The sequence below is a fragment of the Micromys minutus genome (genome assembly GCF_963924665.1).
Source record: "Micromys minutus genome assembly, chromosome: 14".
Lineage (NCBI taxonomy): Eukaryota > Metazoa > Chordata > Mammalia > Rodentia > Muridae > Micromys > Micromys minutus.
In genome coordinates, this window is record NC_137983.1 from 34,352,617 (window position 1) to 34,424,705 (window position 72,089).

General features: G+C 42.1%; 1 protein-coding gene and 1 pseudogene across 2 annotated transcripts; both read left to right on the forward strand.

Moving 5' to 3' along the window:
- The first annotated feature begins 8,306 nt into the window (after nucleotides 1-8,306).
- LOC308429967 (large ribosomal subunit protein uL30-like) lies at nucleotides 8,307-9,166 on the forward strand (annotated as a pseudogene). The gene has a single exon. The product of its transcript is annotated as a large ribosomal subunit protein uL30-like (transcript).
- Nucleotides 9,167-17,789: 8,623 nt separating this feature from the next.
- Nucleotides 17,790-38,273, forward strand: ERI1 (exoribonuclease 1). Its single transcript, XM_080928328.1, has 7 exons — nucleotides 17,790-17,964; nucleotides 21,905-22,083; nucleotides 24,492-24,702; nucleotides 27,754-27,837; nucleotides 29,447-29,556; nucleotides 31,068-31,182; nucleotides 36,294-38,273. The coding sequence occupies exons 1-7, from the start codon at nucleotides 17,869-17,871 to the stop codon at nucleotides 36,534-36,536; spliced, it is 1,038 nt and encodes a 345-aa protein (XP_080784454.1). The 5' UTR covers nucleotides 17,790-17,868; the 3' UTR covers nucleotides 36,537-38,273.
- Nucleotides 38,274-72,089: the final 33,816 nt, after the last annotated feature.

The window sequence follows — 72,089 nt, forward strand, 5'->3', positions numbered from 1 at the left end:
CATGTAACATTTTGTTTTACATATACTTTATGATCTTTGTAAATAGTAAAAATTTAATGCATATTATCAAACCGTTAAAATACAAAGTACTGTGAAATATATTCATATATATTTACGATAAAATGCTTTTAATAATCTGTAAAATAAAAGAAGCTTAAAATATTCTTAATTCATCATAGAAACAAAATATGGATATCATCATAAATCAATTTCATCTTAATGTAAGAAATGTAAGAATTACATTGCTATTAGAGTATACTATTCATTTACACTGTGACAATAAATTTTAAAGTTTAATTCAGAACTTAATAATGTTAGATCTAAAATCACTACATAATCTGTCCTTGAATTAATTTGTTTCTAAATTATGCTTTTGCCACATAATTAATTTAAACCAATAAAGGTTATGATTAAATGAGAAAAATCTGAATGTCTAAACGTGTTAACTATTACTAAGAATTGTATAAAATATAATAAGTGTAACTTCACTTTATGTATAGAATGACTACTTCATTTTATGACCTATTAATAAAGTTCTTTAATTCCCTTGAAGCCTTTTGGATACTATTGTTTAGATTTTTTACTGTTTAGTTCTTAAACACTCCCCACATGCCTTTGTGTTGAGGGCTGGTCACCAGTTGGAGAAGGATGAGGTTTAGTGGAAGGGAGTGTGCCTACTGTATCAGGATGAGCTCTGCCAGACCATGTTGCTTTACGATTCACTCTCTGCATTAGAATTTAGAAGATGAGATTTAGTGGAGAGGAGTTAGGCTATTTAGTCCTCTCTTGAAGGGGACCTTGAAACCCAGCTCCTACTTCCCTCTCCTCTTATTTCCAAGAGGCCACAGGGTGGGTGCCGCCTCCCCATCATGTGTTCCTTACTATATGACATTGTGACCCAACACAGGGCAGAGAGCAAACGGAGCAGTTGGTCATAATATATACCTAAGTTCAAGAACAAAAAAAGTTTTCTTCTCCCCAGTGACTTCTTAGGTATTTTATCACAATGACAGCAAGCAAGCACCATAGGTATCCAGGCAATGGCTTTGAGGACCAAATAAGCAACTGGAGCAGCAATATCCTAAAAAGACTTGGTTTGAAGTAGAGTACTAATGTTCACTAAAGAACGACCTGGGCTATCCATCCAGAGACTGCCCCACCTGGGGATCCAGCTAATTTACAGACACCAAATCCAGACACTATTGCTGATGCCAAGAAGTGCATGCTGACAGGAGCCTGATATAGCCGTCTCCTGAGAGGCTCTGCCAAAGCCTGACAAATACAGAGGCAGATGTTCCCCGTCAACCATTGGACTGAGAATGGAGTTCCCAATGGAGGAGTTAGAGAAAGAACTGAAGGCACTGAAGGGGTTTTCAACTCCACAGGAAGAACAGCATTATCAACCAACTAGACCACCCCCCCCCAGAGCTCCCAGCGAATAAACCACCAACCAAAGAATACATATAAAGCAATCCATCGCTCCAGCCACATATATAGCAGAGGATGGCCTTGTCAGACATCAATGGGAGAAGAAGCCTTTGGTCCTGTGAAGGCTCAACGTCCCAGTGTAGGGGGATGCCAGGGCAGGGAGGTAGGAGGGAGTGGGTGGGTGGGTGTGGATGCACCCTCATAGGAGCAGGGGGAGGGGAAAGGGATAGGGGTTTTTGGAGGGGAAACTGAGAAAGGGGATAATATTTGAAATGTAAATAAAGAATATCCAATTAAAAAAAATGAACGACCTGGGCTTCGTCTTCTGCTCTTTGGCAGCATGTGTTGCCTAATATTCGTTTACTTGCTTACTACAGGGCTTTGGACCACAGCACACACAACCATCACTAACAATTCAGTGAAAGCACTGGATCATGAGTCATCAGATTAACCTCTACAGGGGCTGTGGCAGCTAAGGTAGACAACTCTATCTATGACACTGTGCTCCCTCACGGAGTCAGCAAGGCTTGGGTAAGCATTCCCAATTGGCAACACTTGACAATTGACAATCCCACCGATTGTCACATACTGCAGGAGGAATTGGTGCCATTTGTACCTCAGCTGGAAAGACCTTGCATTGGAAGTCTAGGGATTCCGTCTGTGTTCCTCTGTACTTTGTCTTTAATAAACCATAACTGCACATCTGCTTTGTGTTCTTGAGACCCTGTTAACTTGTAACTGATGTCAGAAGAGAAAGATGGTCTCAGGGACTGGTGAAGGTCATACCTGACTACCTGGAGAATCCTCTGACTCCAGGTAAGAAAAAAAGCAATGATTCTCCTCTCTCCTATCTGGTTTCCTTCATATCACCTGAAACATCCCTTGCTTTGGGAGAAGATGAGCAGATGGGAGAAGAAAAGGAGGCATGTTCCTTCCCACTCCATAGAATTAGAGAACCAGGAGGCCAAATCACTCAAGACTCTCGGAGTGTAGAGGTTTCAGACATTCGGTGACTCTAGTCCAGAGACCATAGCAGCTTTATCCTTTTCTCTCTTTGTTTGTCTTTCTATATTTTCCAACATCTCCAAGTTTTCTCCCTGCTTTCAGTTTTTATGAAACTACAGTGACTGATAAAGATTCTCTGGGAATAGTGGGAATAATAATTCTGCCCCCTTTTTTCATATGGAAGTATTGTGAGAATCCACTCCCTATCTAGTGGTTGCTGGGCTGTTCTATGGTTAATGAAGAATCATCTAATGTCACAGTATTATGATCCCACCAAGAAAAATATGATCTGTGAAATATAAGTAGAATTGTGAAGGTCTCTATTAAAGGGAACTATGGGAAGATATATTTTTAAAATGTGTTTACTGTATCAAGACAATTTTAAAAAACCAGGCTAGGTTGTTCAATTTTTATATTTACTTTGTAGTCACAAACCCATGTGGGACAGGCATCAAGACTATAAACTCTGCAATTAAATTTTATTTTTGCCATTGATTGGCAGCTTGCTTTCACTCTGTGGACTCATTTCCATTTGTGTAAAATGGGAATAAAAATAGGCCTATCTCAGGGGCTTGGGGGACAGTTCAGTCAGTAAGGTAACTACCACACAAACATAAGGAACGAAGTTTCATTCCTAGAACCCTCATAAAAGCTGGCATGGCGGCAGGAGAGATGGCTTGGTTGTTAAGAGCACTTTTTGCTCTGCTAGAGGACCTGAGTTTGGTTGCTGGAACCCAGGACAAGTGACTCACAATGGCCTGTGACTCCAGTTACGAAGTGATTGAGGGAGATAACCAATGCCAAACTCTGCCTCCACTCTTGTATGCTCACACACATGTACACAGACACACACACACACACACACACACACACACACATATGTGAACCTATGAGCACATGAACACACAACATACACATTTTTCTCTTCCTCTACCCCCTTCTCTCAAGCTCACTCAAAAGAGATTTATCTCATTTTGGTGAAGAGTAAATGCCTTACTAATCCACGTATCACCAGAATGTTTCACAAGCAAGATTGAGTGGAAAGAAAGCCTGTTTTCCTTCTTTAAAATGTATCCATGGGAAGAAAACCTATCTCTGTCCATAGATGAGAAAGTCAGGTGGTTCCCTAATGCGTCTTCTAAATAATAACAATTTCCGTCTAGAGCCAGATTAAATACCACAGGACTATGATATTAGGATGCTGTGGCTTCTACAACAATGAAAGCTTCCAGTTTCAGCCCGTTTCCCATTGCCAGGGTCCTCTGCTGAGAGGCTAGTGTGGGAAGACAAACCTTTCCCCATAACTTTATCTCCCCAACCCGTTCCCCCAGCCTGGTAATTAAAGTTTATTAGCTGAAGTGGGAGGAAAGGTAGGGATGGGGTGGGCAGAAAGGAAAGCTAAGTCAAATATCTACGGGCACCTTGATCTCGTGGTACCCTCCTTCTCATCTCCCACCATGAGGTTAATGAGCTTCACATATTGAAAGATAGGTCTTTTGTTTTTTTTTTGTTTTTTGTTTTTTTCTGGTTGCTGACTGGTTGTCAATCCACCAGCCACATGTCTGCCCACATCATACATTTGTACCTGTGTGTTCAGTTCCATTCCATGTGGCATCTACGACACATAGCAAGCCCCAAATCGACTTCCTACCTTCTGGTCCAACATGGACTCTTAGCCCTGATAGACTCTGGAAGGGAAAGATGATCTTACAACATCAACAACTGCATCTCTTGCTCTCTAGATTTCCCAGGGGCAAAATACAGCTCACTATGTCCTGACATGGTAGGGAACACAGACTAAGTGCTCCAAGATCCCAAGTGAAACTTTATTGGCTGGAGGTAAAGAAAGAAGCATTTCTAACATCCCACTGTAGCCAGTATAGAAAATGACCTGGAGTGCTTCTCTTTCCAAACATATTTTCTTCCAAAACAAAAATAGGTTTCTCTTCATTTCAGTGACTTCATAGGCATGCAGACTCTTCTGTCAAAAGTAGACAGGCCAGCATGGCAGGCTCTCATAATGGAGCTAAAAAGCAGTCACCTAGAGATGCATACTGCATGACCTGTGTATGTGTGTGGTGTAAACACACCCTGTACTACCACCAGTCACATAAAAGTATAGCACATATAATTAGGTACACCACATAACGCTTGATGGTGGTAATAAAGGACAGCTACTGGTTTATGTTTACTACACTTGGTTTCATAGCGTTACTGTAGAATGTACTCCTACTTATTACAACTTCTCATGCTTCACTGGGAATAGCTGCATGCACCTCATGTTTAACACATGTGGTCGGGATAACCAAGTAAGGGAGAGGGAGAGGGAGGAGGAGAGGGAGAGGGACAGGGAGTGGGAGGGGGATATTGGGAGAAGGATGGATGTTATCATTTCCTTCATCAAATCTGCCTAAGGACAGATATCCAAGAAAGCAGCCACATTGTTAAGCATGATTGCACTTGACTTTGGCTAGAGGAGTCAAAGGTTTTATAACTCATTTTGATATTTGTTGTCTGGTTCCTGGACAGCTCTCCGCCCATCCCTACCTGCCCTTGGAGGTTAGGGGGCAAGTTGGCACAGAGTCAACAACAGAGACTCCAGGAGCAGGTGAGAAATGCTGCAGCAAGCTCATCTGAGTACTGCTGCAAGTTCCTTTAATACCCTCCACTCATTCCTCCATTGGTCCCAAGAAGGCATCTCTTCTAAACAGCAGTTCCTGATTGCCTGGCATTATTTGCACCAGAAATCCTTGCTCTCTCAGGCAGTCCTCAGTTAGGTCCTCCTGCAAGAGATGCTTCTGCAGCTGCACGGACCCCAGCGTTTGCACAGAGGCAGCCCTGCCATTCTTGCCACAGATATCATTCCTCTTTCAGGCTGACAGAGATAATCATGTAGTTAAGGATGACTTTGCCTTTAAAAAAAAAAAAAAAAAAAAAAAAAAAAAAACAGGATCTTACTGTAAATCTCTAGCTATCCTGGAACTCACTATGTAGACCAAGATAGCCTCAATTTGCCTGACCCTCTCTCTGCCTCCCAAGTGCTGGAATTAAAGACATGTGCCACCATGCCTGGCTGAGGTGACTTTGAATAGATCCTCCTATCTCCACAGTAATAGAATTAGAGGCATGTACCGCCAAGTTAAAGAGGTGGAGGAGATCAAACTTAGAACTTCATGCATGCTAGACAAGCTTTCTACCAACCTAGCAACCTTCCTAGCCCATCAACCAAATCTCACTTTCCTTCTATCAACTAATAGTACAGAACAAAAATTAACCCAGTGTCTACAATAATGGGATCATAATTTATTTAGAAATTGAAATAGACATATCTAGGAGCTTGACCTTGACTATATTTTAACAGTTGAGTACCTGATGGTTTATCACGAGGAGCAACAAATGACAAAGTTTTCATCAGTTTGATCTCTAGTAAGAATAGAAATGGAGTCCAGCATATTAGAGTAAGCAGACAGACAATTACACTGATAATAATGAAAGCTGGGGTTTTACATTTTTGTTTAATTTTTCTCCACTGTGAGAGATTACAAATTGGAATCAGCGATGCTGGATTGTAAATGATGATATAGGCATGAGCATACAGGTTATCGATAACGGAAGAGTTATCAGTGCAGAGTGTATGTAAGAACAGTGCCTTTGGCTTATGACTGAGCTCAGAGGCAACAGCTCTACCACACCCTGCTAAAAGTGCACTGGCTAAGTCAAGAAGACATATTCTGAGCTTGAAACAGTTTCTGCATATTGCACAACAAAGTAGGGAAATGATGGAGGGAAAAACAAAAACAAATATAAACATGTAGAGTAGACTCAAGAACCAGCCTAAAGGGAATCCATTTAGGTCAGTCTAAGAAAAGAGGTGGGGGAGGGTTAGTAGTAAGTCACACCTTCCTACTGACATAATGAATGAGGTAGGGAGGCTCATCTTTGCAGCTGGATTGTTAACTATGGAAGGAATGATGCCACAAGAAGAGAGATGTATTGACAAGCTATTGTAATGACAGCCTACAGGGACAGGAATTGTTAATTGATGCCAAAGCTTGTGGAATGAAGTACTGAGGTAGTTTCCATTCACTTAAATATTTATCAATTTCAAATGGCATGATTCTGATATCACAGTACAAAAATTTGACAATCAACAGCTTGGCCAGGCAATATGGGTTGTTTATTGTGACATAAACTCTAAAACTCATCTGTTAAAAGTACTAACTGCTCAACACTTCTGAATTTAACTATTTTAAAGACAGAATCATAGCTGGGAATAGAACTTAAGGCTTTGTATGTGCTAGGCAAATGTTCTACCACTGAATTACATCTCAGCCCAGAGTTGAAGTTAAAATTGGGTAATTAAGGTGACCCATGTATGAGTACTATTCTTACTAGAAAAATAATCTGGATACAGGCATACTGCCTTAGTTACCCTTCTACTGAACAAGACAACTTATGTTTTTAAAAACAGAATTTATTGAGGCTTACAGTATAGAGGCTGAGTCCATAACCATCATGGTGGGGTGTGTGGCAAACAGGTAATCAGGAATGGCACTGAAGCAGCAGCCGAGACTTTGTATCTCATTGACAAGCAAAGCAGAGGGAGCTAACTGGAAATGGCATGACCTTTTAAAACCTCAAAGCCCTTTCCCAGTGACACACCTCCTCCAATAAGGTTCCACCTCCTAATCCTTCCCAAACAGTTCTACCAAATATTTAAATACATTAGCCTATGGAGGGTTATTCTCACCTAATAAGCCCCGACACATATACAGAGAAAATTGAGACCAGGTGGTCATTTACACACCAAAGAGGCTTGGAAGAAACCAATCTATTTGTACTTTAATTAGAGTCGAAGTGCCCAGAATTGTGAAAACCTAGATTTATTTATTTAAGCCATTCAGGTCATAAAACTTGGTTCTGGCAGCCCCACTTGTTATCCCTTGAGGTGGTGACCAAATGCTGTCCCTGAAATGATATGTCAAGAAAAACACTGAGGGAGTATTCTCCTTTCGCCGGAAATGGCTGCTGTGAGTTTGAGGAACTGACAGGGCAGACAGAGAAGCTGAACACAAGGGAAGTTATGCAGGTGTTAACACCGTCAGGATAATGAAAGGCCAGGAAAGGTCTGGAGTTTCCCATCTATATTTCCTATTTAAAAACCCCTTATTTCCTTCACTCCTCAATTACAGAAAACAAATATTCAGGTAATTTCTCTTCCTTTACCTAATACATTGTTTTCTTTTTCTTCTGTTTTTTGACACAGAGGTTCATACTGCTTGGGTTGGCCTCAAACTTACTGTATGGATCAAGGATGACTTTGAACTTCTGATCCTCTTGCTTCTACCTCCAGAGTGTTGGGATTACAGGCACGCACCACTATGTGTAGTGTTTGGGATCAAACTCAGGACTTTGTGTGCTAGAAAAACACCATACCAACTGAGCTACAAACCACACCTCATATCAGTTCTTTTGTAACTGTGAAAACTAAGTTAATTGTTATATTATTTACACTATAATATATGATTCACCTTCATATCCAGTCTGAAATCCTGAAATATGAGATAAAAATTAAAAATTTTTTTTTTGCCTTTAGTAATTTAACCACTGATGACCCCAGTTCAATGATCGTTCCAATCAACAGCTGAACGGATGGTCCTGGTTAAACCAAATGAGTCACAGAACAAAACCAAAAGTCATGAATCTGGGCAAAGGACCAGTAGGAGTGAGGCAGAGGTGGGCAGGGATGGGAGAGAGAAATGAAAGGATGGAGACAACCATCAAAGTAAATCATACATGTGCATGAAATTGCCAAATAACAAAATCAATCCATTTTTAAGAAGACATATCTTCGCTCTCCTTTTCCAGCTGCAACCATGGAGGCTGTTCCAGAGAAGAAAAAGAATGTTGCTGTTGTGCCAGAAACCCTTAAGAAAAAGGGTACTTCTGTGCCAAAAACCCTCAAGAAAAAGGTTCCGGCTGTGCCAGAAACCCTTAAGAAAAAGCGAAGGAATTTCGCAGAGTTGAAGGTGAAGCGCCTGAGGAAGAAGTTTGCCCTGAAGACACTGCGGAAGGCAAGGAGGAAGCTCATCTATGAGAAGGCAAAGCATTGTCACAAGGAGTACAGGCAGTTGTACCGCACTGAGATCGGATGGCTAGGATGGCACGAAGGCTGGAAACTTCTAGGTTCCTGCAGAACCAAAATTGGCATTTGTCATCAGAATCCGGGGTATCAATGGAGTGAGCCCAAAGGTGCACAAGGTGTGTTGCAGCTTCTACGTCTTCGACAGATCTTCAACGGTACCTTTGTTAAGCTCAACAAGGCCTCAATTAACATGCTGAGGATTGTGGAACCATACATTGCGTGGGGGTACCCCAACCTGAAGTCAGTAAATGAGCTCATTTACAAGTGGGGCTATGGCAAAATTAATAAAAAGTGGATTGCCTTGACAGATAATTCCTTGATTGCTCGATCTCTTGGTAAATTTGGCATCATTTGCATGGAGGATCTAATTCATGAGATCTATACAGTTGGGAAACACTTCAAGGAAGCAAATAACTTCCTGTGGCCCTTCAAATTATCCTCCCCACGAGGTGGAATGAAGAAAAAGACAACTCACTTTGTAGAAGGTGGAGATGCTGGCAACAGGGAAGACCAGATAAACAGGCTTATCAGACGTATGAACTAAGGTGTTGCCCATGGATTTTTATAATCTGGTCAGTTAATAAACAGTCACAGGTTGAAAAAAAAAAAAAAAAGAAGAAGACATATCTTAGAAGAAATGAAAATTCCAAGGCTCCTTGGGTCTATGAAGTAAAATATTTTAGGATGAGAAGTAGAAATCTACAATAGGTCTTAGATTCTCACATGATCCCTATCCACACTAACAGGAACAAGTCACTTTTTTAAAAAATTGAATTCATATTTAATAATTGCAGGTATCGTGCGCCCCCTTTCCCCTCCCTGCCCAGGCAGCAGCAGGGGTGGTGCAGGGGCTGGAGCATATGCCCCCAGCAGCGAGGACAGCAATCCCCCAAGAGTGATTTCAGAAGGGACCCTAGAGACAGGTAGGAGTGTCCCTTCCCGCTCCGCACAAAGACACACCAAATTTCAAGACTACATATATATATGTATATAGGCTGCAGTCCACATGGCTGGCTGGCTGGGTCATCTACGTGTCCATGGCTCCAGTTCCCCCTGTCCCACCCATCTGTTGTGATCAGACTTCTGGTCCTCAGCCTCAGGAAGCCAACTGAAAAATGCTGTGACAGATTTAAGGGCCACACCCTCACCCTGCTGCTCAGCAGAGTCCTTGCCTCTCTCCTGGCTGTAGAAGGAAGCCATCTTCTTTCACTGCGTCTGTAGAAGGAAGCCATCTTCTTTCACCGCGTCTGTAGAAGGAAGCCATCTTCTTTCACCACGTCCTCGTCATATGGAGCATCAGAGAACATCCGGTGCAGGATGGCAGGCTGTTCTAAAGTCACTACTACAAGAGCCTAGAGAGCATAGAGTGCTTGTAGCTCCTGCTGTGCCTCACACAGGTACTTCTGTAGCAGTCTTCCACTCGGAGAGCAGTCTCAAAGATAATTGCAGAATAACGAACAGTTGTCATGAGGGCTCGAACTCATGTATTGGATGCTATCTGTGGCTCATTCAGGTTGGCCTCTCTCGGGGCAATCACATGCTCATTACTGCCTCAGTCCTTCAGAAGCCCCCCAGATGCCTATACCGCTCCTCAAAGGCAAGTGCCCTCTGGCCAGGAGCTTCAGAGTCTTCTCCCAAGGTATATTCTACCTTCCTTTCAGCCACAAATGAGCCAACATCTTGGCCTTCTGCTAGAAACTCCCTCCAGCTCAGCCCAGCCTCTCACCACAGCATCCCCACCTTGTTGGGACCCATGTTATTGCATAAGAGATCCAGGATCTCCAGCAACAAACAAGTCACTTCCATGTGGTTTCCATAATACCCAGGTTGGTATTATGATGATCGAGGAACTTTCTGGTAAAAAAATCGCATGCGTGCATGTACAGACACGCACACAAACACACACACTCTCTCAGACAAGCATGGCACTGTGTAGTCTCGACAGGTCAATGGAGAAGAGTTATGAGTTTGAAGCCAGCTTGGCTTCTATAGTAAATGTGAGGTCAGTCACAGCGACATAGTTACACACTGTCTCAAGTACAAAAGCAAAACAAAGCAAAACACATTAAATTATAAAATCCTCAACTTAAGTCAAATTATTTCTAATTGCTCAGAGTAATGACTTGAGAATATTTTAAGGGACTCTTGCATATTTGGTCATTTTCTGTTTTAATTACACTCAACAGGGAAATAAGTTGAGTTTAAAATTCTTGAAGTGCAAACTTTCCCTTCAAACTGTTGTGAACATTCTCTATTAGTCGTTGAAAATTAGTGTTTCAGGGACATCTGAGGGCAGTCTTTTTGTTATCTTTAGATGCAGGGTCTTACTATATAACCTGCATAGGAATTCTACCAGTTTGGCCTTCGATTCATAGAAATCCATCTGCATCTGTCTCCTGAGTGCTAAAATCAAAGGTCTGTGTCCCCATGAATTTTATTCTCTTAGAGTTCTAGCAAATTTTATACCTAGATGATTCTGTAACCTTGTATCTTTTGAATTTGAAATCATCCCAAGATGCACACTAATCTGCCTCTTCTCACAGTGACCAAATTATCCACCCCCCCCCAAAAAAAACAACTTGGGGAGAGGTGGGCTTGTAGTTTGAGAGGGTCCAGTCTACCTGAAAGACCTGTGGGTGGGAACAGGACAACCGGTGCTCTTTAGACTTGATGAAACAGGAAGTAGAGACCAAACTCAAACTAAACTGTGCTATTTAAAAAACAAAACAAAACAAAACAAAAACAAAACAAACAAACAAACAAACAAAAAAAAAAAAAAAAAAAAAAAAAAAAAAAAAAACGCCAAGGCCCATCCCTCGGAGCTACTTCCTCCATTGAGGCTCCATTTAGAGTTTCATGAGGAGAGCCACCAGTATGCCAGGAAACAAGTACACAAACACAGGACTAATGAATGGGTAGCTTCTCCCATCAAACCAAAACACGAACTGCTTTCCTGCACAGGATAATTTCCTTCCAGTGTATCTTCAGGTATTGGTCCATGCCAGACTCTTCTCAAGCCTTCTTGCCCTGACTTAAATACTCCTGTATCCCTTTCAAACAGGTCCTTGTCTCTTGTGCCTGGAAACCCCTTCCTCACTATTATATTTTGCCATGGTTTCATGAGATGTCAATTTATATTTACATTATTTAAAAGCAAAGTAAAGTGTGTGTAACATTTTGGGAATGATAGCTTTCTATCCTGTAATTCTCTTAAATCATAAGATGAATCATATACCTAAAAGCTTTTCAAAAGATGATGATGATAACAATGATGAAGATGAAGATGATGATATAAGTCCCTTTTCATATCTGTCATCCAGAATAAGAAATAGAGCTCAGTGCTTTAGAACCCTGCTTCATGCTTCCCATTTAAAATGGCTTTTAAAATGTTTTCATCTGGGGATTTGTATCTGAATATTTCGTTTTGAAAAATTAAGAAACAAACACAAAGAAAGAGCTACCATATTGGGGACTGTCCTTCTGATAAAGAATTGTCACATCTGGACTCTTTCTTCCACAATAGGTTATGGGCCATTTGGAAGTCCGTGTGTAAAGTCCTGAGGAACTCAGTGCTTAGGGATGTCTGCCAGGACTATAGAATGGAACATCCCACATGAAAAGAAATTTGGCCAGACGGAATGGGTTGCAGTTTATTTTCTCCTTCTTAGTTTACCATGCTTTGCAGAATATGTGTATGAGGTAGGATAAGTATCTTCAAAGATACATTTGTAGAACTCATAGGGAAAACTAAGAAAGCCAAGTCTTGTTCAAGATGAAGCAAGTGCAGATAAGAACCGAAAGCACTGTCTCTGGACTCTCATGTTAAGCAGCATACATCATAGCATCAAGGATCTCTGCAGTGATGGTACTGAGCATTACCTTGTTCTAGTTTGCTTTCTGTCCTGATAAACACCGTGACCAAGAGCAATGGAGAGGAAAGGGTTCGCTTCAGCTTACAGGTGACAGCCCACCATGAAGGGAAACCAGGGCAGGAGCTCAGTCAGGACCTTAGGGGCAAGAACAGAGGGCACAGAGAAGCACTGCTTACTGGCTTGCTCTCCATGGCTCACTCAGCTTTCTTACACAACTTAGGACCACCTACCTGGGAGTCGCACTACCCTCAGCAGGCCATATGGCCTCACATCAGTCATTAAAAAAATGCAGCACAGACTTGCCCACAGGCTGATCTGAGGTTCTCTCTTCCTGGGTGATAAGCTGACAAAAAAAAAAAAAAAAAAAAAAAACTAACCAGCACCTACCTGCATCTAAAGCTTGTGTTTCGGTGATGTGGAGAAGGTGCCAGGCATCACTGAATGACTTTTTAACTGGATGGGGGCGATATTCATTTCCCCTGCAGTAGTACTAAGCTATATGAGATAGTCAATACTACAATTAGAAAGTAGGCTCTGGTTAGGTGGTTTTGCCAGCTGTTGGTTAAAGGTGTTCCAAGAAGCTTTACGGAAGCTAGATTCAACTGTGATGTTCTGTAGGCATTACCAGCTGATGCCAGGTTCAGTTTATAGTGGCTTTAGGACTCTCCTAAGAGTCAACGAGCAAGCTGCACATGGCGGCTCACACTTGTAATGCCAGTACTTAAAAGCAGAGGCAGGAGTTTATGAGTTTCTGGCCAGCCTGGACTACACAGTCCAACCCTGTTCTTAAAACAGTTAAGCAACCTGTATTTCTCTTTATAGATGGCCAGAGGCCCTAAGGGAAGAGTCTTTCCACCTGGAGGGTGAAGTCTAGCTGCTCTGTTCTGGGAACTGACCTGGGTAAGCACCTAGCAGGGGTTGGAGGGACCCTTTAGTTCCCCTCGGTGAGAATAAGCACCAAAACACCTGCCAGGTCGGCAAGGACCTGGGACTCCTGCTTCTTTTTAAACCACTTTCTCCCCAGTCTTTCTTAGCTCTCCTTGGCATTCCTCTGCCCTCCTAGGCATACCTTAAAACCCTGGAAACTCCTCTGAAGATTTTGCTATGTGACACAGCTGGGCTGGGTTTTCCCAGTGCTAGCTTGTGATTCTGTTTGCTTGGTTCTGCTAAACATATTACTGACCTATTTTTACCCGACACCCCATCCCAGGTTCCTAAATATGGTTGTGTTCTCCTGTCCTTCTGTCTAGTCTTTGTGGAATTGGCTTTTAAAGCATAATGTCTTTTTAAGAGGGAGGAAAGGAAGATGCATAAACGTAATCCACCATTTTAAGGTGAAAATTCAGACCCTAAGCTTCTTTTGTAAGGTCTTGTTCTGCCAGGAAGCTCTCTGTTTTTAGCAAAATTAATCCTGTCCTTTGAAGATATTTAATGTAACACAAAACGTATTTGACCCTATTTTGTTTATGAATGCCTCTTACCCAACAAAACAAGAAGGGCAACATATAAGGAAAATATTTGATTCCAATCCTGAGCAACAGCATCCATCACGACATACAATAAAAATAAATAAATAAATTTGCTATCTAATGTAAGAATATAGAATAAGTAATAAACCTTTGAAAACATTTTAACATTTTCATATACCTTTTCTCCTGGGCAAACCTACTGACAATAATCTTTGGGAGGGGCTTAGGCAAGATTTAACCTAGAGCTCCTTGCATGCTAAGCAAATCTCTGTGTGCTTACTGGTTTTCAGTTGCTATCTCCTCAAACTGAACCTGAAAGCCTGTTAGTACTTTCAGTGAGGAAAACTGATTACTAAACTTCAAGTTTGGGGTCGACTGCCCTCTGCTGGCACCTCAAAAAAAAAAAAGAACTTTCTGACCAGCCTTACCTGAGATCTGGTAGTGTTAAACTTCAGTGCAATTTCTTTTTCTTTTTCTAAAATTTTTTGTTGATTCTTTGTAAATTTCACATCATGCGCCCCAACCCTCCTCATCTCCCCATCTATTCGTCTTGCTGTGGAAGCTGTAGTGTGTCTGTGTGTCACAGAACGTGTGTCCACGGGTCTTTATTTGCAAATGGTCATTGCAAGGAACCATTGGTCTGGTACCAGCGAGGCCTCTGGTTTCAGCTACACTATCAATACTGGATCTTCACTGGGACTCCTCTCCTGTCCTGTGGTCATGGAGACCCTAAAGCTTTGGATCTGCAGGACTGGCCCCTTCATGTACTCCAGCAGTTCATAAATGGGGTAGATGTTGGGGTGGCCAACTCATAACCCTAGACCTGGGCCTGGGAGGTAGCTGAGTTGGTGAGCCTGGCAGATCTTCCACATCCCACCACCAGGGTGGGCTCCCCAGCACTGCCCCAGCCAGCTCACCCAATACTGCAGCCAGCAAGGGGCAGGGCCAGCTCTCCAGATTGCCTGGCCTTGGGGCCAGATCCCCTGTGCCTTCTGGGATAGCCACCAGGGCTAGCTGTACTGTGCTTGTTGTCCAGGTGTGACGTGAGTCCTGCTCTCCTGGGTGCTACAGCCAGTAAGAGGCAGGGATAGCTCTCCCATTTCATGATCTCAGAGCCACTTCTCCCCTAACTGCCACAGGTGCAAGGCAGGGACATGGATGGACACACACACACACACACACACACACACACACACACACACACACACACCATTAATAGACTACACAAACAGTCCACTACCACCCCCAGACAATGTCTTACAATGAAGCCCTGGATGACCTGGAACTCACTATGTAAACCAGCCCAGGCCCTGAACTCACAGGGGTCTGTCCGTCTGTCTCTGCCTCCTACACGCTGAGATTTAAAGATGTGAACCACTTTAATTTTCTTAAAAGTGAGCGTGCATGTAAATTGCAATAGGAGTAAGCCTATGCATTTCCAAAATAACTTGATGTCTCTTATCAACAGTTTATTTTGGAAGACTTTTTAGGTCTAATGCATTGTAGTCAGCTGTGGCGCTAGACGGTCCCAGCTGTGGCAGCAGGAGAATAATGCAGTGAGGAAGTGCAGAGAAGAATTCTGCTGTTCTACTTGCTTTCCCCAGTTTACTCCCCAGTGAGCTCAGCCTCATGGGCTGCTGCTGCTTCCATTCTTTAAACTGATGAGCTTCAGTTATTTGTGTGTGTGTACACCCACCCACACAACACACACACACACACACACACACACACACACACACACACACACAGAGGGGAGGGGGAGAAGAGAGAATTGATTAGAGTGGTTTACTGATATGGTCCAATTAGTCCAACAAAAATAGCCACTTGGCTTTATTAATTCTCTCTGGCTATTCCTTCTCCATCTCTTTGGTCTAGTCCTCCTTTTCCATGTCATCAGTAAAAGCAAGAGACTTTTCAGTGCTGATCACAAGGCCTCTCTTTACTCCTGTAATTATATCCCAGTACAGACCTCACCATTCTCTCTCCTTAGTTAACCATTCACTTGCCAACGACTCTAAAGTGTCTGCTTCTTAATAAGAGAAACCGAGTCATGTCACTCAAGGTCTGCTAGGAAAACCTCAACCCAATATATCCTGACAAAACTAACTTTAAAAGGGAACAGTTATCGATTCTCAGCCTTTTGGCTAAGATCAAGTGTAAAAAGGGAATGGTTTATTTTTCTTATATGATATATTGGATATCTAATATCTAACTCCACATTTAATATATTAGAAAGAATATTAATACAGGGGCTGGGAAGATGGCTCAACAGTTAAGAGCACTGACTGCTCTTCCAGAGGTCCTGAATTCAATTCCCCAGAAATCACGTGGTGGCTCACAATCATCTGTAACAGGATCTGATGCCCTCTTCTGGTGTGTCTGAAGACAGCTGCAGTGTACTCATATAAATAAAAATAAATACAATTTTTTAAAAGAAAGTTTAATACAACTACAAACATAAATTGTTAGGTAAATATAATCTATTTCTAATGTTTATCTTCTCAGAACCAAGAGCACAGATAGAAAAGACTTATTGTCACTGAGGTTTTTCACAGGACTCTTACAGAGAGAGGGCTAGTGTTCAGTTCCCTGCACCCACATGGCAGGTGACAACCATCTGTAACCTGATCCCAGGGAGTCTCACACATTTTGGCTTCTGTTGGCGGTTCACATACATGAAGTGTTCATAGATGCACATGTAGGCAAAATACTCATACACATGGGATAAAATAAAATATTTTAAAAATAAACAAGCAGTATTTTGGATTAGAGAAGTGACCTTCCCCGCCTCTTTGGTTAGATACATTGGCTGCTTTTCCCAGAAAACTCAGTTCAATCCCCAGTGTGTAAAAAAACATCAAATAAGAGTCTTAGTTAGGATTTTACTGCTGTGAACAGACACCATGACCAAGGCGACTATTATGAAGACAACATTTCATTGGGGATGCCTCACAGGCTCAGAGGTTCAGTCCAGTATCATCAAGGTGGGACCATGGCAGTGTCCAGGCAGGCATGGTGCAGGAGGAGTTGAGAGTTCCACATCTTGTTCCAAAGGCAAACAGGAAAAGACCAGCTTCCAGGAGGTCAGAATGAAAGTTCTTAAAGCTCAGGCCCACAGTGACACACCTACTCTAACAGAGGCCACACTTCCTAATAGTGCCACTCCCTGGGCCAAGCATATTCAAACCACAAGTCTTATAAAACGAGTGTTTATGACAAAGAATTAAAATCTTTCTTATCTTCACCCCCAATCCCAGAGACTCAGCGCTCCTTTCCGTCCCAATGGGGTACAGCACATACTCAGTGCAGACCTGCATGCAGATATAAGGTGTGTGTGTGGGGGGGGGGGTGCTGGGTGGAGATGAATAAAAATTTTCCTAAATTAAATCATTTTTAAAACGTCACCAAATGCTAATCAGCAGCAGAAAGTGAGATTTAAGCGTGTAACTGGCCGAAAGAAAACCTGCGACCTGCGGTGGTGTCTAGGAACGCATCCGCAGAAGAGCACAGACCACTTGGCCGTTGTCAAAGCAGCTTCTGCCACGGAAAGAAAATCGATTTCTGAATTACTGGGGGAGAGACCTTAGAATCTGCAGCAAGCAGTAATTAGGGCAGCTTCAAACGCGCATCCTAGGCAATGGGCGCAGCACCGTTAATACTACCACCTTTGAACCTGCGGACTATCCACTCCCACTTCCCCGAAGCTCTCCTCTCCGGGGCTCTCTCCCGCCTCCGTCACCGCGCGCGCGGGGGGCGGGGGGCGCTCACTGCGCCTGCGCGGCGTGACGACGCCACACGCTCCCGGAAGTAGGAGGCGTCCGGCGGAGTTTGTGTGGCGGCCGCCGCGGGAACGGGAGCGCGGTAGTTTTTCAAGGGAGAAAGGCGGCTTCGCGGGGCTCGGCGGCGTGACAGCGAGCGTCAGCGGCCATCTCTCGGGGCGAGAGGCGGCATGGAGGACGAGCGGGGCCGGGAGCGTGGCGGCGACGCGGCGCAGCAGAAGACGCCGCGGCCAGAGTGTGAGGAGTCCCGGTCGCTGAGCGTGGAGGTGAGGGTGCTCGCGCGGGCCGGCCTCGCTCGCTCCCCTGCTCCGTCAGTCGGGGCGAGCACCCTCAGCTGAGGGAGGAGGGCGGGCGGGAAGTTCCGAGTGAGAATTCCGCGTAAACATTCGGCGGGCGCCGTGGCGCTGATTGGCTAAGTTCTCATCAGCGCCCACCCTTCAAGCAATTTGGGGTGCTCCGGCAGCCTGCGTCTTCCCAGCCCCGGACGGCCCACTGCCATCTGCACCCCGAGTTGGCGTCTGTTTCCGAGAGGACCCTCCCCTGGTCGTTCCCCCTCCCCACCCCCTGTCCCCTGATGTCTTGCCCAGAATCCTGCTATGACCAGCTTTCATCTTGATGAATTAGTGTTGGCTAGTGCTGCGGGTTGAGATGCTAAAATCCGTCGCTTTTTTTTTTTTTTAATTGTAATAGGAGTTGAGCACTAAAATCCAGGGTATTCGCAGGGTAGAGCGATGGCTTGGCCGTGAAAGGCTAAGCTCAAAACCAAAATGTCAAACGGTGGGTATTCCGAAGAGGCTTCCTAGTGCCTTTGTTCTTTCCATTTACACCTTCGTTACACCCAGATTAGCCTTTAAAATATATTTTTAGAAATGTGTGTATTATGTAAATGGATGCCACAGATGTGCAGGTGCCTCTGAAGACTAAAGGAGGTGGTCCTGGGGAAGAGCAGAAATTGTTCTTTATGGCTAAGATATCTCTCGGGCCTCTAGAGTTATTTTTTAACAGTCTTCGTGTGTCTGCTCATTCCGTGCCTTATTCAGTTTCCCTCTCTGCCGCCTTTGCTCATTTCATCTTTGCCGTCCACTCTGGCTTCCTTGTGTTCTTTTATAGTAGAGTGTTTTTTAACTTAAGGATCTTGTGTTCCCCTTGTACTGAGCATGCTTCTCTGGATCTTTCCAGATTTATCTTATTCCCTTTGTTGGTATTTTGGAAGGCTGAAAGAAGCTTCCATTTGCCCCTTTCATTCTAATATATGTTGTCAACAACATCATCTAAGTCGGTTCTAATTTTAATTTGCAAAGCTTTTTATAAGAGAAGTCGAATATACTTTATTGTCTTTTAGAGTCCTGAAACTTTGAGATAGAATTCTTTGATGGCCTGGATCTGTGTTCCCATTGATTTTTAGCAACTGTTTTGCTTGTTAACTTTTGTTGCTTTTGAGATTTAGCTAGTAAATTTCCACCAACTCCAATTTCGGTGGTTGATATAAACCACTAGAAGGAAAGCAGCATTTGGACATTTTTGTTTCAGTGTGCAGATGCAAAAGCTTTCTTTTTTTTTATTTTTATTTATTATTATTATTATTATTATTTTGTAATTAGGTAGTACATAGTTTTTTGCAACAAGATTGTGGAAACAGGTTTTGTTGAGAAGTGGTTAGTTACTTCCTAGTAACTTTATAAAACTTTGACACTTTGAAACAGTAGTTTTTTTAAACTGTTCGTTTTTTAAACTGTTTCAAAGATGAAGATAGAGCCACTTCACAATAGAAAAAGAACAGCTATATTTTGAGATGCTCATATTTTTGTTCAGGAAAGTGTGCAAACCCTCCTTAAGTTCCACACTCTAAGGCCCTTCTCTACAGTATAGGAAATTAGTGAAGTTGATGATGCTTTCCCATAATGTAAAGGATGTCTGATTTGTAATAATAGAAACCATATATATATTTAATTGGGTACATGCAGATTACAGAATGTCAGGGTTCTGTGAAAATGAGTATTTCTTTCCATGTTGTGAACCACCTCCACAGTTCTTATCTGGCCAGTCCTGTATGTGACATGTGAGAGATGAGCCTAGAGATGAGTGAATGCTCATGCTAATCTTGGGTGTTAATTTAGTAGAGTGCATTTGCAGATAGTCATGCCTGTGGGGTTGTGAATATTCCCTTCTGTTCCTTTGCTGGATTATTTAAACCTCTTTTTGTTTTGAAAACTTGTAGTGTATACCTGAAATTTGGGAGGTAACAGTTTACACAGAATCAAGACTGAAGTTGGACCTTGGCATCAGAAGTAAATCTTTATAGAAATGACCATTTATATATCTAGAACAGGTGTGTTAGTGTGGTAAATTTTTGAAGCTATAGATTTTAGGTAAGGATTCTTCAAGTGTATCAGAATGGATTTATTCTAAGAGACTTTGTGTAAGTTAACTAAGTAAGACATTGATTTTGGTTAAACTCTTAATGTTTACAGTTTTGTAACCTGAAAAACAACGGAACTTAAAATTCATTGTAACTTTAAATATAAATTATCCGGATGTCTATGGAGAAACTTAAATATGTCTGAAGCTAGTTATTTGGTCAAAGTGCAGTGTAATCTTAAAAACATTTGTCTAAGCACATTCTGATTTACAAAGTAAGGGCTTTGCTTTTGTAACATGTATTTTTGGCAAGCTTATTCCCGCCCAGGAAGGATTCATGCAGTGAAATTATTGGCCTCTTTCTCAAAGAGGGTAGCAGTGAGAATTCTGTCACAGCGCCTAGTAGTTCACTACTAGTAAGTTTGAAAGCTAAGAGTGGGAGGTAATTCTTGATCCTTTGACATCAGTCTTAAGCCAGAGACTGCAGCCTTTCTATGGGTATTCCTCTTTATTCCATAATTAGTAAAGTTTACTTAGGGACAATGTAGTAAATTATGACCAAGTAAATACACATATATGATAATAATAAATAAATGTTTTCAAGCTTTTAGTGTACATACTTTCTTTTAAAATCAGTGTTCTATCTGCATGCCAGAAGAGGACATGGGATAGATCCTTGTGAGACATCATGTGATTGCTGGGAATTGAACTCAAGACCTCTGGGAGAGCAACAGTGTTCTTAACCACTGAGCCATCTCTTCAGTCCGTAAACAAACTTTTTGACAGTTCTGAAAACATCACTTATATTTGTAACATTGCATATAGACATTTAATTAACTTTAAAAATTCTTTAGAAATTATTGTATTTGTGGTTTAGGTCTGCCCATGAGGAATATAGAATAGAGTCACTTGCTAGAAAAGGAACACTGTAGATTTGAATAAATGATATAATGCATGACTTAAATTGTGAACTTTAAAACAGAATGTATTTGTTTTAAGTGATAGGAAGTTTTAGTTCTGGACTGACATCTGCTTTCTCATTTTTTTTGTTGTTTTTGTTTTGTTTTGTTTTGTTTTAAATATATGGGTTGCCTTTATGTGTTTAAATTTATTGCCACTATGTTAAATGAATACACTGCAGCTGTCTTCAGACACCAGAAGAGGGCATCGGATCCCTGTTACAGATGGTTGTGAGCCACCATGTGGTTTCTGGGATTTAAACTTAAGACCTATGGAAAAACAGTCAGTGCTCTTAACCTCTGAGCATCTCTCCAGCCCAACATCTGCTTTCTTTTCATTTGGGGCAGGTTTTGTTAACTTTGTGAAATAAAACCAGGTTAAAGCATTCTTGGAAAGTCACTGATTCATGTATGCATAATGATGTAAAAGTCACTTAAACAGCCTATTTCTGAGTTTGGGATACTGTTTGTGAAAGGACTTGTTTATAGTCTGGTGATCATATGTAAAAGTGGCTGTTTATTAGTATATACAGTCTCATACTGTTTACCATTACTGAATACCACCTACCATTTGTGCAGTGAGGAACCTGCAGATCAGAGGCTAATAACTGCCCAAGGCCATGCTGCTAGTAAATAGACAGCTGAGGCCCCAACTGACAGGGCTCTGACTCTAGTGTCTGTCCTCTTTTCACTTAGCTTCATTGCCTCTGAGGAATCTCATGACTCAGAATAGAGCGAGGCCAATTATACTGGAAGCATCTTTTCATCTTCCTGCCCTCCTCCACTGTCGCCAAGGGGAGCCTTTCACTGTACATGTAGCGTGAGGAGATTGCATCTTTAAAATTATATCTGCACAGATTATAACTCACCTCTTTCCCTCATTTCATAGAAAAAGCAGCGATGCAGACTTGATGGCAAAGAGACAGATGGATCTAAGTTCATTACCTCCAATGGCGGTGACTTCAGTGACCCAATTTACAAAGAGATTGCAATGACAAATGGTTGTATCAACAGGATGAGTAAGGAGGAACTCAGAGCTAAACTTTCAGAATTTAAACTTGAAACAAGGTAATTAAAACTGACTTCTAACCTCTTACAGCAGTTAATATACTCTAGTTGTTAACCAGAATCACTTTCCAGTTATAGAAGTAGTACCTGCTCATTTTAAAAACCACTAAAAAATAATAAAAGTGGAAATTTCCTACCATGAGATAATTCAAATCTCAGCTGTGATTTATATTTTTAGCATGAGTCTTGGCTTGCAAGTCTGTTGCTCTTCTTTAGAAAGCAAAAGATCTGTTTGAGTGAAAGTTTGTGACTGTTTTAGAAATGTAGTGTCAGTGTATAACTGTGTAGTCATGTTTGTAGCAAGTCTGTTTCTTTACTTTTTACCTTTGGTGTTAGTGTCCTCTGAGTGGCCCTTGAGCACAGTTCTCCTCTGCCTCCTGAATGCCCTGTTATATGAGTGTTGGCGTTCTGGCCAAGTACAGCTGAGGGTGCAAACACTGTGACCCAGGAATTCAGAAATGTGACACTTGAATTATGCCAAATAGGAAAAGGAAGGAGCATATTTCAGGCAAAAAGAAATTAAAAGCAAAACAAGAAGACCTTGTAATTTCTATGCTATTTGTATGTTTTCTGTCATATGTTCTTGTCTGTATTGTGTGATCATGTGTTCTTGTCTGTATTGTGTGATCATGTGTTCTTGTCTGTATTGTGTGATCATGTGTTCTTGTCTGTATTGTATGGTCATGTGTTCTTGTCTGTATTGTATGATCATGTGTTCTTGTCTGTATTGTATGATCATGTGTTCTTGTCTGTATTGCATGATCATGTGTTCTTGTCTGTATTGTATGTTCTTGTCTGTATTGTGTAATATAACTTTAAGGAATTAGAAAGCATGCCACAGATTCAGGTTACATAGTGCTGGATAATTATAGCTGATGGTGTAGCAGCATGCTGTGGGGAGAAGAGATGCTTGACAGGGATACTGAAACGATAAGTTGAGGCAAAGTGAAGGAACCCTATGCTGAAGTCTGCTTTTACCTTGTGCCTGAAGGAAGCCACTGAAGATGACTTATACAAGAAATTGAATCACTTTTTGGTTTTGTTTGTTTGGTGTTTTGGGTTGGTTGGTTTTGTTGGTTTAGCTTTTTTTGAGGCAGGGTTTCTCTGACTAATCCTGGCTGTACTGGAACACACTCTGCAGACCAGGCTTGTCTTGAACTCACAGAAATCAGATCCTCCTGCCTCTGCCTCCCAAGTGCTGGGATCAAAGGTGTGCACCAGCACTTCCAGGTGCACTGCTCAGTTCTTACAGTGAGGTGAAGTGTGCTGCAGGCTTCGTCAGCGCCTCTGCTGTACTCCACGGAACTAAGAGAAGCTACAGTAGATTGAGGACACCCGGTTCACAGTAGTGTTCAGGGGTAGAGCTGGTAAACATGGTGTTTGGATACAGAGGAGCAAGGCAGATGTTAGAGGAGAGGCTTTTACCCTGTGCAGCTAGTTCAGTGTTTGTATCACCATCGGGTTTGCACTGCCATTTCTCCAGAGAAACAGCAGATAAATAAGATCAAGAAATGAACAGAAAGTAATCATAAAGTAACATAATCACATCAGAATCTTACAGAGAAAAGGGTTGAGGGACTCTCCTAGGTTGATAATGTATGAAGAAAACACTTAAAACACTGGGCAGGAGGCTTCAGAAGCAGGTGAATCTCTGAGTTCCAAGCCAGCGTGGTCTACATCATTCCAGGACAGCCAGAGCCGCATAGTGAGACCCTGTCTCACAAAAAGAAAAAAAAAAAAAAAAAAAAAAAAAACATTAAAATAATTTGTTTTAAACAAGCATTATTTGATTATCATTTTCAGTAATACATAGATAGGATTCTTGTTCAGTGCTTTACTGGTCGTTTAGAAAGAAAGTAACAGGCTTAAAACATGCAAGTTTTAAGTCACTAGTTGATGTGACCAAGAAATTGAGCAGCCTAGGTTTACTTAGACTCTTACTGAGTATCTTAGTGATCTCTCAAAGCACACGCTGTAGGGTGGTATATCCTCAGTTACTTTTGAAGTAGCTAAAAGACAGTCAACTTGAGGTCCACAATGCTTTCCTAGTTGTCTAACCCACGAACAACAGAAGAAAGAGTGCACACAACATGTTCAATTTACCTGAATTTTCTCACTCAGCATTACAGTTTGTCCTGTTAGCTTCAGTTTTCATATGTCTGCCTTAACATACAGGGCAGTGTTGTGTGCAGGTTCAAGATTATGGCTTGAAATATTAGGTACAATGAAGATTGTTTTGTGAAGGAAATTTTTGTCATATTAATCTTTGCTAATCTAGCTTTGAGGTTTTCTTTACATTTGTTTTAACTAGCATGGTTTGTTATTCTGTGGCTGCAACTGCAAGCTAGTGCCTGCAACTAGTAGTTGTGATTCGTGACTGTAACGTTTACTTAATCTTATGTTTTTAGAGGAGTTAAGGATGTTCTAAAGAAGAGACTGAAAAACTATTACAAGAAGCAGAAGTTGATGCTGAAAGAAAGCAACGCTGTGGACACTTACTATGACTACATTTGTATTATTGACTTCGAGGCTACTTGTGAAGAGGGAAACCCAGCTGAGTTCCTACATGAAATTATTGAGTTTCCTGTTGTTCTGTTGAATACACACAGCTTAGAAATCGTAAGTGAATTGTTGCATTTTCATCTCAGTTTTAGTAGCAACTGTTCTGTTGTTCATTAGTGAGCTGGGAGCTCTTAGCTGGAAATAAAATTACAAAAGGAGATTTTTGCATGTTTCTGTGAGCTCCACATCAGCATGATTAATGGAAAAAGCACAGTGAAGCAGTTCTAGGATTTTTTTTTTCTTGTCCATGAGCTAAAATTGTGCTTTCTCTGTTATTTAGAATGCATAAGTAGATACCAGTCTCCAGGGAGGTGACAGAGGAACTGGAAAGTACCCTGGTGTATAGTGCTAAGAATCTGGTTCTGTAAACGGTTCTTGGCATCTTAAAGCTCCTTAGATGATTTTGATGTACAGTGAGGGTGGGGGACCGTTTGTAGAGATAATTCTGAGGTCATAGGGGAAACATTTAAGCCTGCATTCCAGGCTAGGTAGGCTGTGAGCTTCTGTGTAATTCTTCATCTAGTTATTCTGGTTTTCTATCCTTGTTACCAGCCAGCTTCAACACAGTGGCCCAAGGAACCCTTTCAAAACCTTGCCATGACTTCTGACTTAACTTTAAATTTAAAAAACAAACAGACAAACAAAAAACATAGTTCATGTATTTATTATTATTATTATTATTATTATTATTATTATTATTATTATTATTATTGTTATTATTCAGTTCATTCCAGCCATACTAACTTGCTTCTGATTTCTCAAAAGTTCTCAAAAACCATTTTCCAGCTGGTTATCCAAATATACACACCATCCCCCCAGAAACCCTTCAGTTCGTTAGAGTTCGCCTTTAATTAAACCACACCTGATTATCTCGTAACTTATAAACACCCCTGTAGAGCCATTGTCTGAGATCCTCCTTGGTTCACTCTTTGTTTTTTTTAAATGATTAGTATCTGGTCCATAAATAAATATATCTCTGTAACATGCTTATTGAAAGTGGTCCCCCACTCTCTCTCTGCCTTTGTTTGTTACAGTGTATTTAGTATTACTTGATTGCAATGCCAAAGGGAATTACATCTTTGAAAGGTTTTTACTTAAAAGTTATAAACCATGGGACTGGCAAGATGACTCATGGGGTAGTGTGCTTAGCCTGGGGACTGGAATGAGCATGATAGAAGGGAAGTGACTGCTCCCAACATGTCCTCTGACCTTTACATCTGTGCCTTGGTAATCACACATTTATATTATATGAGTGTGTGTGTGTGTGTGTGTACACTTATACACATACAGAGAGATACACAGATAGGTTTAAGATGTTTGAAAAATTCATAAATTATAAGTGGTGTGTGATAGCATGCTCCCTTAATCCCAGCACTGGGGCCAGAGTCAAGTAAAACTAACCTGGTCTGCATAGTGAACTGTAAGCCAGCCAAGGCTACATAGTGTGAGACTTTTGCCTCAAACAAAACAAACTCCCAAATAATAATTAAATTATAAACAATATATTGAAACCTCACAAGAACTTTTATACTTTGTACATTTATGACATCCACCTAACTAAAATTCTTAGTAAAAAAAAAAAAATTTAACCTGGTAAATGCATTTTTATTTACAGTTCTCATTAAACATCTGCCTAACAGATTGTTGTATAGTAAGATCAGTGTGTCATAAGAATGTGTTCTTATTCCTGGTGAGATGGCTCAGTGGTTAAGAGCACTGATTATTCTTTCAGAAGGTCCAATTCTATTCCTAGCACCCACATGGTGGCTGTCAACTGTCTGTAACCAGTTTCAGAGACCACAACACCCTCTTTTGAGTGATATACATGCAGATAAAATGGAGAAAAAAAATGAAAATATACCTCCCCACACCTAATTTAAAAACCAGTTTGTTCTTAAAAAGTATGTACTTTGCCATTTTTTTTACTCGTGTATCTTGGCCAAGTCTTTTTTTTTTAAATTGTAAATAAATTTTAAATTTATTTATTATATATGAGTACACTGTCACTGTCTTCAGAAACACTAGAAGAGGGCATCAGATTCCAGTACAGATGGTTGTGCGCCAACATGTGGTTGCTGGGAATTGAACTCAGGACCTTTGGAAGAGCAGTCAGTGCTCCTAACCACTGAGCCATCTCTCCAGCCCATACTTTGCCATTCTTAATGTTTAAACTTTTGTGGGGCTGGAGAGATGGCTCAGCAGTTAGAGTGCTTGCTGCTGTTTGGTTTTCAGGATGCTTATCAACAGCACTTACTGTGATTACAGCCCCAAGAGATGCAGGAGATCCGATGCCCTCTTCTGGCTTCCATAGGCATTTGCACTTATGTATATATGTATGTACATACGTACGTGTACACACACACACAGAAGAAAACTAAATCATTTAAAAACTTTGCCTACAAAAAAAAAGTATTCTTTTTATTTGTATATAGTTTACATTAACAGTTGCCACCTTTTCAGGTTTTAAAATTGGTCTTAATTTTCAGAAACTAACCCAATAATTTGAGGAAGCAGTGTCCACCAGGAATACAAAAGAAACTTCCTCAACCTAATAAAGTTCTCAGAGCTGGGAGCATATAACTTGGAAAGCAACTTGGAAACTTGAGAAATGCTACACAGTTGGTGTTCTTATAAGTTGCTATAGTCACACGGCAAGGTGTTTGACTTTGGTGTTTAGTTTCATTGAGTGCTTTTATGGAATGAACAAAGAGCTGATTTCCTACAATTGAGGGAGGCCTCATTTCTTCCAGAGAGGGTATTTTTACTACCATTATCATAAAGTACCAGCTGTGTCAACAAGCCTAATGGTCTTCCAATAGACAAACCAGACGGCCAGCATTTTACAGGTAAAGAAAATATTTACCTCAATTGTGGTCTGAAGTTGGGCTTTCAGGCACCTGCTAACTTGATGTCTTTAAACCCCAAATAAGCTGTGTCTTTACATTTAAATATCAGAGGGCTTTTTGTTGAGGGATCCAAGGGCATCTCCTTAGGAACTCTGAAATGATCCATCTGGAATAGATGCAATCCATCCTGGCTGGATTTGTTGAGAGTGCATGTCATGTACTGTAGTCACATGCGACACTTTCCCTATGTCCTCCCCTGCAGGAGGATACGTTTCAGCAGTACGTGAGACCAGAGGTTAATGCTCAGCTTTCAGAGTTCTGCATCGGCCTCACTGGGATTACTCAGGTGATGACTGTTTCCATTTCTCTTGGTTTTAGTGCTTATTTTGAATTTGAAGTTTTTAAGTCAGTGGTTTCCTTTGTGGATAGTTTTAAAAATACTGTTATAAGCAATTTAATGTGTCATTTTCCTTATTTTGTAATTCTTACTGTAATTAAAATAACAACAGCAAAAAGAGATGGTTCAGTGGTTAAGAACTCTGGCTCTTCTTACAGAGGATTTGTGGGTTTGATTCCTAGCACCCATGTGTTCACTCACAATCCAGACCCAGGATCCCGGGCCCTTCTATAGGCTTTAAACATGCACATAGTACATATGAAGGCAAAATACCCATACACATAAATTTTTAAAAGAATTTTTTAAAAAACAGTAAATTATGTTACAGTAATATAATAATGATAAAGATAATTTTATAACAAAAAACCTTAGAAGGGAATAGGGGGCGCAGTTCCAAGGCTAGAGGTTCTCTTGAGCACAGATATTTGAGACCAGCATGGGAGGCACTGGTTAAAGCCAAAGAGTCAGCTCTACACTTACGCACCCCTCAAAGTTGTGATGATGCAGCTAAGATTTCAGTTGTAAACGGAGCATTAGTAAGATAAGCGTCACTGTGCTGCACTGACAGATAGGCCTTAGAACCGGTCTGTTCCAGTCTTGACATACCCTTTTGTTTAAGTTTTAATGTGTAGGCCGTGTTCATTTATTTGGTTCCTTCATTAGCTTGTTCACTGTCTCCCACTGTATGTATATGTCAGGTCTCTTTAGTTTCTGCTTCTGTTGTCTGTGAGTAAAGGGATCGGACAGAATAAACCAGTGGTCACAGTTTGGTTAGGAAAAATGGCAGTATTTTATTAGTATCATAGTTCAGGTTGGCTCAAATCTGTGGGCTCTTAAGAATATGTTTGAGCTGGGCAGAGGCAAGCAAATCATAAAGGGTTCTGTGATCCTGAAAGCAAGTATAAGAGACCTGCAATGTGTCAAATTGGTGGTTTAGAAAGTCCAGCCCCATACTGTGCCACACATACTGTGGTAATGTAGTGTAGAAGGTAAGACTGAGATGGAGAATTCTCAGGGACTGTAGGTTAGATAGAAAGTTTGCCCATTTTCTAAAGAATTCGTTCACAAAGAGAGCCACCAGGGTTGATCTTTGTTCTAGTTTGTTCCTTATAGCTGTAATAAATACCAAAAGCAACTTGGGAGGAAAGCTTCTACCTTCAGATCACAGTCCATCACTGATGGAAGCAGACACGGGAGGGGTTTGCTTACTGCCCCACTCAACTAGATTGTTCTCTGGCTCAGGCTCAGCAGGCTTTCTTATTCAGAACATCTCTAGCCACCTGCATGGGGGTTTGGTCACCTGTGTGAAATTGACAAAACCAGAACAATCTTAAATCTTAACTTTGGGAGAATTGTACACTCCGTTGAAAGCAGTCCTTAATTCTTAGGTATAAAATAATTTCTTCCTACCTGTCTCAGGTGAACATTTAGGCAGTAAGTAGGTCATGGAAATCACAGGAAGTTTAACAGTTCACATACTGTTTGCTTCCCTCCAGTTTATGTGTTGTAGGCTACAAGCAGTAACTACACCATCCTCTTTGTCCTTTTGTATCTTCAGAATCAGGTGGACAGGGCCGATGCTTTCCCTCAGGTCCTGAAAAAAGTAATTGAGTGGATGAAGGCAAAGGAGTTGGGAACTAAGTACAAATACTGCATATTAACAGATGGGTAAGTAGGAAAACACTTCCAAATCCCTGTTAACAAAAAAGGCTTAGTTCACTTAACTTCTACAGTGTCCGTGGAATGCTGTGTACTAAAGTTCCCAAGAGTCCTTCTACAGAAAGTGTTCTCTCTTCTCATATTCTTTGCCTAGTTAAAGTTGAATTCTCAGGATGGAAGAAAGGAGGGAAAGCCACCAACACATCAAGTCTATCACTAGAACCCCAGGGTGATGCATTCCCACATGGAACAGCTTGTCTCTGTCCATCCTGACGTTTGCTTGTTCTCTGAGTCCTGCAGCTTGGTACCACACATTCCTCACATCTGCCTCACCCACCATTCTTCAGGCTGCCCACTCACTAAGGCTTTGCCTTCTCTGCCCAATTCGTGTTCTTCCTTCAGGGAGATTCTCTTCCTCATCACCCTCTCCTTCCGTTTTACCCAGGCACCACAGCCTGTGCGCCTTCCACATCTTACAGTCATTGTTGTACTGGGTGTTGGGGATGCTCATCTGTATTCCCCCACTTGGGAGTTGGAGGCAGGATGATCAGGGATTTGGGGTCAGCCCACATTGTGAATTTGAGGCAAGACTGGGCTGTATTTTGAGACACTATCTCAGAATTCTACTGTGTCTCCTCTCTGGGGTGGGGGGACAGAAAAGAAAAGGGGGAAAAATGGATATCTACATAGGAAAATCTGAAGGATAAAGAAGGATTATAGACTTTGTAGACAGTGTACCAAGGTCACTGTATCGCAGAACCATTAAAGGTAAAGGAAAAAGCCGTAAACAGCTTTTGTTCTAGTTTATGTTATGCCATGGTGGAGTGCTCCCATGTTAGGGTACTGCCCACGCAGGTTTACAGGTCTTCATATAGGACAGGACGTGCACATGGAACTTACCACATTATCATTGCTTTTAAAGTCTTAAATTCTAGGATAGATTATTCAAAATTGGTACGGTGTTTTGTTTTTGTTTTTATTAGATAGTACCAAAAACAGTAATTGATGCTTCCAGAAATGATGTAGGCAGCTCAGGCTGTCAGTTTGGTTAGTGATGATCAGTTCAGGTTGTTAAAAGTGCTCAGAAGCAGTAGGATCCTAGGGTATACCGTAACTTAGTTGAGGATTGTAAAATATCCTGCTGTTTGGACTTTGCCCAAGGAAGGCCATTTGAATGAATTCAGCTCCACAAGATACAATCAGTCCTTACCTGGTTGGCCTTTGTTTGGAGACAAGGTCTTACAACGTACCAGTTTTGAATGGTCTGTGTGCCGGAAGTTTGGCCAAGAATCAGAAGTACGGAAGCTATCAAGATGGGCTTAGTAAGAATAGTTTGGAAAGAAAATACTGCAGTTTCTCCCTTAATCCCATTTTCTAGGAATCAAGGTTACTTTTCTAAGTTTGGTATTTTGTATTAGTATAAGAGAGTTAATGTAAGTAAAACATAAATAGAACAGCTTAAAATATTCTTTGTAGTAATAGTATAGCATTTACTTTATGTATTTTTCTCTTTTTATAAGTTCCTGGGATATGAGCAAGTTCTTAAACATCCAGTGCCAACTAAGCAGACTCAAATACCCCTCTTTTGCTAAAAAGTGGATCAATATTCGAAAGTCATACGGAAACTTTTATAAGGTAAAAATTCTTTTTTATTATGTTCTCACCCATGTTTCCTCAATTTTACATAAATATTCAGCTGTGCTTTTTATATGAGCACTAAATTTTTTTAGGTTTTTAAATTTACGTGTACAAGTGTTTTGCTTGCATGTATGTATATGGACAATACGCATACCTGATGCCCATGGAGAAGGTGATGTCAGGTCCACTGGAGCTTGACGTGACCATACGGGTCCTGGGAACCCAACCTGGGTGCTGCAAGAGCAACCAGAGCAGCTCTTAACAGCTGAGCCATCCAGCCATCCCATGTCTTTTTTTTTAAAGGTATTTTTTCACAGGAAAAAAGCAAAGCTATCCAATCTCAGTTGTGTTCAGATTAGAACTATAGCTCCTTTCTCTGCCTTTTATTCTCATTTAATGCATCACCTTTAACAGACAGATTCATAAGTGGAGCTTCTGGGACAAATGTTATTGGGTTTTATTTTCCTTTTGCTTTTGTGTGGTTCTAGAACTCGAACCTAGAGCCTTATGTCTCCTGGGCAAGCACTATATACCTAAGCTGTCTCCACTGCTTTTTAATTTCACTTTATTTTGATCAACATTAACATTTATAAGTAGTATAAATTTTAATCTAATATTTAAAGGCATGGAGCAATATACATTTCTAGTCACGGTTCTCATCAGAACTGAATACTCTCACACAAATTCTCTTACCTTTAAGCAGGTGGTCTCTTCATATATTTACTTTTGCATTTTTTCATTTGCATTCTTATACTTATGCTGTATTTGAATTTTCCTGTGACATACTGCTGAATTCCTACAGTGAAGGCTGGTTCTTCTCTATCGAGTCTCCTGTCTCTAATCGCCCTTCCCCCCTGCATGTTTATAACTAAGTCATTGCTCAATGCTTGTGGCCTGTGACTCTGGAGACTCCTCAGGAACCCTCCTCCTGCTGTTTGTGTAATGGAAGCAGGGGCAGCATGTAGCTCCTGCAGAGTGCTGAGGTTGTAGGCTTGTTCACTGGCTGGTTGGAAATCTGTTACTCACCAGTCAAACTGTGACACTTCTTGGTACTCAAGACAGTCTGTGGCTGGCTTTCAGGATTACTGTCTTGGAGCCATTAGTCTTGTAATTTTGACTTGTTTGTCCTTCAGTCTTCTAAATATCCCTTGGGTGTTTGCTTTGCTTTCTGTCATGTCTCTGATTCTTTGTTACCATCTTTCTCCTTTACAACATCTTGATAAAGTGTGTCCTAATGTAGTTTGTTTGTTTTTTTTTTAAGGTACTTTGTCTTTCTTTAAAAACTTTATTGAAAGTTACATTGACAGAGCAGGGAAAGTTGTTTTTAGCTTAGTTTTTGTTTTGTTTTGTTGTTTTTTGTTTTCTGAACAGTGCTGAGTAAAAGGTCTTATGCCTTCTGGTGCTCACTTCCTTGGGGTGTAGTGGGGCCGATGGTCACACGGTATGTGCCTCATTGGCATTGCTAGTTTCCAAAGGTTTTTCCACTGTGCTGCGTCCTTAGCAGTAAGATCCGTATCCTTCATAGTAGATCCAGCTCCTTGCTGCCATCTTTAGGTGTTTGCTAATCTGGTGTGAGTGTGCTGCTGTCTGTCTAGCCTTTGTTCTTTTAAATTAGGTCCCAGCCTTTTGCTATTAGTTTAACACAGTTCGGTTATGCCTTGTTAGTCCTTTGATTATATTTTACAATTTTTCTCTTTATATGGATTTTTCTTGTCACACAGTTTGGGAATAAAAAAAATCCCCACTTTTAAAAAATGTTACAGAAAATTCAAAACCTATCTGAAAGGAAAAATCTGAGGCACGACTCAGCTCCAGCCTTAGAAATGCACGCAGTCCATCACAGTAAGAAAACTGACAGCAACTCATCACCTGTGGCTGTTTCAACTCCTGCTCTGTTCCTTAGCCCAGCTTTTCTCAAGAGTGTATGTCAGAAATGGCCGGTTAAAATGTATTAATCTCCTTGTTTCCGCTTTATAAAGTTACAGACTAACAAGCTGACATTATAAACCTGCTAATCAGCTGGCTCAAACTAAAATAGGGTTTGATATTTCTAAAAGTAGACTGGAATAAGAAGAATAAAAATACAGGCACAATCCTGTATACAATTAGGGTGAAAACATCCCATTTTCTTCTCTTGCATAGTATACCACGCTCAAATGTAGGCTGACTTTAATAATTATATAAATGTGCCTTTTATGGGCCTCTATCTCCATTAAAATGCTGGGGTTTTTGCAATGAAGTATGAGATACCTCCTCTAATTGATGTACTGTGTTTTATTTCTTCTGTACAATTAGTTGGTTTGGGAAAATTGTATAAATTGGTATTTTCTAGAAAAGAGAGCAGACAGCTAGAATTTCCCCATATTTAAACATACTCATATACCCAGATGTATAGATTTAAGTATGAAACAGTTCATTAAGTGTTGAAGTAGGATCCCCTATAGGCATAGATTTTTCACACCCACCCTACTTTAATGAGAGTTTAGCCTCCCCTCTAGCCTATCATCCTCCAGAGGTAGTGGGAAAGAAGGGTTGTTGGGCTATGGGGGATGTGGACCTTAAGAAATATTTTGAAGGAGTTCTTTGGGGTGATTCCAGTCTTTGTTGTTCTCGGTCTAGTCTACTAGCAAACACCAACACAAAGCAGCAGCCCAATGCAGTCCAGCACACTCAGCAGACACCACGCACGAACTAGCAAGGGCAGTTCAATTTAGAAGAAACCACAAGGCTCACTAACTGGCCTGAGGCCTCGGAAGTGGCAAGAAGCTGAAGGAACCTCACAAGACATTCTTCGAAGAGTTTTTCTCTATAAAGTTACCACAAGTAAAGCTGAGCAATGCAGTGTAAGATGAACCTATACATACATGTCAGTGAAGACTAGCAAGGCGGAGCAGTGTTCTAGCTTCCACTGTCTGTGGTGTCATACACACACACACACACACACACACACACACATGCTTGCTAAATATAACATGTCCTTTCACATGTCTGATATCTTTCACCTTTCACCTGTATCTGCCTCAGCAAAACATTCTTTTACATGTCTATTTTAGCAAAACATCCTGTGTGCCTCAGCAAAGCACCTTTGACATCACTGACTTTCCAAGAAAACCAGAAGTCTTCATTTCAGTCCCCCAACTCTGAAAAGTGGAGTACTATAAATAAAGTCTAATTTTATCATTTTTAAGTCAGAATTTCCATTTTTTTAATTTAAAAAAAATTTACAAATATATTCTGGTCACAATTTCCCTTTTCTCGACTCCTTCCTGACTTTTCCCAACCAGCTCTATGTTCTTGCTCTTTAAAATATGTGCACATACACACACACATGCACACACACACACACACAAGCTCACAAAAATGGAAACCAAAGTATATAAGCAAGTGACCAGCAAGACTCAAAAAATACCCCAAAGCAAAATAAGACAAAAGGTACAAAAATACCATTGAACTTTTTTGTGTTGGCCAATTACTCCTGAGGTGCTGTTTATATACTCAGTGAAATGCCATTGGAGAAATTTTAAATTTTTCTGTTGCCTGTGGGTCTCAATTACAGATAGTTTTTAGGTTGGGGAGGGAACCTATCCTCACCACTGGGACCCCATCTCGCTTGTCCCTTTTATCAGCCCTGTGCGTGCTGCTACAGCTTTTGAGTGCATTTGTGTCTCAGTCCTTGTGTCTGAGACACTGTTTCCTTGGAATCATCTATCACTTCTGACTCTTCATCTCTTCTTTGTAGATCCCTGAACTCCTTGGTCAGACAGGGGTGGAGACACGCCATTTAGGACCAAATGCTCTGAGGTCTCCATCTGCAGACTCTGTAATTGTGTCTCTTTGTTAGTTCCCGTCTGCTGTAAGGCTTCTCTGATGAAGAGCAGGAAGAGCAGAGATAGTATTCCTCTTCTCTGGGTGATGCCTTTGTTCTTGTAAGAGAATCCAGCAGCCTGACTTGTCTTCTGCTATTGAAAATTGATTCAGTCTTAGCTTGGCTCCCTGTTCCACTGCATGGAAATGTCTCTCTTTTCCACATTGTGTGCACACCTCAATGCCACCCATTTCTAATTCATTTCCTGTTGGTCAGTACCTCAGAACTGGAAGCTCAAATCCTGCTCTCTAACCCAAGAGCACGCACATAAGTACTGGTGTCCATGGAATGTGTTTCTCCTCTGATCATAATCACAGGAGATTGTAATGTGTAATTGTGGTCTGTGCTGATGCCTGTGGTCTTTCAGTGCTGTACCTCAATCCAAGCCCTCTGGCTTTCAGTCTCCATTGAGAAGCCAGATGTTAAGCTAGTGGTCTGCCTTTATATGTGACTTGGTCTTTTAATATCCTTTGTTTCGTTCTGGGCATGTGTTGTGACTATTGAAGTGCTGTGGGGAGTTTCCTTTCTGGTCTGTGTATTTGGTGTTCTGAATGCCCCTTGACCCTTGCTGGCATCTCTTTAGAATTAGGAAATTTTCTTGTATGATTTTTGTTTAAAATATTTTCTGTGCTTTTGACCTAGGTTTCTTTATTCTTTGTACCTATTATTTGTGGGTTTGTCTTTTTATAGTCTCTCACCCTACATTTCCTGGATGTTTTTGAGTCTACAGTTTTTGATTTTTCTTTTTCTAAAATTTATTATTTTCTTTGATCTTCTTTTCTACTGTCTCTGCGACCTGAAAGTTTCTCTGCCGTTTTGTTTTTATTTTGACTTACTAAGCTTTAAAAAAAAAAAAAAATCCCCCTAGATCTTTTAGTTAAGATCACAGGAACTCACTATGTGGACCAGGCTGACCTCAAACTCAGATAGATCTGCCTGCCTCTGCTTCCAGAGTGCTGAGATAAAGATGTGTGCCACCACACCTGGTACTTTCTTTTAGTGGTTCTGTTTCTCTTTTAGATTCTTTTTTCATAGCTTGAATTGTTTTTATTATTTTGTTCAAGTTGGTGTTTTCCTGTCTTTGTTCAGACATGTATCCATATCTGTGATAAGGTCCTTGAACATATTCTTAATTGCTATCTTGAAGTTTTTGTGTTGTGCCTTAAATAAATTGCTTTTCTTATTTTTTAACTGAACTGTTCAGAGTTCCTAATTACTTACTTGGTTCTTAATTTTCTTCTAGGTTCCAAGAAGCCAGACAAAACTAACAATAATGCTTGAAAAATTAGGAATGGATTATGACGGGCGGCCTCACAGTGGTCTTGATGACTCTAAGAACATTGCTAGAATAGCAGTGCGGATGCTTCAGGATGGATGCGAACTTCGAATCAATGAAAAACTGCACGGAGGACAGCTGATGAGTGTGTCCTCATCCTTACCAATAGAGGGCGCTCCAGCTCCACAGATGCCACATAGTAGAAAGTAACTGCTTTTTGTCTGGATCAGTTGCTACAAAGGTAGCAGGTGAATGAATCTGAGTTAGTACAACCTTCAAGCACCTTAAACATTTAAGATCTTACTGCAGTTACAGATAGATGGATGTGTATGCAGACATTTTGTGGGAGGACATACCAGATTCTTTGTCACCAGCACTTTTGATATGAGCGCTATTTGTTAACACACAGTAACCAGTTCCTGCTAAGAACTGAGTTTTATAAGATGTCCAAAATGTGTTCCTTTGCTTTTAAGATGGAAGTTTTATTGGTTCGTTCTTTGAATGTCATGTCTTATGCTGAAATTTAAAATGAATTTCTATATTACCACCACTAAATTAAATACATTTTTTGAAAGTGTGGAAAGGATTGAAAGGCAGTGTTTACCCATTGAATTTTAAGTAAAACGTGGTCCTTTTAATTTTGTAAGTTTGTAGGTGGAGTTAAGGGGTTATCGGTGAGGAGTTTGTTCCAGGACTGCTGTGCATGGGTACCAGATTCTACAGATGTTAAGTTCTGTACTTAAATGACATAATGTTTATATATAACCTACACATATTCCCCCATATATTTTAATGATCTCTAGATAGCTTATACTTAATAAACTATAATCCTTCAGGGAATAATGACAAGAAAAAAAAAGTCTTCAAGTTCTTGTAGACACAACCATAGTGGGCCTCACTACATACATAGCACTTAAGTAAGTTGCTCCAGCACAAGCTGGAAAGAAAGGAAGGCTCTGAGACGGCGGTGACAGCAGCTGTCCCGTGGGTCACTCACTCTGCTCCATTCAGCAAATGCTTACTAAGCAAATTCAGGTGTTTCTTTTGGAACATTTTCTGCATATCTGCATATGTTCCTATATTCAAGCCAGGTAGTTGTTTCTAAAGGTGTCAACCTTGACAGCCTGAGTTTGATCCCCAGAACATACATGTAGACTGAGAGAATCAGCTCAGGGATGTCCCCTGATCTTCAACATGCACACTGTTGGAATTGCACCCACATATACATACATATGTGTCCAAAACAAGTAAGCAAGATGTAACAAAGTACTGGGACCTGTTTCATCTCGTAACTGGAAACCTTGTAATAGGTCATAAGATTCAGCTAAAAATCTAGTTACAAGAGACTGGAGAGGAGGCCCAGTGGTTAAGAGCACTTGCTGCTTCTCCTTTAGACTCATCAATTCCCGGAACTCACATGGCAACTCACAACTATCCGTAACCCAAGTATCAGAGAATCCAACAGGCAAAACATTCATAAGCAGAAAATAACTAAATTTAAAATACTGGGCTGAAGGAATGGCTCAGAGCTTGAGTGCTGGCTGCTCTTTCAGAGGTCCTGAGATCAATTCCCAGTATAAGTGAATGTGAGGCCATCCTGGGCCATATAATGAGATCCTGACTCCAAAAAGTGTTAGTAGAAATTACAAGTGAATTATGAGAGCTATAACTTACAAATCTGTGAGAGTTTCTGAAGATTTGCTCATTGGCTTCTGTCTCCTTTGTGAATGTGTATTTGTCCTGCTTTGAATTGACTTTACAACTCATGGTAAACATTTGTATTCAGTACTGTGAGGTGAAATGTTTTGTGCCATAGTTAGTAAAGCACCTGGCATGTCTTAGTGAGTGACCAATATATATTGGAAAATAATTCCTATTTCTAAAATTAAAATGTGCTCTGGAGATAGTGATGTAAAACTACCTAGAGGCTGAAAGTGTGGACTTAGGAATTAAAGCCCTGTCACATTTTTCTTGGACCAATTTCATTGACATTGCCTGTTTTGTTGTTTTGTTTTTTTTTTTAACCTTTTCTTAGTAATTGTGATCATATTATATTTCTGTGGTCGATATAATCAAGCAGATTCACCACGTTTTCCAGCTCGGCATAGAAGAAGACAGATGTGCTTGGTGGCATGAGAATTTGCTACACAGGCTTTGGGTTTCATTACCTAGTGAGCTGCTGTCTTGAAGCAAAAGGATGGAAAATAGCACCTCATTGTGAGGGAAGGTGCCAGCAGGCCCGCTAGGCTTACTCTTCGTTTTCCCACATAAGCCATGCTGACGTAGGGGCAGGTTTGAGCTCTAGAAAAATAATTGCTTGTTATCTGATTGCACAGTTGGTACTGAATAGGCAGAACTACCATTGGAGAACAGCTGGAAATACTAATGCTTCTCTCTCTCTCTCTCTCTCTCTCTCTCTCTCTCTCTCTCTCTCTCTCTCTCTCTCTCTCGGCTTTACTAAGTACTTTGCTATCTTTACTCACATTTGAGTCTCTGTCATGAGATAACCTGTCTGTAAGCTATAGAATCAGTTCTTGAGAGGACAATACTGCAGAATGACTGCACTGTGTATACAGATACTTGCTTGTCACTGCTATAATGTGTTACACTGACACTAGTATTTGTTATTAGTCACTTTGAGCTTTGTTTTCTCCGTAGCCATGGTCACTTCCTTGATTTCTTTCTATTTGCTTGGACATTGCATTTTTTTTTCCCTGTATTATTTTCAAGTCCACACAAACTGGTCTATGTCCTCAGCTATATTTTGTCTGATTTGTTATTTAAATATTGACATTGACTGAAAATATTTTCTTTCTCTCCACTTCTCCCTCCTTTGATTGGATCAAGCCAAAGAAGGAAGAAAAGTTTCTATTCCACATTTGGTTTTTGTGTGTATGTGTGCCTTGGGGAGTTTATATACACCATGTGCCCTTAGATTTCTGTGGAGGCCTGAGGGTGTCAGATGCCTTGGGACTGGGGTTACCGGTGGGCTGAGCAGCTAATGTGAGTGCTGGGTACTGAGTCCCTGCCTCTGCAAGAGCAGTCAGCGCTCAACCCTGGAGCCCCCTCCCCTTCTTTCAGCCTTTAGAGACCTGCTTGTCCTGTTGTAGGGATAGGTTTTCTCAGCTGGGTTAACATGGCAGAATGATGCTGTTGCTCAAGAGTCATTTATTTAAACTGTAATTTTTGAAAGGTGAAAGGACATTTAGTTCATCTTCCTGGAAATTACAAGTATTGTGAAGAACAATTTGGAGAGGAAGAGAAGGTGGGTAGTAAGATTCTGGGGAAGGAGGGATCACAAGTGGTCAATAAAAAGAAGGAGCACCAGACAGGTCACCCACCTCAAGTGAGCTGTCCCAGTCCTTTGTGAAGTCTGTGAGGGGTGTGTCCTGTTTCAAGGAAGACTTTGAGCTGCTGTAAGGAGACTGACTTCTTTAGTGATGGGCTGTGGACTCCTCTATTCCAGCAGAGTGTCTTGAGATGCTTCCTATGTATAATGGACTCCAGTGTTGGTCGGTGAGTGGTTTCGTTAAGTACTTGTCCTTAGTGCTGGCTCATGTTCGACTCTCTCTGCCCCGACACAGCATCATGCTCACACCAGAGCCAAATGCGATGGCCAAGTGGCAAGTTAAAATCAAGAGTGCTGTGTGTATGCATGTATGTTTTTGACAGGGTATGTCTGTGTAGTCTAAGCTGGTTTCAAATTCTTCAGTACTGGGATTACAGGTAAGTGTGACCCACCATGCCCGTGATGGGAATTGTAGCATGGGAATTTTATCAGGTAAGATCTCTATGTTGTAAATAAAGTTTTGTGGAATAGCTCCCACTTGCAATTTGCTTGTGTTCTGTGTCTGCTACAGCAGCAGAGGTAAATATTCACTCTAGAAATCTTGCCTTCGATCTGCTTAGTCCACTATAGAAATTGACCTCTTCCTGATTAAAAACATCATTAAACTCCCTTGATTTAAAAAAAAAAAAAAAAAAAAAAAAAAAAGACCAAAACAGAACCAAAAGCCCTGATGGTATGAGAACCCTAGATCAGAATGCTACAGTGCAGTAGTAGGTACACCGAGGAGCAGTTGAACTGACAGTAACAAGCTCGGAGGAAAACAGAAATGGGTGGTTTAAGAAGTGACTCCAGTATTCTTGGGAGGAATGATAGTATCATGTGTGTACTAAGATGGACTAAAAGGCTTGAGACCGGGGGATGAGGTACTGTCGTCCCTGAGGATACTGAATTGCCATGACTCCAGCCTGCTGCCATAGTGCCGTGGAGCCTGTCCTTTCCTTAGGCTTGAAGTCATCTCTAGATTCTTCATCTTATATAAACACCCAGGTAAATGCTGTGGGAAAGGCCATATGCAGTTTTGTTGGGGGAAGATGTCTGCTTATGTTCTGTACAAATACATATTTTTAAAGATTCGTGTGTGTGTGTGTGTGTGTGTGTGTTTTGAAGGGTTCTCAGATGTCAGAAGGGCCCATTATGTTTCCTGGAACTAGGGTTACAGATAAGCTGCTGTGTTTGGAACTAAACCTGGATCCTCTACAAGAATAGCAAGTATTTGTAACTGCTGAGCCGTGTTTCAAGCCTCAGTAAATCTCCTTACACCTTGTTTTTAGTCTGGTTTATTGAAGCTAAAGGTGCAGAATCTTTGGATTCAGAGAACAAATGGTTCTTTCTCTGGATTGTGTATCAAGGCTTGGCTAAGCAAATGGGGATTCTAGAGCTTGACATACAGTCTGTCTTTATACCTCCAAGGTGGTATCCTCAAGGTAGGTCACTTTAGGGGGTTGTTTTGAATTGGTTTTATTTACTTACATTGCAGACATTATGTCTTGCCAGTTTCCCCTCCACAAACCTTCTGTCCCTTCCCCTGTCCTCCCTGCCTCTGTGAGGGTGCTTACCTACCTTCTCCACCTAACCACCCTAGTATTCCCCTACACTGGGGCATGGAGCCTCCACAGGACCAAGGGCCTCCCTTCCCTTAAGGGATGCCAGATAAGGCCATCCTCTGCTACATGTGCACCTGGAGCCATGGGTCCCTCCGTGTGTACTTGGTGGTTTAGTTGTTGGGAGCTCTGGGGGGGTCTGATTGGTTGATTTTGTTGTTCTTCCTTTGGCTCCTTCAGTCCTCCCAACTCCCTCATTGGGATCCCTGTGGCTACAAGCATCTGCATCTGTATTGGTCAGGCTCTGGCAGAGCCTTTCAGGCTATACCAGGTTCCTGGACAGCTGAGTGCTTCTCAGCATCAGCAACAGTGTCTGGGTGTGGTGTCTGCAGATGGGATGGATCTCTAGGTGGGGCAGTCTCTGGATGGCCTTTCCTTCAGTCTCTGCTCCACTCTTTGTCCCTCATGCAGTATGATTAATGACAACTTCAATACAAGTCATTCCTGAGTGATGAGGACAACAAAATAAGTCCGTAAGCTCACAATTCGGTCTGCTGTCCAGAGCAGAGGGCTGTTCTTGCTTAATCACTACTCCTTTGAATTTGGGTTTGTTTGTTTTATCTTTGACAGTGAAACCACTTTAGTCCTGAAATACAGGACTTGAGGTCTCTATCACCTGCTCTAGTATGTATACATCCTTAGCATACATACCACATCCTCAACCATCACGAAGTTTAATTGGCCTTTGTCTCGCTGTCTTAGTCCCTTTTCTGATGTTGACATGGTGTACCACACACCAGGCCTTTATAGAGAACAGGTTGGTTTCTTCATGGTCTGAAGGCTGGAAAGGCCAGTGCCCAAGTATTACATTTGTTAAGGGTCTTCTTGCCGACAATGATGTAGAGAAAATGGTGGCAAGAAAATGTGAGAGCATACCACCTTCCCTTCTCCACTCATAAAGCTACTGACTTCATCATGAGGGCCCACCCTTAAAACCTCATATGGCCTCAGTTACCTTCCAGAGGTTCTACCTTTCAAAACCATCGACAGGAATTTGTGGTGTTTCCAAGACCTGAACTGTGGGCTATTTGAACCAATGCTGTGTTCCGGTTTGGTTTCTCTGTTGCTGTGATAAATACCATTGCCAAAGTCGATGTGGGGCGGTATTTTATCTTAGGAGACAGTGCAGGAACTGTGCAGAGGCAGGGAGCTTGAGGAGAGCTGCTTAATGGGAGCATTGCCCACAGCGGGCTGCACCCTCCTTCATCAGTGACCAATGAGTTAAGGCCTCAAGAGATGCCCACAGGCCAGTCTATCGGGGCATTTTCCCCATAACTGGGCTGTGGTAAACTGACAGCTGAAGCTATGAGACACTGCCCATCCCTACCTGTTCCTCTCAGATCTGTCCAAAGTGTTGCTCTGCACTGTTTCGAACGCTTACATTTTTCACAAGATAAAAGTCAAGTCTCTGGCATTTAGACCCTCCTGTCCACTTTCTTACATTTTCTAGGTTTGGCTAGCCCATTGCCCTGGGCTAGTCATGACATGCTCCTACTTTGTCCCCAGAAAGTAATCCATCAAGTGTGGTCTCTGGCTTTGACTTTTAAGAGCTGGCTTTGAGCCCAGCCTTAGGAGTCTACCCTGACCTTGGAAATATTTTCTGGTGTGTTTTCTGTGCCCACTGGGCTCTTGATTGGTGCCAAGATTCATGTTCACGATTTCATCCACACAGGTTCTTGCATATTGTGTCCTCAGACTCTAATATGCAATGTATCCTTGAAAAAGTATGCATGGTGAAATATATTCCTTAAGGTCTGTATCTTCCGGAACTGGAAAAGTTGGTGGCTTATATTCTAATTAATCTGAAGAAAGTGGCTGCCTAGATAGAGTGTTTATTTTCTTGTTCCTATGAACCCTGACTCTTAGTCAGAAATACTTAATCAGTACTTGTCTTTCCCTCTAGGTGTCAGAAGAAGCAAACAAACGCTAAGTCCATGCCTAATCTGTCTCTGCATTGCTAATTTTAAAAACTCCATTTTTGACCTTGAGAAGGTCATTCATTGCTTGCCTCTGGTTTAGTGCTGTAATTCTTCAACTTTTTTGTTTGCATAAGTACTTTTTGAAAATTTAGATGGAGGCTAATTCTATTGCACATTTTTGTTTCATTTCAGTCTTGAGACAGGATTTCACCATGCAGTCCTGACTGGCCTGGAACTTGCTATGTAGGTCAGAATGGCCTTGGACTTTCTGGAAATCCACCTGGCTCTGTGTCTTGTTAGTGATGGGATTAAACATGTAAGCCACCACCACACCTGGTTCCAGTGCACATTCGGTTTCCCCGGTTTGTTGTCAGTACATGGAATAGTCACCTAGTATAAGTACTCACATTGGCTCGAGTCTGAGGATGGTGGCTGGGCTGAAGGGCAGGAGCCATTCCCATTGGATCCGTTGACCTGTCCTTGTATTTTACTGCATAAATCTGTGCTTTAAAGCCACAGAAGTATTCATTTTTGTTGTTAAGACAATGTAAAATGTGGAATAATCCTTTTCAGGGTGATTCTGGGTCCTGGGCTCAGGGTCTCTGGCATGATCCCAGTCAAGTATTCTACCACTAAGCTATATCTATGAAAAAGCGCCTAGTAGTCAATGACCAATTTTTAAAACTTGTATCCATATAAGTGTGAATATAGCCCCTACATAAAGAGGAGGAGTGGAAGTCACTCTAAGGACCATTTTATTCAGTTTCTTAAATCCCATACCAAAGATTGTATCTATCTACAAAACTTGGGCTTTAAAAAGTCATCAGCTAGTGATGGTTAGCTTCTTGGTCTCTTGTAGAAAACAATTAGTTGTAGATTATATGACTATTAGAAGTATTTGTTATGTAGAATTATATTGCAAATCCAAACAATTGTACCAGTGTTTAAGTGCATATTAATTGGACCTACTAGGCCTTAGGTCTTCAAATTATTTTTACAATACTATGTAGTTCTGACTTCATCTATGGCAAATATTCATCATATAACAAGATCAAATGAGATAACTTTCTTAGCTCAACCAAATCAGTCTGATTTTGTCAGAAAAGGTGACTTGTAAATTAAATGCTAATGAATTTTAAAGACATGAAAACCATCAAACAATACATATTATCATACAAAGGTTATTCTAAGGAGTTAAGAATACTTTTGCAGAGGACCTGATTTTGAGTCTCAGGGCCCACACGATGCTCACATCTATCGATAACTCCAGGATACTCAGTGCACTTTGCTGACCTTCTGAGGTTCCAAGCACAAGTTGTGGACACATACATACATGCAGACAAAACACCCACCCATGTAAAGTTTTAATCCCTGTAAAGAAGTTATACAAAGCAGTGAGGATTAAACTCAAGTAGATTTACCAGATAAGAGTCAGTGTTTTGTTAGAGTTGTAACAAGTCTGTGCTTTGGATGAAATTGTCATGTGTAAGCAGGTAGATGCCCTTTTCTTTCAGGAAACGTACACTTTGAACCAAGATGTTTGGGAGGATTAGCAAGAAAATGAATGTCTTATGCTGCTAGAAGCAAACCGATCTGGTAGCTGACCTCGTCTGTTTTCTGCTAGCAAATGGGAATGATGTTTTAAGAGTAATAAGTAAACTGGTATTCGGAGTGGGAGTAAATATTTTACAGTATGAATCAAACATTTTGTGTGTAGATTTTCTTCATCATGAAAATTTTGATAGTCTAGAAAAATATTCTCTGCTACAATGAAAATAATAAACCACCATAGCATAGTTTTGACGGTCCAAAGGTATTGTTTTAGTCATTATTTTAAGAATAATTTTATATGATTTTTTTATTCTTTGAGGATTTAATACATTCACATGATATATTTTGACAGTATTCACCTGACAATGTATCCTAACTCCTGGACCTATCCCCACTGCCACAGCACCTCCTAACTTCAGGTCTCATTTTTTTATAATCATCCAGGTTCAATTTGTCCTGCCCAGAAACATGTGGGTGTGCCCATTAAGGATGAGTTTTGGTTTTGTTTTGTAAAAACCTACCTTTAATTGTAGTGGACATTGTTCTAAATGCTTTTCTTATATTTGCTTTATATTGTGTTGGAGGTGCATGAAGTGTGCCAGTCAGGAGCCAGTATGGAGGGACCATCTCTCTCTGCACCCTGTGGGGACCCAGAGATCAAACTCAGGTTATCAGTAACACTGATAGCAAGTACCTTTACCTGCTGAGCCATCTCACAAACCCTGGTCGGTTTTTAAATAGATGACAATTTTACTTAAGTAAAACTCTGTATTTCTTATAGATGTCTGCTTCCTGGCTCATGGGACATCACCAACAGTGGTTTATGAGGGATGTCAGGCCTGAGTTAATTTTCCAGGGCACAGGAGGAAAAAGAAAAACTAACTCCTGGAAGCTGCCCTTCACATGAATGCTGTGACACACCGGCAACCCTGACACACACAATAAGCAAGTATAACTTCACAGAAAGTAAAGAATCCGGGGCTGGAGAGATAGCTCAATGGTGAAGTGCTGTGCAGACCTAAGTACAATCCCCAGTAAGATAAGCTGGACACGTGCTTGTAAATCTAAGCACTGGGGATGTGGAGCTGGACCATTCCTGAGCTCTTGGGCCAGTCAGCATTCTAGCCTGTTTGTCAAGTTCCAGGTCACTGAAACCCAATCTCAATAAGAAGAGGGGGGAAGGGGAACAGCATCCTTCAAGTGACAACACCCAAAGTCACTCTGGCCCTAGCCACACACCAAAGGGTCATGCCCTTAGCATCAGGGTGGTGGCACATGCCTGTAATCCTAGTGCAGGGAGCCTAAAGACAGGCACTCATTGCCATGAATTGACAACTGTATGCTATAGCAATTATCAGGCCAGCCAGGGATACATCGTAACACCCTGTCTAAAGCAGCAAACAAAGAACTAAGGTGTTTCTTAGTAAGGTTCTTAGAGATGGAAGTAGCCAACTTGTTACATATATAATAAAAATCATAATTTCTTTCGCTCTATTTTTCTACAAATTCTCATTTTAAACATCCCAACAAATCCTCATTCCTAATTCCTCCTTCTTAAAGGGGTGTGTGTGTGTGCCCGTGCACACGTGCACTCCTGCTCTTGTGTATGTCCAGGCCATGGCAAGATATCTCATGGGAGCATGAAGCCATAGCCAACATTTTATGTAGGTGCTGGAGATTGGGACTCAAGTTTTCACACTTGCAGAGGGAATCTCTCAGGCACTGAACTATTTCCCCAGTGCTCTGGTAAAAATGTTTAAATGGGGCAGATGTCTGAGAAACTGCCAGAGCTCCCCACCTTTGTGCAAGAATATTAATGTCTCAGCATTAGAATAGAGAGTAAAATTCCTTCATGATTATCTTTCCACAGGGTTATCAGAGGTGTCTTAGCACTCCTACAGTTAGACATCTACAGGGAGACATTTGGCGCAGTGTTGAATTTCTAGTTCCCTCTCTCCTTTCTTTTTCTTCCTCCCTCCCTCCCTCCCTCCCTCTCTCTTTTCCTTCTCCCTCCCCCTCTCTCTCTCTGTGTGTGTGTGTGTGTGTGTGTGTGTGTGTGTGTGTGTGTGTGTGTGTTTCCTTCTGTGTTTTCAATACAAGGTTTCTTTGTGTAACAGCCCTGGCTGTCCTAGAACTCACTCTGTAGATCAGACTGACCTTGAACTCACAATGATCCAGCTGCCTCTGCCTCCTGAATGCTATAATTAAAGGCATGCAGCATCATGTCTGGTCCTGAATTTCTAGTACTTAATATATGTCCAGAAAATGCTTTTTGATTGCTTGCCTGTTTTTGTCATGTGTCATGTGTTCTTTTTTCTTTTAATTTTCATTGATAAAAGCTCTTACTGAGAACTTCTCTAGTGGACACTGGTAAAACCGGTGAAGAGTGTAGAAGACTGGAAGCAGGCCTGCTCCTGCCTCACGAACATCATGCCTGTTCTCCGGTCAATATCAGCCTCTGAGTGTCTTTCATCTCGTGTCAGGCACATCTGCCTGAGCATTCACCTCGCCTCAATGAAGGTTTATTCAGTCCTGAGCTGTGTGGAAACCATGCATACCAGCAACAATGGAACAGAATTACTCTCTGTCACTCGGAAGTGAGCTACATACACTCTTGCTGAAATATGTGAAGAACGAGGTAGCTTTCATCCATTCTGTGTAGTGAGGGCAGTGGCAACCTCCAAACATTACATTGATTCAGATTCAGGAGAGACAGGTCAAATTTAATAAAGACACTTTAAGTCATAGCCCATTAACTACTACATAGTTTACTTCAGGCAACTCTTGTATTTTTACCAGTTAGTGATCTGAGAGGCAAGAAGGAAGTGGAGCCTTTGTTAATGAAGTATAGGAAATTTTCAATGTTCTAATTTGGAATATTATGTGATTCATTGCTCAGATATGGAGATTGGTAATAAAAGAATTTATGCTTAGAAAGCACAAGCTTTTATCCTTGTTAAAGTCCTATTCCCGTGTATGTGTGTGTGTGTGTGTGTGTGTGTTGTGTTTGTGCATATGTGAACACACATGTGTGTTCAGATCCCCTGGAAATACAGATGATCATGAGCTGCCTGCCATTACTGGGAACCAAACCCAGGTCCTCTGCAAGAGCAGCAAGCATCCAACTCCTGAGCCATCTGTCCATTCCCAGGCTTTTATTCTTGAGACATTTATTCAAAAATCATATTCTACTGTTACACGTTTTCATGACCCTACTAGTTAAATTCAGTATCTCAGTCTCCAGGCTTGGGGAGTTCCAAAGGAAGTAATGCTACTTTAACAGGTCTTCATGTGGTGGTGTCCCCCACAACCACAAAATTATTTCCGTTGCTACTGTTATGAACCATAATGTTGATGTTTGTTTTCTGATGGTCTTAGGTGAACCCTGTAAAAGGGTCAGTCAGCCCTGGAGGGGTCGAGACCCAGAGGTTGAGAACCACTGCCCTAGGGACGTCTCAAAACAAGTGGAGGAAGGATCAGATCATGCATGCAGCATGGATTTCCTTAAGCTTGTGCCCTCACCTTGCTCATTTCTCCTGGTGATGCTCAAGTTTATCTTGCACCTCACGGCAAAGGTTTTCTAAAATCAATTGCCCTAATCTCTGATGTTCTGGAAATGTTCCCATCAGCTTCTTTTTTTTCTTTTTAATTGAACAACTATTTTTAAAAACAAAGATAAATGTACAGATTTTAAGCATTTTTGCATAAGAGTATACGAATACATTTTTGTCAGTACTTGATTTTTTTTTAAAGGTTTGATAGTGTGCATTAAGATCTTACTAGTTACAATGAGCATAAAGTACATGTAAAACAAGATGTAACCTGGAAATAGTAAAAGTTTTCTTGGTGTGTAAAGATTAAGCATAATGGTTTTTCATTTTCTTTTTCTTTCTTTTTTTGGGGGGGGCCTTTGTTTTTTCTTAAACTTCATACAGTCTGTGAGTTGTTTCTGGGATGTTCAGAGCTTTCTGGGGTTAGTATCCAACTATCAGTGACTGCATATTATGTCTGTTCTTTTGTGACTGGGTTACCTCACTCAGGATGATATTCTCTAGATGCATCCATTTTCTTAAGAATTTGGTTAAGTCATTGTTTCTGATAGCTGAGTAGTACTCCATTGTGTAAATGTACCACAATTTTTGTATCCATTCATCTACTGAAGGACCTCTGGGTTCTTCCCAGCTTCTGGCTATTATAGGGCTGCTATGAAAAACTATGGAAGGCTTCACGAATTTGTGTGCCATCCTTGCGCAGGGGCCATGCTGATCTTCTCAGTACCGTTCCAATTTTAGTGTGTGTGCTGCCGAAACGAGCACTCCCGTCAGCCTCTTGGATAGCTCACTGGGGTTACTCGTCATGTCACCTTGGGGTCAGGACATAAAGAAACAACTCAGCTTATTCCCTCACCCTCTGCCCTTTTCCCTTAACACACAGTTAAAGCAGGGTTGGCTCACACACTCCTGCTCCAACCCGCCAAGCTTCTGGTCTTTCCGAATGCTTGCACATCCCTTTCCACACGGACGTGTGGGGGCAGAAAGCCTAGGTGTGATTCCACTTTGCACCAGACTGAGAGTCTGTTAAATGCCGGAGCTAGAGGAGAGTGTTTGTCTCCGAGCTGTACCTGAGCCTGCTTACGTCAGCCTGTGCTCATGTGCTGCTTATCTTCGCCCTGCTGCATGATCTACAGCCTGCGCAAGGCTCTGCACCAGTTTGCAATGAAACGCTTGGATGCGGCCCTCTGTTGTAGTGAGTTGCTTTCATTTGTCCCATGTCTAAGTACATCCCATCTTTGTTTTTGCTTTTGAGACAACGGCTTGTTATGTAGCCCAGGTTGGCTTTAAACACAGACTTAAAATTCATGCTGCCCCTCCTGCCCTGACTTCCCAAGTGTGTCACCTCTTCAGGCTCTGGTTCTTAAATGGCCCTGAATGTGAAGGGGTGCATAATTCTCATTAGCTCGCTTTGGGGATTTGTTTTGTTTTTATCAATTTTCAGTCCAGTGTCATGCAATAATAATTGGATTGTTTATATTCAACTACTTATCTTATTCTTCTTGAGGAAGTAGGGCAAGAAAGTACACAATGAAAAGCAGGTTTTGGGGGGCAGTTTAAAAACAGTGAAGAATTTAAGAGCATGAAGGTTAAGGTTAGGGCTATGTTTTTATCTTGACACCAACAGTGTGGCCTCAGCAAGATGCTTAATCTTTCGAGCTTCGTTTTCCTATGAAACTTAATAGGGTGATTGCGGGAGCTGAATGAGCTAACATCTGAATCATGCCCAGCGAAGGACTGCTGATTTAGTGAGAATATCTCAGAATAGGACACAGACAGATTCAGAATTCATGCTGGTACTAAAGGCTATCCTGTATGGCATGGCATTCCAGATTAAGGGTTACCAGACTAGAGTTTCCTATGTTTTCTGTGAGAGTGGATGATCCTGAACTCTGGAATGGAGTCAGACCTGTGGGAATAAGGGGAAGGTGAGGGACAGGAAGGAAGCCAGTGGGCGGGCTCACAGACACATCTGCTACATCTATTCAGTAGAAGCATAGTCCCTGCTGGCCCATTTCCAAGCCGACTTAGTTACCGAATAAATGAGGTAAGGTGATCACAGTCGTGGCATTAAGTACTCGGAACATTAGAGGGACAGAAACAATGACTGATCGGCCAGGTTGTCAGGAGGGCAACTTTTGAATAGAAATGCAAACTAAAATGTGAGGAACACACCGATAAACAATGGGAAAAAAATTGTTAACCATGCAGTTAAAATAGCACTTTGATGGAAACGAAACACAGGAAGGTGAGCACATCTGGATTCTCTACTGTGATATTTCCCAGGGGAGGGGAGGCTGCCTGTCTCCCTTATGAGGGCATAGATTCTGAACCTGTCAGGACTCCGAGGGTGACCTACATCTTCGTCATCTGCTTGGCTGACATGGAGCCAAATTCACCTGGTGAGACCTGTTCTTGAACTCTGGCCTCAGAGTCTGAACCATGAGGTCTTTATGAGTTAAGAGCCTTAGCTCCAACTCTGAGCTGGCTTTCCCACATGCCTACTGGACCGGTTTTACAGCCAGGGCTCTGAAAAATGGGTTCCCACTAACTTACACATCTGTAATAAACTGGGTTGCTCATGGCCCTGTAATAAATGCCATCTGCAACTTGTAGGGCAGCCTCTCTTGGGTCTCAGTGGAAAGACCCAGTACCACTGTATAGTGGATCCTATCTGATTTATCATGAGAATCTCTTGAACTTTATTTCAGAGTTCCAGGCAGGGTGGAGACTAGGTCTGAGTTTTAAAGCAAGAGTCAAACCTGGAACATGTGTTGGCATGGGCAGCCTCTGAGCCTCTAATCACCATTACCCATTGCTGATAGGGTCTGGCCAGTCAGACCAGACAGCGGGCACTGGAGGATTCTAGGTATGCACAGCACATCTTGAATGGTAGTGATGAGTACCTTCCTCTGAGTGACAGTGACATTTCTCCTAACAGACAGGCAGTAAATGCCAGCAAGTACACTGGGGGGGAGAAAAGCATTGCATGGGCAAAAGGAAAGATGGGCTGTAGCAGAGATGCCTGGACAGCACACAGGGCCTAGTGCCTTCCCAGTGTTGGCCACATTCCTCTCCTGGCTTCCCTGACATGTTCCTTTATCCTGTGACAAATCCCCTCAGTAGCTACAACCAGCACAAGCTGATTTCCTGTGGTTAAAGAGCAGACTACTCCAGACTTCGCTAAGACAACCTCCACGAAGAACAATACCCTTCAAACACGTGATGGTGGGAAATAACAGCTTTCTTCACAAACAAGCCTGGAAATGGGCTTGGGAGGGGCAGAACCAAAATACTCTCACTGCTGGCTAGTTTATTCTAGTATTCACTTGGTATAAAGAGTGGTCCACTGTGAGAGAAGGAATTAAAGATGCTGTATCTGGGGAGGAATGAGAAGAGGCAACGGAGGCCACACATAAGCAAGGCTCAAATCAGCCTCCCCGCAGGAAATGGGAACAGAGCCCATGCCAGGGCACTGGTGGGTTCGGAGGCAGAGCCAACCTCACTCATGCTGATTGCAATATATACCTGCTGCCTCCCCTCTGCATCAGCCTGGCAGAGGTCTCATAACCGAGCCGAGGTTTTTGATTAGTTGGGTTTAGCTTATGGCAAAAATAATCAACACTGCCTAAGAAAAGATAAAGCACATCTGTTCCTGGGTGGAAACCAGAAAGTCACTGTCCCATAGAAAGTGATCTTTGTCAGCCTAGAACGCCCGAGGGTATTCCTGCACAAAGCGCTTCAATATTCTCTGCATGGGAATGAAGCATACCATGCAAAAGGTTCTGGCCGCTGCCACACACCTAAAACCCACATGGAGACACTCATCCATCCAGGGGGCTGGGGATCTGTAGGAGTGTCTTCCAGGTGAGCACAGGTGGTAACTGCACATTCCTCTTATTACCTGGAGGCCAGAAATAGCACTTGGATCAAGCAGCCCTGCCTGGCTTGTTATGGCGGAGCTATGATGGCCCTGAGCCCAGGCAGCCAGCTGGCTGGCAGATGCCTGAAACTTGGGAAGTGAACAGAGCAGTTCCGAGAAGCAGTAACCCACAAGCAGCCATGTTGGCTTCTTCATATCGCTGTATCCCAGGCCTTCAAAATGGTTGTCCTGGGTCTTCAAAATTGTTCTCCGGCAGCTCCAAGGGTTCTACAGAGCACTCAGAGAAAGTCTGCAGCTTTCTCCATCATTTGCCTTCTGTCTGTGTCTTCACTGGACTCATCTTTTTATTTGACAAATCGGTTCGTAATAACTGATGCTTGAGGCTTAAATGGTGTTTTGGGGTGCATTGGCACCCTGCTATATGCACATATGCACACATGCACCCCCCCCCCCAGGTGGAGAACGATTCTCTTTCCCTATCTTCCCTTCAGTACAGTCAAGGCCTGCTCGGCTATGAACTGGTGTGCACCTTTTTAGTGGGGACACAGAACAGTCCACTAGAGGAGGAGGAAGAACAGGGCAGGAAAACCAGGCCTACTGTGTGCACCTCTGTCCCTCATTTACCCAGTCTGGGACTGGGGTCTATGAGTAGGTGCCCACCTTGGGCATAATAATAATATCAAGGGGAACCCGTATATTTCAACAAGATAAATGATATATCTTAAGAAAAGTGAAATTAGGGCCAGCAAGATGGCTCAGAGAATGAAAGCTTTTGCAGTCAAGCCTGAAGATCTGAGTTCAAGACCCACGTGGTAGAAGAAAAGGACTGGCCTTGCAATGCTGTCCTCTGGTTCCTGCATGTTTGCTGTAGTACTGACACACACATGCGTGCAAGAAGCAAATGCAGCAACTCACAAATGCCATTTTGAAACAGAATTGATGCGAAGGCTACGTGTTAAATAATAAGTAAACAACTGAGTATGGGCAGAATCCACAGAGCAGGGGTCACAACGAGGGAGGGCGGGGGCTGTGTGAACATGGGGTTGGGTCACTCCATCTACAGCGCGGGGTTTTTCTTTTCTTTTTCGATTTTGGTTTAATTTGATCATGGTACTACAGAGGCCGTACTTGGACCCTAAGTAATACATGGAGAGGAGAGAGGGAAGGGAGGAGACAGACAGACAGACAGACAGACAGACAACTCACATACCACACGTGAATGAAGGTCGAGGCGGAAACCTAAGGTAAGTACTTCCTTCTCCCTTGCTGGGGCAGGATCTTGCTTCTTTTGCTGGGCTGTATATTCCAGGCTTGCTGCTCTTGAGCTTCTAGATAATTCTTCTGACTCTTACCTCCCATCCAACCACAGGAGTGCTGCTTGGATGACAGATGTATGCCACCACAGCTGACTTTTTACACGGGTTCTGGAATGGAACTCAAGTTGTCAGACTCATGTGGCTAATGTCTTTACCTGCTGAGCCATCTCCCCAGATGCCAAGATGTTAGATTTTCTTAAATTCTGTGCCCCACCTGAGCCCCAGGAAACCCTTTTCTGGGTTGCTGATCCTTCTTAGCTGAAGGAGGGAAATACACTGAAAGCAAGCCCTGTATAAAGCACCAGAACACTAAGCCTCAAAAGCCCTACTGGATTTCCTGCATCAACAGGGAGATTTCAACAGAGAGATAACCTAGGTGTTGGGAGTTGGCAGGAGAAGAGAGGAAGAGAGGTGACTATCTCTAGCATGTGTCACCAAGCACAGCCTGTGAAGTGCCAGTGTTGGCTGATTCATGTGGCTGGGGTAAGGGTTGGACCCGCTTTCCTACAGGATCGCTCACGGTTACCTTGGTAACCTGCTTAACCTCCCATGGTTCTCATTAGTAAAAGAGAGCTCTCACTGCATCCCTCCCAGGGATGCTTTAAGGATGAATGAGCCAGGAAGTAAAGACAGACTATAAGTAGGTAGAAGATAGATAAGAGATAGATGACAGATAGTGTATTGGTAAATTAATAGCCAGTGAGTAGGGAGATGGTAGATAGTGGGTAGATTTGAGTATGCCAGGAATACCCCGAGTGCTCACAAATACAGCTATTCTCGAATATAACATTTTCTAATTTCCAAAAGCTTTGTCTCTTTATTTGGCCAAGCTTGGAATCTGACCCTGCCAATGTGTAACTCCCAGAGGGTATGACAAACCAGTCAATGACGTCGATTATAATTCTATGGGGAACTGTCATCCAAGCAGGTCAGAGTCCCAGGAAGAAGGGAAGCCTGGATGCTTAGCTTTAGGACTTGTCCTTGTGTGCACTCAAGTCCTTTGCAAGCCTGAGCTTCTGTCTTTCTCAAGTGAGAAGCATGACCTCCCTGTTGGAATCTGCAGAGCCGCACACAGCTGAAGAAAGCGGCACCCTGGGTGAAGGTGTAACTCTTTCAACGGCCTCACTTCTGTGTCTGGCCTGGTCCACTTGACTCTGATACTGCACTTTAATAATCTTTGGATGTGGCTTCTCTTCTTGGGGCTGTAGAATGGAAGACCTTTCGGCTATGTTAGCCTACTAGGGCTATGTATGGGACTGCATATTTCTCGTTAAATGTGACTTTGAGTGCATGGTGTAGCTGGATGGTAGTAGTAACTGTAGTGTGAACGTTTGCCTTCCGTAGGAATGGGGAATGCTGTGACCTTCCTGTCTAGGGCAAGTCTCCCTCTTGGTTCTGCATAGAATCCTTTCGTTTGTACACCTGATCTAGATGATTTTTTGTGTTCTGTTCAGCTCTGCATGCTCTGTGTGTGTGTGTGAATGACCACTTTTCTTTCTCTCAAGAGTGATGTAGTAGATGGAAAGACTTTCCAGCCTCTTTTTGCTGTAATTGCTCAGAATCCCAGCAGTAGACGTGGTCATTTTCCAGCCATTGAAAGAGAGAATGCTGTAATGATTGAGAGCCCGCGCTCAGCAAATAAATGGCTTTCTGTTAAATAAGGGTGCAATAGCTTTTATCTGATATGGTTAGAAAGAGAAATGAAAGATTAATGTTTGTAAAAGACTTAAAACGGTGCCTGGTGAATAGTAACCGCCCCGTAAGTGTTCAACACTGACAGTCTGTTTGTGCTGACTTTCATTGTATTGACTCCCCAGATAGAAGGCTTGGAGCTTGTCTGGGGGACATTCTCTTGAAGAATCACTTCTTGGCAGTGATTCATCTCTGGCTTCTGGTGTTAGATGGAGAGAGGGAGAATCTAGAGGATCCCTGTCCAGGAAGTCTTTTCCTCTTGGTTCATGGTGCTAAGTGTCTCCCTGCTCCCTCTCTCTATGTCACTCCCACTCTCTGCAGCCACAGACAGCTCTGCCATGTTGCAGTACTGAGCATATGATGGACGGATGGCCAGCAATCACACTCTGCAAATTACAGACTGAACTTTTTATTTGGCAGCTAATATTCGATCAGTATTGCTAACTTCCAGACATTTGTACTATTGATTTAAACCAAATTATTCTTATAAGATTAAATGATTACTACTTCTGTCATTTTAAAAAGTCTATTTTGTTTGCTTGCTTTGTGACTGGGCCTTGCCAGGAAGCCCAGGCTGGCCTTGAACTAATAAACCTCCTCCCTCAGCCTTTTGAGGGCTGGGATTAGAAGTAAATACCCTAGGCTCGGTTCCACAGAAACAATTCTAAGTGATACGTGTTTAGTAGACGTTCTGGGCTATCAGAGAGCGGACTTGGGGTGGTTAGCCGATTCAGGGTGTCAAGGATGTGTGGTGTTGTCATCCTGTGGGAAGATGTATCTGATTGTTATGGCTTAATTCTTTGAAATCGGAACAGGAGGGCTGCGAGCCTTGATTTTTACTGGGAACAGTTTGGTGACCTTGACCTGGAAGTACTGCTAATTCTTAGGATACCTTAGCAGTAGCTACAGTTTCATCCAAGTTTAGTTACTTTTTATACAATTACAAACTAAGGACCTGGAGAGATGTACTAGAGGTTAAAAGCACCCACGTGGTGGCTTCCCAACCATCCACAATTCTAGTTCCAGAGATTCTGACACCCTCTCCTGACCTCTGCAGGCACCAGGTACACACCAGGTGCACCTACATACACGGAGGCACGATGCCCCTGCACACCAAATACATTAATCTTTACAAATTTCCAGTTACAAAACAGTAGTCCAAGATCCCCTTTTGTGCAGTTCCTCCTGCAGAAGTGGACATGATTCTCTCCACGGTTTACCCAGATTCATATTTGACATTGTTAACTGAAAAAAAAAAATTCAACGCTATAATTCTTTCTTCTAAAGGTCTAACAGATGGAAAGAACAAGCTCAGCCGAAGAAAAGAGAGATAGCCGGCTGATATTCCCATCACATGACCTAGAAAGGTCTTGAGTTTGAGGCCAATCAGGCCTGTGTGTAATAGCAAGACCGTCCCCAAACCAAACAAACAAACAAAAATCCCTAAGCTGTAAGAGGATGGATGAGCGTGGAAGTTACTGTGCTCAGTGGAGTAAGGCATAAGCTCACAGCTGTAAGGAAGCTAAAGCTGCCACAGTCATGGGAGACGCTGATAGGGGAAAGAGGGGAAGGGACTAGGAAAATGATCAGGGTTAGTCCAAGGTTCAGGGTGCATTTTGCAGAGCTAGTTTATCATGCTGTGACCGTCCTTAATAACTGTCTTGTACACTTGACATTTGGTGGGGATGGATTATATGATTCACATGCCGAGAGAATAACTGTGGGAGGTGATATATGCTAAGCAGCTTGATCGTGCTAACTTGTGTTATAAATGAAAACATCACACTGTACTCTAAATGTGTGCAGTTTTCTTTTCATCACATCCCAATAAGGCTGGGAAACATGATATGAAATAGGAGTTGATAAATACTCCTGTGCTGATTTACTATGAAAATCTCTCTGTTTCAGAAACTCTGATGCTAATGTGGGAATTTAGGAAACAGAAAGCTGTTTTCAAATGAAGAATCTCTCACTGTTTCATTGCTCAGAGTGTTAGTATCTGCTTTCTGTTCTGAGTTGGAAATTCGTGTTTGTGAGTATGTACCATTTCAAAAGTAACAAAATGAGCTTGTGTTTGTTTGTTTGCTTGTTTGTTTTTAACATCTGTAATCTTGGTGACATCGTAGTGGGGTAGACAGTCTATATATAGGCTCTGACCCTTGGGGAAACTCAGAAGTTGCTGAGTGGGAAAAACAGGATTTGTTCTGGGATCTTTAACATCAGATTTGGTTTTTATGTCAGGCACAGAGTAGATAGAGCCTGTGTGGTTCATTTATTTGAGGTTTCCCAAGAGGCAAAACAAATGGCTGACAGGAGAAACCAGACAGGTGGTTTTCTGAATTGGAGGTGAGGAGGTGTGGGGAAAGTAGGAAGGACCGGGAAGAGAACCGATGGAGTAGTTGAAATGCTCTCTGTCTTGTGTTCACAGTCTTCAAAACTCACCAAACTATGGAGCTTAGGAGTTGTGCATACCATCACCGGGAAACTATACCTCAATTTGAAAAGAACAAAACAAAACAAACAAAAAAAAAAAAACCCGACAACAACCTTTCTATAATCAAAATGATTTTTTTTATTAAGTTTGGCTGCTCACCTCATACTTATGAACTCACCAGTCCAATATGGGTCTCACCAAGTTAAAATCAATGTATGGACAAGGCTGGCCCTCTCTAGAGAATCTTAGGAAGAATCCTTTTCTTAGTTCCGGGCATTGGGGGATGAACTTTAAAAGATAGTTCAAAGGGCTAGAGAGATGGCTTGGCTGTTAAGAGTACTGGCTACTCTTTAAGGGAACCCAGGTTCAGTTCCCAGCACCCATGTGACATGGCTTAAAATTATCAATAACTCCAGTCCCAGAGCCTGCTGCTCTGTTGTGGCTGTCTTAGACACTGTATAAATGTGGTATACAGATGGACATGCAGACAAAACACTTAGGCATGCTAAGTTAAAATAAATAAAATCTCAAAACAATTGTAAAGAGAGTTCAAAAGATTTTGGCTTGGTTATGGTGGCACAAGAATAGAATCCCAGCACCTGAGATAGAAGTAGGAGGAACATGGGTTTGAGGCTAGCCTGAGCTAAGTGGAAAGATACTGAGTTTGAGGCCAGTCTGGACTATATAGTGAGACTTTAAGTTTTAAAAAAGAAAAAAATAAATGACAGGTTTAAAATATTTCTGTTTGTCACAAGCCTGGATTCCTAGCACATGGATAGTACGAGTGGGGGAAAGATAATGGTGTAAGGATAGCCTTGGCTACAGAGTGACACTGTGATCAAAGACCAGCAACCACAACAAAAAGAAGAAAAAAAACATGATTCCAGTAGATTTCTAGATGACACACAGCATCTGAAAAGACACATTTTTAATTAAGGGAAATGAAATACAGCGGGAAACCTGAACGCCCTTGGAGAGAAGAATTTCCAGAGTGTGATGTAGTCACCGATCAACTACTGAAAATTCCATGAACCGAACACACAGTCACATGCATCGTACCTGTCTTAGACGTGCTGTTATGAACTTAACCAGTTACCAAGGCTGCGTATTACACATTCTAGTCACGTCACAGTTAAAATAAAGACATCAACACTAAGCCACGTTGGAAGTCCACACCAGGAAGTGATGCTGTCAGGGGAGAAGGCGGTGACTTGCCTGGAGGTCACACTGCTAGGACAGGTAGCAAGAAGAGAGGATGTACGGTATTTGGGTGTGGATGTGGGGTGACAGGACTTTTGGCGAGTTGATCACGCGGCTTTAGTGACCTCGGTGGTGACTGTTTACTTCTCAAGTTCATTACTGTGCATTTTTGAGTTGTTCATTCCCCTTGGTGAGTGCTCGATCTCATGCAAAGACAAACCCAGAAAATTCCCCTTGATAGTTCAAGGCAAAAAGAAAAAGAAAAAAAGAAATCAGAGCTCATTAGAGAGACCCAAGTGCAGAAGCCTGCATGGTTCTGCTTTTAAACTAATAAGTAAACAAGACAGAGGGCCCATTTAGATGCCCTAATGCTAACTTCCCACAGTTTTATGACCAAAACCCAGGTCATTCCTTTTCCCTAAAATGTTAAAGAAGCAAAACACAGAAATAAGCCTTTGTCTTCTTAGACTCAATGAAGATCACACCTGCAATGGTGAACACATCACACTGCAGAATTCTATTAGGTTAGGCATGCTAGTTCATGCCTGTGATCTGAGAATACATGGAAGAAGAAGACAAGAGGAGCCTAGGTTTGAGATAGCCTGGGCTATCTAGGTTTATCTGTCACAGACAAACAGATAGGATAAGCGAGTGAATAGAAAAGAATACACAAGTGACAGTCGTGGACATGTTCAAAATCTGCCCTCCTGGAAACACTTAGCTGTAAATTGACAGTTTGGGCTATTTTGGGTTTTGAAATCTCTGTGTTTACACACTATACCTTTGTGTGCTTGCGAGATTTTAAAGTCAAATGATTTTATTTTTGACAAGTCACAGGAGCCAGGGAAACATGCTTCACCATATAGTTGCTCAGCGTGCATTGGGCTGGATATGTGACATGTGGCCCGGGGTAGACCTCACGTGCATGAGCCCTTATGTTCCATTTCTGTACACACAAAAAGCTGGAGCAGGAGATGGCTTGTTTGTCTGGAGAGAGATGCTCTCCTGGTTTTACAAATGTACATGGATCGCAGAAAGACCCATAAAATGCCCCGGATGTCATCCTCATATATAAATTTGATGTGTCTAGTAGTAGAATTTGTTTTGGTAGAACTTTGGGTAGACACTAAGATCAGATCACATCTTTTTTGCAGTTTCTTCTCTCCTTCCACCTATATGCTGGTTTTAAACTCACGTCTCCTGCTTCGCAAGGCAAAGCCTTTAGTCACTGAGCCATCACACCGGCCCCTGCTTTTCTTTGTTGTGCCCTCTTTAGTACAGCATCATGGTAGCTCTGCCTACATGTGTGCCATTTAGCTTTCCTCCCCTACCCCACATGCAAGGAACATTCCCACAAAGCAATTGAATATTTTAAGGCTTTTTGACCGGTTGGTTGAGTAATTTTCCGGAAGGGTCGCATTTGCTGATGCTTGTTCCTTTGTTGACACTGAGTATTATAACTGTGTGATACCTGTGCTAATGAAATCTTGCTGCTTTGACACCCATTTCACAGATTCAGCCTCTAAATGAAGCACTCTGTGCCCGTGAACTCACTGATACATATTCCTTCACACCTGACTCTCAGGACTCTTAACCCTCCCAACTGGTACCTGCAAAAGAAGCCCACATCGTACTGTGTAAAAGACTTGAAAAAAAAAACCTTACAGTCTCATAATACCTTACATACATGTTAGAAACACAGTAACTTAGTACCTAGATTTACAGATCGGTTTTGTCACTGGCCATGGTGGAGCACGCCTTTAATCCCAACACTCAGCAGGCAGAGGCAGGCAGATCTCTGTGAGTTCCAGGACAGCCTGGTCTACAGATCAAATTTCAGGTCAGGGCTACACAGAGAGAGACTGCATTGGTGGGGTGGGGGGATTGGGGGGTGGGGGGGAAGGACAGGAAGAGGGAGGGAGAAAGGGAGATCAGATTTGTTGGCTGCTTTCCGGCATCCGTCTCATGAATCCAATGATTCTTTCCTACTGGCCTTCTGAATACCAGGTGCTATTTCAGAAAAAGTGAAAATTAACCCATATGGGCTGGAGAGATGGCTCAGTGGTTAAGAGCACTGACTGCTCCTCCAGAGGTCGTGAGTTCAATTCCCAGCAAGCACATGGTGGCTCACAACCACCTGTAATGAGATCTGATACCTTTTTCTGTTGTGTCTGAAGACAGCTACAGTGTACTTGTATATAATAAATAAATAAATCTTTAACAAAAGAGAAAGAAAAAAGAAAAATAACCCATAAAACATGTTCCCTTTATGAGACACTCCATCCAGTGAGCAGAAGGGATAATGTGAACTCAATATGCCTGCTATCTGGTGAATTAAAATATGTGGGTCTTGGGGGACAGAAGAGAGCTGAGTAAGGAGGCCAGAGGGCCCTAGGGAGTAAAGAGGCTGCAGATTTAAATGGGGGAGATCAGAGGTCACCTTAGTGAGAAGGGGACATTTGAACAGAGCCTCAAAAGGTGTGCAGAACTGTGCTGAGTAAGGCCTGGATGGAAGGTTCCAGCAGAAACTGGGCCCAAAGTTTCTGAGGTAGAAAAAGAAACAAAGAGGCCAGGATGGCAGACAGACACTAAAGGACCCACAGACACAAGACAAGTTGAGTTCAGAGAGGTCAAATGAGTGACTGTGTAGGGTTCCTGGACACACAGTAGGAATTCGAGGCTTCCTGAAAGTGAGGTGCAGATAGTCCTGGTGTGGTGAGACCTGTCTTTTGTTTTAAAAATGAACTGCAGCATCATGAAGGAACCACAGAGGGGTCAAGGACAGAGCCAGCAGGTGAACACACAGAGCCCTCATTGCTTGGGGTGGTGAGAAAGCCGGGGTCCCTGTAAGGTTCCTGAGGTTTCCTGAGGGTGGGGTGCCATTCAAGAGACAGGGAGGTTCAAGGACTGATGTCTTTATTTCTCCCTCCTTTCCTTTTTCAGCTTAATTATTCTTTTATAGTTACTTGTTTTAGATTACAATATAATTACATAATTTCTCCTTCTTTTTCTCCCTCCAAACCCTCCTATATGTTTATTCTTGCTCTTTCAAATTATTTATACATATATTAATGATATTATAATATATCATATACATTTATTATATATTATATATTATATCTCAGGTGTATATTTTCAGGCTGACCATTGGTATCTGGATAACCAGTTGGTGTGCTCTTCCCTGGGAAAGACTCTTTCTCCTGCTCTAAGCCTTCCTTAGTTCCCTGTAGATCTTTGTATAGGGTTGAAGCCTGGTGAACACCATCCACGTTAACACATCTTTGGTATGGAAGGACATTTTTTAAGACCTCAAGGACTACTTTATACACGATGGTCCCTAAATTAATGTTCTGGGCATATCTGGATTTAAAATTAGAACCAAACTTACCCATGAAAACACAGAAGGTGTATCAGGCTGGGTATGTAGCTCGGTGAAGAACTTAGCTACCATTGCAGACCCTGTCTTGGAGTCTGGTATTTTGATAGGGATGAGCCCTGTAGACTTATGTGTTTGAACGCTTGGCCTATAGAGTGTGGCCTTGTTGGAGGATGTCCTTGTGGAGGTGGGCTTTGTGTGGAACACAGTCTCCTGCTGCTTGTGGTTCAAGATGTAGAACTCTCAGCTCCTTCTAGAGCACCATGTTTCTTGCACATACCACCATGTCCTGGGCATGATGACAACGGACTAAATCTCTGAAACTGTAAGCCATTTGAGGTAAAATTGAATATTTTCCTTATAACGGTTGCCATGATCATGGTGTTTCTTCACAGCAATAGAAACTCAAACTAAGACAGAGCCCCAGCAAACACATACCCCGACGTATACCACATACAACACACACACCAAAACCAACAACACACAAAGGCAGTACTTTTATGCCTTTTAAGAAATGGCCAATAAGATCAATTGATTATGGCATTTTGTCCATCCTTATATAACCTTTATTCCTGTGAAGTTATACTTACGGGCTCGGGTAAAGTGTTTGACATCTTGCCAAACACTGTGGGGCCTCATAGAAGATTATTTGTACCCAGAGTCTTTCCAATTCACCAACATTTGTGATGATTGATTCAGTCTTCACACTGAGCTCGAGTTATTAGGAATGTTGTAAGGGATGGCGCCAGCCGACAGACAGCAGCAGGGTAGTTTTGGGTTGTCGCAGCTACCATTTTGTTAGTCATTAAGTGTCCAGTGATGGATAGTGCTCATTGTTTTGTTTTATTTTATCTAGGATATAAAATAAAAGGGAGGAAAGGTTATTAAGGATTCCATCGCACAGACTAACGTGAAACCCTGAAGAGAGAGCTGACAGGGAAGCCGCTGGCTAGACCACTGCATAATACCTTCTGACTGGAGAAAGGTTGGCTCATGAGACAGTGTGGCTCGGTGGTCAAAAGCACTTTCTGCTAAGGTTGATGACCTCAGTTGAATCTGATCTTTGGAGTCCCAATTGGGAAAGTAAAGAACTGACTCAAACAAACAAACAAAAAACTAAAGCAAAAGTTCAAAGTCTGCTTCCCCAGATCTCAGAATACCATGTATGTCTTTTCTGTTCCTGGGTACAATTAATTTAAAATATTTTGTCACGTAATTGGGGAGATGGCTTATTGAGTAAGACCACTATCAATTAAGAACATTTGTTGTTCATCCAGAGGACCCTGGATTCTCAATACACACACGGAGGCCAACAACTTTTTGTAACTTCAGGTCCAGGACATCTGATACCCTCGTCTGGTTTCTATGGACACCAGGCATGCATGCACACGGTTCACAGACATATATACAAGCAAAATACCCATGTACTTAAAAAACAGTTAATTTTAAACTGTTATAAGAATTATAAAATCTAGTTCTTATTTTAACTATATTTTTATTGCAATGTGTTTTAATTTAAAAAAAAATTTAGATCAGTTTTATTTGTAATGATATAGCACATGAACCTAAGTGGTTGGGAAGTTACAGTCCCTTAAAATGCCTTTTGAGTCGTGTCCCCTGAAAATTCCAGAAAGAGTGAAGATCTCTGGGTCAGCCTCTTTTGGTTGTGAGCATCACACACATACAAAAGGATTTCAATTAGTATGAACAAGTTATGCAGCCACAATTTGTTTGTCTCGGGATGGGGATGAGAAAAACAAGGGTGGCTTACTCAAACGGTGGGTGTGGAGGACTCTCAAGGATTTAGTTCTGTGCTGCTCTAAGATGCCAAGTGGAATACTGGCTGTGTTCAGAACCACCAACAGGGGACAAAAAGGAAAAACTCGGTTGGCTCTTTTCCCAAACACTTCTGTGCCCAGAGAGTATTCATAATGAGCACACATGAGGACCAATTAACCCACTTCATCCTCACAAATGCCACAGAAAGCGAACGCTTGATATCAGAAAGAATCTGTGTCTGCTGGCCAGTTTATAAACCGAAGTTAATTTCTAATACATCACCATGGTTCTGTAGCAATGTTTCTAATTTGAAGTTGAGTTCCTATGAGATTTCTCTTATGGTAGACTACTGTGAAGGGCTGGGCGAGGAAGCCTGGTGACCAGGGCAGCGGGGCTGGGAGTTGGGAGGGAACCTTGCTAGGGTAGTGTCCTGTGAGTATTGTCACTCTGTAGTTCCCCAGGGATTCAGGGTAACTAGGCTCAACCATTTCTCTGCCTAGTTCTCTTGGGTGTTTTGGTCTGTTGATTTTTTTCAGTGTCTGTAACCCAAAGCAACATATCTTTCTTGGCACAATTAGAAAGGGAACTGTTGCTAAGATTGTTGAGCACACAAGGGAAGGTCCTTGTGTTTACACAGTGCGGTACTGGGCATTGTTTTCAGAAAAGATTGCTCTGTTCTGGACTTTGCCTAAGTTAATGTTTCTTAGCCATCTAAATTAAAGGAATAGAAACTGGTTGGTTTGACACAGTCATCACTCGGTGACGCTTTGGTCTTTGAGAAATACCTTTCCTTTTCTGGAATCCACAGTCTAGTTTTTACACTGGAAGTAGAATGCACGCCCATCACAAAATGCCCAACATTAAGCTCTCTCTCTGGAATTCAATATAATTAAAGGCAACAGGTACTTGTGAAATTCCTGAGAAAGCTGGCTCTGTGTGCTCAATCTGAGGGACACCTGAGAGTTAGAAGTATAGTCAGCGTGTCCTAATTATGCAAAGGAATAGAAAAATCTCCCACTATTCCATTCCCAATCTGTTCACAGAAGTACATTTCTCAGATAGTTCAGATTAGTTGACTCTTTGAATTGGCCCTTCCATGCTGCCAATAATCAAGGTCAGTAGTTCCTAGGATGCTGAAGCAGCCCCATGTGCTTCCTTTGTGAACGGTTCAGGACAAAACCCACATAACTGCAGAAATGGCCACATCCAGCAGATGCCAGAGGCTTGAAATGTGGGGTGGAGTATATTGCACTGAGTTTCTTCAGTTGTGTTTTTAGGTTTTGGTGGCACCTTCCTTTCTGAAACTCATCTCTTGGCTCTGTGAGGCTGTTATGTTAAAGCCCATAGTAAGCTACCCTTTCCCTTGGCAGATGGAGGCTAAGGCAGAGCAAATCAAAACCCCTGGAAAGAAAACCCCAACGTTTTCTCTTAATAGACATGTGACTTTATTGTTTTGCCCTATTAAATAAAACTATCTTCCAGAATACTAAAGTATTAAAACAACTCAGTAATAGAGTGTGACAGCTAATGATTTACAGGCTTACTTGTAAAGTGAGAAGTTTACAATGAAGGCTCTGCCACTCTTTCCTAAATCCAACACTCTGAGACCTGGGAACCTTCTATTAGGTTAAGAATGCTTGGTCTTGCAGGAAGTTCTAAGACAGTTTCCTCATTACAGTATAACTTGTCCAGGCAGAAGACCCAACTTTTTACTACACAATCCATATACACTACGTGCAGCCAACACTCTAGTCAATTGTAGGACATATCTGTTCCCTCACGAAAACCTTTTTTCTCTCTATTTCTAAGCAACCACTAATCTATTTTCTAAAGAAAATACACTTTAAGCATGCAGACCGGGTTAGGGTCTGCAGTCTTCTGGAGAAGCAAAGGTCTTGAGTTGGCCTTCGGAGAGTGTCTTGGCCTGAGTGGATATCTGCCCACCCCCCCACTTCCCCCTCCTGCCTCTTCTCACTTGTTAAATGGCCTTGTTAACACACTGCCAACCTTGCCCCTGTGCTTACCTGGAACTTATACCCGTCTATCTGACCTGTCTGTCCTCGCTAGAGCCCTCACTTTTATTCACTACTCTCTCCAAGTAACAAATGCACAGCCCTCCTTCCGGCTTCTGCTGTCACTCACTTTGAAAGTGGGTTTGCTTTTTCAGCCATAAACTTCATTTCCTGACTTTATCTCCAGCTGCGTCCTTGGTTTGGGGGTGATAACAGAGAATGAACAGAGAATGAACATTATTTATCTTTGCCAGAGGCAACATCTTAACCATCTCAGGACTACATTAATCTGTCAGCTCATTCCAGTGACGTACCATGGAGACCTGACACACCTTCTACTTAGGAAGAGGTCAGCTTTGCGTTCCAGTTGCTTCCAAGAGGGGAAAACACAAGAGTGGGAACTTGTAAGTTGTTTCAAGGGGGAAGTCCGCCTGGCTGGTGGGTTCTCTGAGAACGCTGCTGAGGAAATCATGAACTCAGTTATTCACGGGATAAAGATTAGAATACTGTGAATCTGGTTTTGGCTTTTAGGTTAAGGTTTAAAACAAGATTTTATTCTTTTTAAGTGTGTGTGTGTGTGTGTGTGTGTGTGTGTGTGTGTCCACATGAGTGCAGATGCTCATGGAAGCAGAAAAAAAATGTATCTGATCTCTTTGAGCTGGAGTTACTAAGGCAGTTGTGAGTTGCCGAAAATGGATGCTGGAAAGTGAACCCCAGTTCTCTTCAAGGGCACATGTTTTGACTACAAGGCCATCTCAGCAGCTACCAGTGTGATTGTGTGTGTGTGTGTGTGTGTGTGTGTGTGTGTGTGTGTGTGTGTGTTTGTGTGTGTGTGTGAGCACATTCAGTTTACAGGGCTTTAACCTCCATATTCAAACTTTGTTCTGAAGGTGCGGGTCGGGAGGCTTTTACAAACAGTGCTGAAGGATTGCATTCTTAGGACACAGGAAAGGGTGTACCATCATCAGAAAGCCTCTTATTCCTTAAGTAGGCTGCTTCACACCTCTGCTGCCCTCCCACTGATACAACCAGGGCTCTACTGATCGGAACAACATGACACAAAAGCCTGTATCATAGCATCTTCCACTCACTACCATTTCTCTTCCTGAAAGAGCCTGATCTTTAGGAACCCCATGAAATGCCATGATTTGGTAAATATATTACTTGTAGTTGTATATAGCTGGATACTACTTCTTATAGTAGGAAATAAAAAACAAACAAACAGACAAACAAACGAGTCCCCGAAGCCATCATTAACAGTATGTAGCTCTCAACCATGAGCTCAGTCATTGGTTAAGGAGAAGCAGTGTTACTTCTTCATCTTCAGAATCTTAAGAGCAACACAGGAAGTGACTGAGAGTATGGCAAAGGGCACTGTGTGCTTCTGCACACTTGCTTGATCAGGTTTCCCACGGATGTCCAGTTTTCCTCCCTGAATCCCATCCGAGCATGCAGACCTAATTGGCTAAGACTCCCCACTCACCGGCACAATGCCAGCATAAGACATTCCTTCCAATGAGTCACAGTCAATAAAACTTGTTTCACAAATGACTCCGAGTAGCCTTCCGACACAAGGCAGGCAGCATCCAAGGAGAGCCTTATGGTATCAAATGCCTGTGTCTGTTGGCCAAGTTCTGAGTGACCCTTCCCTTTAGTATGGAAAGTGAAATGTGTTTTCACACAGAGAGAAGCTGCCCCTAGCCCCTGAGATTCCTGTGTTGTCTATGGTGAGGAAGTAAGGGAGCACATACCAGGAAAAATACCTTCAGAGCTCAAGGACTCAGGCTAAGATAGTGTGTCTTTGTGTAGCCCTGGCTGCCTTGGAACTCACTGGTTAAACCAGGTTAGCCAGGATCCATCCGCCTCTACTTCCTGAGTGCTGGGACTCAAGACAAGTACACTACTGCCTGGCTAAGATAGAAAGTTTTGTGAAGACTAGTAATGAAACTATAACAAAGGGTCTATTACGTTTGAGTGTGTGTGAGCATGGCCATTAGGCAGTGGGTCTTATTCAGAGCATACTGAGTTCTGCCTTTGCACGGGACAGCACCGACTCAGACACTGTGACTTGGAGGAGGGGTTTACTAGAAGTGCCCTTCTTAGTCTATTGTTCCTAAAGACACTTGCTGGGAGAAATGGTATGGAGCCACAAACAATCCTCCAGTTATGCACATATCAGCTACAGGGGAGCCCACCTTCCAGGCTTGGGGAGAATGGGAAGAAAGGGAGAGAATAGAATATAAGAAAGGTTGGTTGTCTTTATGGGGTGCTATGAGAAAGGTCTTGGGAAATGCTGGGATACTATGTGGGATAGTTCAGGGCACAGAAAAGGGGGTGTAAATGACTGGCTTGGCCACCCCACAAAGTCTTTAAAGAAATAGAGGCTACATAGAAGAAACTCTAAATTGGAGCAAACTCGAGTCAGAAGATGAAGAGTGTGAGGCCTGCCAGAATGCCCAGACAAACAGGAGCACACAGACGTGCAGATATCCACGTAGGCCTGTTCTCCACTCTTCTGAAGTATGGGCAGAAAAGTTCCCAGTAAGGAAAGCGGCAGGGTGGGGAACTAAGTTCTGATCCTCCCGTCAAGGGTTTGTTTGTTTAAATTATCCGAGTGCCTTTGCTAATGCCAAGTGCTTCTCTTCTGTGTGGGGAAAAAAAAACCCTACATCATACTCAAAAGTGACAAGTAATTAAGTGGTGGGGGGGGCACTCATAAAGGAGAAACGTCTGTAAAGGGGGTGGGGGACTCACTAGATGAAAAGCTTGAATTAGGACCTGGAAGGTTAGGAGGAAGAGAGACTGTGTTCTCACAAAGTGTTCCAGAAAACACAGCTAGTCACACAGGAGGTGACTAGTGTTTGAAGCTGATTTCTGAGGGAAAGACAAAGACTGAAGATGTGGAGGCTAAACCTGTAAAAAGAGAAAAAAAGAAAAAGAAAGAAAACCAAGGTAGAGGTCTTTATGCAAATGCAGGGGTGCTGTTCAGTAGAAGACTAACCAGATCACCCTCGTTCAGTTCTTCCTGCCTTCCTGTGTACCCCAGACTCTGCACTGTTTACCTTCACGGTATCCAGTTGCTGGGCAGAGCCTTCATTAATAAGCTAACCAGTATCTACACCAAATAGAGGTCACTCCTCCATAGCCATGGAGAACTGGCTCCAGGACCCTTGAGAACATCACATTCTAGGCATTCAAGTTCTGCACATTAACTGGCATATGATACTTTATAACCAACACACCTTCTCTCATATATGTAAAAATCATCCCTAGATTGGACAGTATGTTTAGTACTGTGCAAATCCTAGCATAGAATTAGCATTATTTGTAAAGGAATTGATGACAAGCAAAAAAGGTTTGCATCTATCCAGTAGTACAGATGTTGTTTGCCCCCCCCCCCCCCCACAACATTCCAATCAGTGGCTGGTTAAGTCCTCAGATACAGAACCCACAGATACCCAGGGCCCCACTGTCTGTTCAGACCCCTTGCCTTGCATTCAAAGCTTTCTGTAGTTTTAAATTTTCCCTGCTGACTTGAAGAAGATGGTATGCACTGTCTCTCCATCTCAATGTTTCCCTTCCCTGCCCAGCTCCCTGCCTATTGAGAACCTTTAGGGCCCAGTAAAAATATCTTCTCTTCTCACAAAGTCTACTCCATTGAACTCTTGCACATGCCAACTGAATACTACAGTCCCTTCCTGCATTCCCCCTGAACCCACTGTTTCTCACCCTTCCTAATGCTGTGACCCTAATTTAATACAACTCCTCATGTTGTGGCAAACTCCAACCGTAAAATTATTTTTGCTGCTACTTCATAATTTTAATCTTGCTACTGTCATGAATCATAATGTAAATATCTGCGTTTTCCCATAGTCTTAGAAGACCCCCGTTAAAGGGTTGTTCAACCCCGCAGAGGGTCATGACCCTAAGTTTGAGAACTGCTGCTCCCTAATCCCAGAGCAGTCCTCCAGACACTGACCTGGGCTACGTGCTTTCCAATATCATAAACACATGCAAAACTTTGAAGTTCATACAATGTTCTCCCAAATGTGTTGTCATTAAGCTGGGAAGGATCACTTACTGCTGTTTTTTCCAAATAATTTAGTCTTTGAAAGTTTAAGAATCCTGACCATAGTCAGATAGTTGAAACCAGAGAGACATAGAATTCGAGCCTGGCTTTCTCTCCTAAATCTAACACGTCTTTACCTTCTGGGACTCTCCTAGATTTTGCTTTAAATAATGTCAACATGAAGCGTGGCTCTTTCTTCAAAGGGAATAAGAAAAAGCTTAATCTGAGCCAAAGTTAATGCACAGGGCCAGAAACACAGCCTGAGCACGCTCCACTGGAAATGGTTACATGAGGTTTTGTTGATCACAGAGCAAATAAAATCCTAAATCAAGGCATTTACCAATTTCATTGGTGGGAATCACAGGCAAAGTAGGGAAAGCCCTTCTTAGGTTTCAAATACCCGATGTTGCCGTTCTCGGCTCCTGAGTGTGTGGGTACTAGTCATCTGCAAGGAATATATATTAAAAGTTTTACCTGATGGTCAAAAGGATGTTAGGTCAGACGAAGGAATACTGACAGTCATGAAGAGGACCAAAGTTAGTCCAAGATGAGCTGAATCCAAATCTGCAACTTTCCAATTCCACAGTCACCAAGTTTGAACTGTTACTCAGCCTGGAGAAATCGTTAACCCAGGTATTGATTTTTTTTTTCTTTCTGTTTTTTGTTTTTTGCTTGTTTGGGTCTTTTGTTTGTTTTGTGGGGTTTTTTGTTTGTTTTTGTTTTGTTTCTTGGTTTTTGTTTATTTTTTTAGACAGAGTCTCACTATGTAGTTCTGACTATTCTAGAACTTGCTCTATAGACCAGATTGTCCTTGAATTCAATAGACAGAGATCTGCCTGCCTTTGCCTCCCAAGTGCTGGGAATAAAAGTATATGCTACTGCACCTGTGTTTTATTCCCCCTGCTGTAGTTTATAGTTAAATAAATATCTAGGATTGAGAATGTAGTTCAGTGGTTGGCTATCATGTACAGCAAAGTCCAGGGGTTCATTATCCAGCACAGAAAGAAAGAAAGGACAGAAGAAAGAGGAAGGGAGTAAGGGAAGAAGAAAGAGGGGAAAAAAAAGAAGAGGAGAGAAAAGAAAGACAGCCCATCAGGACGACAGTAAACTTTAAACTAAAAGCACTATCCAGCTCAGCAGAGGGATTTTTCCATGAGAAGCTGCTGCAACTTGCTAAGGGCCAAAGACTAAGTCTTCGTTTTCATCCCTGCACACAACGCACATTCTCAGGCCCGGGCTAGCTGCCCTTAATGGGTGACCCCACCCCACCTGGCGCCTTTGTCTCAACAGGCCTTCTCAGTATTCTCTGTCCTCAAGCTGGAGGGGCCCCCATCTTCCAGTGACTACAGAGCCATTAACAAGTAACAAACCCAGGTTCTCAGGGAAGATGGCAGCTTATAATAGTGCTGAGTGAGCAAAGATTTTATCAAGGAATTAAAAAAAAAAAAGCCTTAAAGACGCCACAGACAAGATTATGAGCTAAGGGGTGTGGTCTTACCTGGGAGGTTGTGTCAAGTGGAGCTTTCAGGGAGATTATAAGAAGACAAATCGCTGAAAGGGAAATTCTTTATGGGTGTCAGAAACACTCATGGGGAGGGGGAGAAAGATTTATTGTGGAATTTAAATTTGAGAATGAAATGACATTTTAAAAATCTCTTAAGGGATCTTTGCAGAAAAGAGCTGACAGCAGGTCTTTGGTGAAGGTCTGGAACACTGCAGAGGATTCTCCAGTAAGGGATTAGGAAGCACGGTTAAAGCCCTATTTCTGGAGATACACTTTGACTCAAGTTCCTGAGGCCATTTTATTCTAGAAAACAGCAATAGTTTAGCTGTGGATGGATTCTGGGCTGCACTGTCCTGTGGTAGAAAGCAGACAGATAAGGAAGGAGAGGATGCTGAACTGGTTTGCAATTGTATACTCTCGGGGCAGCTAACCTGTCCCTATGTGAATGGCGTTTATCCATGTGTGAGGCCAGCAATCTGAAGTTTGAATCACCCCTCCACACTGGGGATTGAAGGTATAACACATAG

Bases quoted from the DNA above. Each gene is read 5' to 3' on its own strand.
- ERI1 (XM_080928328.1), top strand. From the start codon at position 17,869: ATGGAGGACGAGCGGGGCCGGGAGCGTGGCGGCGACGCGGCGCAGCAG. The intron at 22,084-24,491 runs GTAATTAAAACT...TTATGTTTTTAG, and splicing joins GAATTTAAACTTGAAACAAG to AGGAGTTAAGGATGTTCTAA. The intron at 31,183-36,293 runs GTAAAAATTCTT...ATTTTCTTCTAG, and splicing joins CATACGGAAACTTTTATAAG to GTTCCAAGAAGCCAGACAAA.